The sequence below is a fragment of the Squalius cephalus genome (assembly GCF_949319135.1).
Source record: "Squalius cephalus genome assembly, chromosome: 18".
Taxonomy (NCBI): domain Eukaryota; kingdom Metazoa; phylum Chordata; class Actinopteri; order Cypriniformes; family Leuciscidae; genus Squalius; species Squalius cephalus.
The window spans coordinates 32,292,401-32,347,296 of record NC_137139.1 but is presented as its reverse complement, the minus strand read 5'-3'; the positions used below and the strand labels follow the sequence as shown (position 1 = coordinate 32,347,296).

The window sequence follows — 54,896 nt, the reverse complement described above, 5'->3', positions numbered from 1 at the left end:
ATGAATAATATGTTGTTTAAAGAATAATCATACCCTCAGAGGAACAAACACAAGTCCTCATCATCTTCCAGAGAGCAGACAGACAGCAGATGAACAAGCACTCGAAACGAAAGTGAAGAGCCTGGTCATAGCTTTTCTTTATGACTCAAAACAGACACCGATATCAGTCATAGCAGCATTAGTGCAGTGACTTATGACTAAGGTATAAATCATGTACTTATATGGTTGATAGTGGAGAGCAGCAGAAGAACACAGACACTGACGGATGATTGTTTAAAAGCATTTTAACTCTTTGCTAAACCAATTAGCTCATCCAGGGCAGTCGTCGGTAACGTTAACAGCAGCGAACTAATGTGAATGTAAATGCTGGCAGCCACATATAATGATCACACAGACATTGAGGAGTATACAGATACGGTCACTTCTTACATCAGTAAGTGCATTGATGATGTGACACACACAAAAACCATCATCACTCAGGCTAATAAGAAGCTGTGGCTGACAGGGGATATCCATCGACTGTTGGGGGCTAGAAACAAAGCCTTCAGGGCTGGAGATGAACCTGGCCTGAGAACAGCGAGAGCCGTCTTGTCCCGTGGCATCAGGAAAGCAAAACAGAAATGCACAAACAAGATAACCCTTCATTTCAAAGATAGCAGAGATAGACGGAGCCTGTGGCGGATTACGGACTACAAACCCGCTCCACAGACCTGCGATAATAACATCTCTCTGCTAAATAACCTTAAGAGGTACTTTGCAAGGTTTGAAGCACAAAACAACACACGTCCACAGAAGATCCCACCTTCTCCTGACGACCAGGTTCTGTGTCTGTCTGCCGCCAGCGTGAAGAGAACACTCTCCACTATTAACACTCGCAAGGCAGCAGGTCCAGATAACATCGGGTCGTGTGCTGAAGGATTGTGCAGAGGAATTGAAGGATGTCTTTAACACTTCTCTGAGACAGGCTGTTGTTCCATCATGCTTCAAGACCACCACCATCATACCTGTGCCAAAGAAACCCTTTCCATCTTGCTTTAATGACTATCGCCCTGTGGCATTGACTTCTATCATTATGAAGTGTTTTGAACGGCTAGTCATGTCACATAAAATCCATAAAATCCATCCTCCCACCAACCCTGGACCCTTTCCAGTTTGCATACAGAGCCAAACGCTCCACAGAGGATGCAATCTGCTCTGCTCTCCACCCAGCCCTTACTCACCTGACCTCAAAAGATTCATTTGTGAGAATGCTGTTCATAGAGTTTAGTTCAGCATTCAATACCATAATTCCACAACCACTTATTCACAAATTAGACCCGTTGGGGCTCAACAACTCGCTATGTAACTGGCTGTTGGACTTCCTCAAGTAGTACGAGTTGGCAACAACACCTCGAGCAGAATCATACCGAGCACAGGGGTGTGTGCTCAGTCCCCTGCTCTTTACCTTGCTGACTCATGACTGCACACCAACCTACAGCACAAATCACATGGTAAAGTTTGCAGACGATACATCACTGGTGGGACTCATCACTAAGGATGATGAGACCCACTACAGGAAGGAGGTTAGTATTTTGACCACGTGGTGCAGAGACAACAACCTGCTGCTGAATGTCAGCAAGACCAAGGAAGTTGTGGTCGATTTCCGGAGAGGCCACACTCAGCACCCACCACTGACCATCAACAGGGCTGCTGTAGAGAGAGTGAGTAGCACTAAATTCTTGGGGGTGCACATCAGTGAAGACCTCTCTTGGATTACTAACACTGTATCACTGGTGAAGAAGTCCCAGCAGCGCCTCTACTTTCTCTGCAAGCTTAAACGAGTGAGAGCCCCCCCCCCCCCCCCCATCATGTGCACATTATCCCGAGGCACCATTGAGAGGATCATAACCAGTTGTATTGCTGTGTGGGGCGGAAGCTGCACCAACTACAACAGGAACTCACTGCAGTGCATAGTAAACACAGCTGAAAGGATCATTGGTGCCTCCCTCCCTCCTTGCAGGACATGTACAATCTCCGCCTTACCCGCAAAGTAAGCATGATTGTGGGCGATATCAGCCATCCTGCGCACAGTTTTTTCAGCCTCCTGCCCTCTGGGAGAAGATATCGGAGCCTCCGTGCTCGTTCCACCAGACTCATGAACAGTTTTATTCACCAGGCTGTCAGGCGGCTGAACTCTCTCTCCTCTCTTCCACCGCCGCCCCTGCCCCCATAATCTCTATTTACTGTATCTACACCATTATATTATAGGTCATTCTATATTTTTGTTTCTCATATATACTTTTTAAAACCTGGGTTGCTGCTAATTCTTATATATAGGAATGCTGAACTATCATTCTAGAATACAGGAAGTCTTTCTCTCTGCTGTATTGGTTTTTAAGTATTTTGTTTTTCTTAAAAAATTGTGTGTATTGTATTTTATTTATTTATGTTTATATTTTACCGTGGGTTGATTAGTGAGAAAAGCAATTTCGATTTCTTTGTATGTCTGGTATATGTGAAGAAATTGACAATAAAGTTGACCTTGACCTTGACCTTGAAATACTGAGGAAGAGTGAGATAGACGACAACATTGTTTAAGTGATGGCTGGTGAAAAATATCTTAGGTGTGTCTGTGCCATATTCAGTCAGTTTCAATAGTTTGGTAACCACCAACAGTGCTTTAGCGTTGTGGCTCTTCCTCTTTTTCTCTCCTTCAAAAACCTCTGAATATTACTCTTCAGCACAGTCAGTATATTCTACCCTGTTATGGATATGTTATTTGTTTGAATCTCTCTTTGTTTGTCTATCTCTCTTTGAACATGACATACTTTTAGGGCGTAGTATAAGTAGGCGAATTGGGACGCAGCACAGATTTGATTTTTGAATTTCTATCATATTTTTCAAATATACTAATGTTATACATTATACATATAAATATTATACATTTAATATTTCAAACACACAAATATTGACAATTTGTATACATGATTTATGTATGAATTTACTTATTTATTTATTGTGTGTGGCTAATAAACTGTGGTCTACTGGCCAGCCAGCGCTGGTTAAAGGCCTATGTTTCACGATGTCCTCTAAGAAATATTAATGTAAACATTTAATTAGCTATTGCTATTACTGTTATATAGGGAAAAAAAACATTTGTCATGAATTCATCAGTATTTTTTTAAGTGGTCTTGGTTTTTGGAAATACCCCTCAAAAACAGTTGCAAACACACAGAACTGACAGAATTGCCCACTTCATCTCTAACCACAAGATCTGGTATCCGGTTGAAGATCTGCTTTAGCAAGTGCGCGAGACTGACATGAACTCGTCATTTGGTAAATGGGACAAGAACACTTCCACTCTATTATCTTGAGAACCAGAATATGTTTTTGTTGTTGTTGCAAATTTAGTTTTTCATTACATTGTTTGGAGAAGAAACAAATTGAATAGACATTTTTGAAAAAAAAAAAAAATTATTCCTGTTATGCTATGTCCTGTGTAGAGGACACCAGGACCCATTTATTAGGAAAATGAAAAGACACAAATAGGCATAAATTATATATATATATATATTTTTTTTTTCATTCAATCAGTTTTTATATTAAGTTTTTTTTTCTCACCCCCAAACTTTGTATAAAGATGATTCCAAACTATGAAAGATATAACAGAATGAATTGATATACCATTTTACTTCATGCAATATGTGGGTAAAATAGCCATAAATGTGTAGTGCCATTCAACACAATGTATCTTATTTGCATATTGGGGCAACATAACATTTAATAATGGGACTAAAAATGTAATGATTGGGAATATTTTCATAAGAATATTAATGTATAATTTCACTTGTTGCGTCTCCCAGAATGCTTGATAAACATAATTTAAGTCCTGATGTCTGTCATGTATGAATTATGAAATCAATGCCCTGTTTCATAACAGAAAGTCATATTCTGATTAGAAACCACATAAGAGATGTTGTTTTATGACAAACCATTTGTAAATGAGTCAGATTTAATAATAATATCAAACTTTATTTTATATAGCACCTTTAAATGTTGATTCTCAAGGCATTTCACACAGAAAAGGATAAAATGTATAAAGGTAAAAAGTAAATACATAAATTACAAGAGAAATAAAAACATCAATATAATACAATATACTACAAAATCACATTTAAGCAAGTAAAAAAAAGTGAGTTTTAAGCAAGGATTTAAAAGCACTACAAGATTCAGCATGTCTAATCTCATATGGAGTTTTGAGGCTTGGTCACCCATTAAATGATATTACAAAATATTATCATTTTTCCAGAAGAGTGCTACATTAAGGTAATGGAGTTTTCAAAACCTTACAACATTTGGTATCTCTGGAAAGCCCCAAGTGTGCTCTTTAGGACATCCAGACTGTTAAAGCTGTGAGATGAATGTTCTCAGAGAAATTCACTCAAATATAACATCCTCTTACATAACACACTTCAATATAACACACTTCAACTCTGTAACCACAAGCCAGTTTATCTGAAAGAAAGTGCTGTAACAGCGATGCCTGTGTAAAGAGACTGTGCTTTATCCGTGTGAGAATCTTTCATGATAACCAAATTCAGACCAATTATTTTCCCTTTATAAAGACTGCAAGTATACGCGTATCCTAACATAAATCATAATGTGTGGATCTGACTGAAGATCCGCTGTAGAAGCTTTTGTTCATCTCTGATACATCAAACTCAGTCACAACCATTGGTATGAGACTAGGGTGGCCTTACGGTTGCGTGAAACACCTGAGGGAGGTGAAAGAGTACTCTCACACAAGAGAAGTGTGTCAAAAACCTGTGGATATTACCGCCTCCAGTGTGTGCAAGGCCACGAGAAGTGCATGAAGAGCGTCTTTAAAGGTGATAAAGGACGTGTGTCCCACACAGGGAAGGTCTCAAAAAGTAGTCCTATATGAATTTAAAAAAGGTGCCCTGAAAAAAAGCCATGACTTATTTGTTTTAAATAAATAACTAAAAAAGACTTATTCTGGTGTTTCGCCAGATGGCGATGTTGTTTCTGAATACTAAACAGTTGAATGAGACACATCTTTCCTGTAAAAAAGGACTGATTGACCACTTTCTCTGTTGGAAAAAAGTTGAGAGTGAAGAAAAATTAGCAGGGTGGAAAATAATAAACCTGTTATAATCATTTTACAATAAAACCATTATTTTAACATCATTAGCTCACATGAACTAACACAGCAATATTTATTTGTTATTGCATTTATTACTTAGGCTAGTTAATAGACATACAAATGTTCATTTCTGAACGGGCAGGTGCTCATGAGCTGAGAAGTTAAATTGTTAGAGAGAATTCAGTCACAAGCATTCATAATTTGTTGTGGAGATTATCCTTCTCCTCCAGCATTACAGGAGATGCGAGAGATGCCAATCCATTTAAAGTAATAGTTCACCCAAAAATGAAAATTGTGTCATCAGGTTGTTCCAAACCTGTATAAATGTCTTTGTTCTGTTGAACACAAAAGAAGATATTTTGAAAAATGTTGGTAACCAGACAGTTGTAGGGCACCATTGACTTCCATTGTGTGGAAAAAAAGCTATGGAATAAGAAAATATGAAAAGGAATGAAACATGCTTTTTGCAATCATTCTTTTAATAAGATCACAGAAAATATTTCATACAAAAAGAAACATGTGAATATCTAGTTCATATTCTGCTCATCCTCATCATCGGTCACACACACTCTTCCTCGTGTGTGAATGAGCATGGCCGCACTGAACTCTGGGCCGGTTCTGCTCGGGTCTCCTCTACAGAGAGAGGAACATCCAGAGACTGATCCATTTCTACAAAAGATGAACATCAACTTAAACACACTCTATTATTTCAGTGCAGATCTTCATTCAGAAACAAATGACACTAAACTCATGTTTTGACCGCGAGTGTGTTAATAAATGAATAATATGTTGTTTAAAGAATAATCATACCCTCAGAGGAACAAACAGAAGTCCTCATCATCTTCCAGAGAGCAGACAGACAGCAGGACACTGATGGACAAACACTCCACACTGAAGAGCCTGGAGAGGAACAGATACAGACACACGCCACTTAATTTAAACAAGTTAAATTTAGATTTATTTTGAGTCATTATATTCATAAAAGTGATAAAGATTATGAAGAAGGTCTTAAAACAATTGATTTTGATATTTTTTTAATATTATTTATTCAGTGTAATTTGGATGCAACAAAGAATACCTGCAAAAGTGATACTGTCATGGGAAATATCTGGTTTGTTAATCAAGGAAAGATGTAGCCTGTCTTATGTAATAAATCATTTGTGGCCTTCGCTGAAATTTTGCATACGCCTTTTGTATGTATGCCTTTTCTTTTTTATTCTTCCACTAATGGAGACATTAAGATGGATGAAAAGTAATTGTCTTCGTCTTTAACTCACTGCTTGGTATGTTGAGTAGAATGCGATGTGGAAATTTAATGTAATCTCAGTCTTCGTTTGTAAATATTTTAGTTACGATTGACTTTCTGTTCAACAAGTATATGAATGTAAAATGTGCTAAAAAAAAAATAATGACTAATTTTTTTGCCATCTGTGATGTGACACTGTTACACACAAAGAGTTAACTGAGTTAACTTATTCTGGCAAAAGTTGAGAGGAAAGGCAAAGGCAAATTATCAGGGTGGAAAATAATAAACCTTTTATAATAATTTTACAATAAAGCCAATATTTTAACATCATTAGCTCACATAACACATCAATATATATATATATATATATATTTTTTTTTTTTTTTTATTAATCTTTCTTCTTCTTCTTCTTTACTTTATTTATATAGCACAAGTAAACACAACTGAAGTTGACCACTGTGCTTTACATAACAAGGAAAGCATGAAAAGGAGAAACATCACAATTACACAATATAATCATAGCCACATAAAACATTCAAATTAAGGAAATGCCTGTTCGAAGAGATATAACTTTAGTTTAAGTTTAAACTCATATAAGGAAGTCAACGATCTCAGCGAGGAGGGGATGCTATTCCACAGCCTTGGACCGATAACAGCGAAAGCACGATCTCCTCTCGACTTTAATCGAGAATGTGGCAGGGACAAATTAAAATTACTAGAGGACCGTAGACATCTACCAGGCACATTCACAGTCAGAAGTTCGGATAAATAAGAAGGTGCAAGACCTTAGTTAATCCTAGTTAATGTTTGTTAATAAACATATGTGACAGATGGAAATAATGTGTTTTAACAGTAAGTCATAGCAAGCATTTGAGTAATCAGTGGAGTAACAATTAATGAGTTCATATTAAGGTAATTTTGCCATTATCATAGTTTAATGGTATATCATATATTATGGTTAAATTTGTTACTGTTAATTGCAGCAGTTACAGTACAGTACTTTGCTTATTTCTTATTTTTCATGTACAAAATGTCATTCTAACAACAGCAGCAGTAAGTGGGAACAATAGTGTTGTAGTTACTAGAGGGCTCCAGCAGGGGAACGTGTGAGCTATGTTACGGTGAACCTCGCTTCCTCCCTTCAGCCGTTTACACCAGACTGTAAAAAGGTTTACACACACATGATCTGAGGAAAGTTTGTTTTCTTGCATCTTTCATTCAACTGCTCCCCTTTTCAGGGCTTTTACACATAAAATTAGTCGGCTAGATTTTGTAATTACCATTAGCTAAACTTAATAAACGCTGCAGAATTAATCATCGTTAGTTAGTCAATTTATTTTAATGTATCAAATTAAAGCTTATTATAAAGCGTTAACAAAAATTCTAAAATATTTGTATCAGTTCTGGACAATAGTATTTATTTGTAATAATTAAAAAGTACACTAAAATGTTTGTGGGTTTGGTTTTTGTCTGAGTAACATTGGTTCATTGAAATGTTGAGGTTCATCATCATTCAACCAAACTCTATTAAACTCATTATTACGGAGTATTGATTATTATATCTATACACATATTGAAATTAATATTTTTTGTGAAAAGTTTTCAAAAATAAAATAAATGACTCACCTGTATTAGAGTTCTGCATTGCTAGATGTGATTCAAATGAAGAAGAACACTAAAGTCTGTCCTTTCACAACAGCTTCACTGAGTTGTCTGAAATCTTTCGTGAAGCAGCCCATATGAGGCTCAAAGAAGACCATTCAAATTAATTTCATATTTAAATATTTCATGTTTAAAATTGTACCCAAAATATGCAGCTGGGTGTCGTGTGTTTTTAGTTTCTTTGATTCAACGAACTGCCTGATTGCTCGTGCTCGCTAGTAACACTGGTGTGGACACCGACCTCATTCTTCACAATAACCCGCCTTCAAATCTAGGTGTGGGTTTTCGATGTAGCCAAAACTACGTTACATATATGGTACATACATGGTACATAGATAAAAAATAAAAAAAAAGGCATAGTGCGTGGTGTACGCTATTTCATTATTCTTGCTCATTTCTGGTCTCCGACTGTCACTGACACCGTGAAGCAGTCGGCAGAGCATTCAACGCCACACATAAAACCCTCCTCATTCTGTCTATCTTTTGCACATAACGTTTTGTGCCTTCATGAGCCTTCATCATCATTTATTGGTTTAAATCAATAAATAGACATTTAATAGACAAATAGTATATTCTTACAAACCGCTCCTCTGGTATTTTAAATCACTGTATATCGGCTAGTAATCAATAACAGTCTGTTTTCATAAAGGAGCTCAAAAGCTGTCTAGTGCCCAGCCCTCACAAACATCTTCATACTGTCTCGTTAAACACAGTTTAACATTGGATATAAATTGGGTAAAGTATTTCAATACAAACATTTCAGTTAAATATGCAATATGTCAAAAAAGTAGGCCTAGGTTAGAAGTGGTAGTGTAATTCCGCGCAATTTGGCACATAAGCAACAAAAATATATTAGCCTACTAACGTTACTCCAATTAGCCTATTTTATCTTGTGCAATTGTGAATTATTCTAAACACTTATCAAGATAGCTGAAAAAAAAAGGTTTTTATTTTTATTATAGGCCTACATGTCGCCTAATATTTATTGTGTATGCTAAACCAACACATATTCAATACTGTCTACTGTTAAAATCATTTACTTACTTGTGACAGTGAATAATGCTGCCAAAGAGAAAAGAACGATAGTCGAACAGGTTGAATCATGGCGGCAGAAAACAGCCTCCTGTAATGGACGATTATGGCTTTGAGCCATGTTCGCTTTCAGAAACGCACATGATTGGTGCACTTTTGAGTGACTAACTTTTTGAGTGAGGCCTATTTGTAGGGCAACCATATGATTTGAAATGATTCGTTTCAGCCTTTTTGAATGGAAGTTCCCCAAACCGGAAGTGCCACCCATAATTCAAAACGCAGTGAGGTCGCCAGGAATACGGTGGATGGATAGGAAATTCAAACAATAGCAGTTTTGGCGCTCTTAAATATGACGTGACAGATCGCTGTAGCGCCTCGGATCAAGCGGCACGTGAACTGATCTAAAGCCCTTCTTTAGTTAATAGTAAATAAACTCGAATGAACTATGTTGGAAGATACAGTAGCACAACTTGCTGAAATGTATCATGTCTCATGTAATCACTCATCAGTGCTTCAATCGCGGAAATAGGTCAGTAAAACAACTGGAGAACGTAACATTTAGCCTACCTCTGAAAAGCCAATTAATGACCACAGCATAGCTAGAAAAAATAGAGAAGAGAATTTTTGCTAAATATATGCACTATATTACATATTATCATTTTAATCATAGGCCGATCATAAATATTAAAACGTTATTATAAAAACCGCATTATATTGCTGTTGCTGACTTAAAATATTTAATAATAATACCAAAGTAGGGGAGAGCGGGGCACAAAGTAACGCTTTTTGACTTTCTCAGTTTGTGTAAATCTACTTTATATGGTTCAGAGTAGCCTATTTATTTTTTCCCACATTAATTTCCCACATTTCTAGTACAATTATGTGTTTTTGTTTTATTAATGCAGTATATACTTTTTTCTTGTCATACCCCGAAAGAATGGAAGTGAAATGTGACAACATGCCCCATAGACATTGTAACATGTGAGGGGCACATAAACATGACATATGACAGCTTCAAATGTTATAAAAATATATATACAAGACAAACTAAAATATTTTCTAAATAAAATACAATTATTAACTTTTTCATATAAAATAATGGCATTTTTTAATAATTAAATATAAACTCATTTTTGAGTTTTATACGAACACAGGAAAACACAGCTATACAACATAGTTCAAAACATAAATAATTAGTCATTTGTGAACATTGACTTTTAGTCTTTATTCACCTTTTTCTCATGTTTTCTCAATAAAATTAATAAAAGTATAGAATATAATAGCATATTTCTAATAGGGGCACATTGTAACGCAGTGTGACAACATGCCCCGGCCTGCACAACTGGGATTTAAACCCTGCTAGTGTCTTCTGCTAGTTAGCGAAGCATTAAAGAACTATCTCAACTGTTAAATAACATCTTGGAGATTCAAATAATATCAGATTTGTCTCATTTTAAATAAACACAAAAAATAGAGATGAAAAATTAACTTAAGTAAGAAATGTACTTTTGCTATTAATAAATGTCTATGGATATCTTCCAAATAATTTTTATTTTGGCGCATTTTTTTCTCTATATAGTGTTGATATGGCAACTAGTAAATACACTAAGTTTCGTCATGCTAGCATGTGTGGAAGTATTTAAAACAAGTGTGTTACAACTATCCCCGTGACGTTGTGCCCCGCGCTCCCCTATATTTACAGCATTAGTGAGAGATTTTACCTTGAGAAAAATTAATATGTAGCTATATACGGTACCTGATATGTATCCAAATTAATTGATGTAAACATTGTTAAATGTTGTTAATAAACTCAGTGAAATCACTTATTGTGATGCAAGTTTTTTTTTATTTTATGTTTTACAATCCTTACTAATGATTTATATTCATATGCTGCCTTCTGAACATGGGTTTGAGCTCATATTTCTGAACTCTCAAACTTTTCTTGCCCCTGGATCTAGAAGACTGTAATAATAAATATTATTTTTCCAATACCTTTCACACACAAAAATAAGCTCAGAGTGGTTCTAATAAATATTTTTTATTAGATACTTCATATTCACATAGGGCCCAACAAGTTCCAGGAAGTAGTCCAGCAGCCTTGTTTAAGAGGCCTTGTGTAGGCTATGGGACACACACACACATATATATATATATATATATATATATATATATATATATATATATATATATATATATTACAGCATTAATAAACATTTGTGTTCGTTGTTAAAGGGTTTCTGAACCAAACTGGATCGCGTGGCCCTGCAGGGCCCCAATACAATTTAGAGTGATCTGTTATCAGAGGAAACTGCAAGTATTTCAGAAATGTAAATATACAAATTCACAGTGAGCTAAAAATGTATTAATTTAAACTATGTTCTAATTTAACACAGATATAATGAGCTCATTGAAGTAATGAATACTTGTTTGTTAACAAATGATTATGACATTTAGAAAATATAGCATTGATAAACGTTTTAATACCAATATGACAGTAGAGGACGATTATATTCTCTTTCACTGAACTGATGAAGAACTGAGGATGAACTGATGAAGAACTGAGGAAGAACTGATGAAGAACTGATGTAGGGATAATATTGGAGCAATCAGCGGAAAGGGGCGTTTCCTGACGCCCACATGAGAACATGAATATTCATGCAAGCTGTTAATATTAGCTGTAGATTGCCAACTGAATATAGCCTTGTTATACTGATTATACTGAATAGACTTTTCAGTTTGCACGTTTACGTGGGCCAACTTAAACTAATGTGAACTTAAGCTAACACTTAAACTTAACATAATACAAACTGAAGAACTAAGTTTACTAGTACATTTCTACAGTAATATCATATTGAAATGTATTGGTTTCACTTTTCAGGACGAGATTCACTGGCAGGACAGAGCTCAGGATTCGCTACACACACACACACACACACACACACACACACACACACACACACACACACACACACACAAAACCTTGACAAAAACACACTCATTGATCTCCATCTAGTGGTGCAATGCTGTAAAATACAGAAAAAGTCACTGAATTAATCATTTTAGTGAATGGATTCAACGTATTTGAATAACTGGAATAATCAGCATCAGCAGCTTTTACAGAAAAATAGGAATAGTGGATGTAGGAAAGTATCAAAGTGTCAAATGAGACTTAATTGACTAAATTAATTGACTAAGAGACTAAATTTCTGATCAGTTTATTCCGGTATTTTAATGTTACCTCATTGGCAGATTATAGCAAGGCCTGGGAAACTCATGGGAATGAATAAAAACTTAAAAAGTCAATTTCTAGAGAAAATGGAATTTTATAGTTCTAAAATACTAGCTTCAAAATATTAGTTCTAAACAACAAAGAAAGTTTTTTTAGTAGTTTAGTAGTAGTTTTTTTAGTAACTACTTTTTTTAGCAGTTTTTTTACTACACAAACATGTTCATGTTCAATGTTGTCTCATTAAATCAAATTTCATGAGACAACATTTCACATGAACATGTTTGTTTGTGTAGTAGTTGTATGATAATCATCTTTACAGATATGAATTTAACAACAATTTAGAGCCTTTAATACAAGAACTATGCAAATAAATAAAATAGCCATTCTGTGTTTGCCACAAGATGGCGCCATTAGCGCATTGATAGATACTAACACATTTAATCTATAATAAACTGGTAACCTACTCTTTAATCGCGAAATAACACTCTAAAACCTTGGCATATTGCACTTGTAAATTGAGGGTATTACTTGCAGTAACTATAATGAACAACATTAAAGAAAGAATAACAAGACAGACAGCAGAATTAATCAGAATGCAGGGAATACACATTCATATGGCGCTGGATGGCGCAATCGGCATATTAAAGAGGAATAACTGACAAAATACACTAGCTTTGTATTCTTCCAGCACACTATATTATATCAGTAATCTCAAGATGCTACCAACAAAACGAGCGTACTGTACTGTACTGTACAGTAGGCTACTATATATACTATATAGGCTACTATATATATATATATATATATATATATATATATATATATATATATATATATATTGAATATAGGCTAAAGATAGACATTGATAAGAAATTAATTACACATTTATGCAAATATTTGAATACAGTATCTCATCACATCCACAGACAGCATGAACACAGTAAAGCCCTGACATCATTTTAATAAGTGCTTTATTTAGAAGGTTTTTATTATATATAAAATATTCATTTTTAGTTTTACATTTTAATAATGAACTGATTAACTTAATTATTTAATTTGATGAAAAGCAAATTTGGGAAACCCAGATCTAAACAGTGACATTTTAAATGCATGAACATTTTGAAGAAAAAAGGAAATCTTTCTGTAATCATTAAATGAGTGATCACAGAAACTATTTAATACAAAGTCAAGAAAATATGAATTTCTAGTTCATTCTTTCGTGTCTCGAGCCTCAAAGCTGCTGCTGCTGTTCTTCTTCATCATCATCATCCTCATCATCGCTCACACACACTCTTCCTCGTGTGTGAATGAGCATGGCCGCACTGAACTCTGGGCCGGTTCTGCTCGGGTCTCCTCTACAGAGAGAGGAACATCCAGAGACTGATCCATTTCTACAAAAGATGAACATCAACTTAAACACACTCTATTATTTCAGTGCAGATCTTCATTCAGAAACAAATGACACTAAACTCATGTTTTGACCGCGAGTGTGTTAATAAATGAATAATATGTTGTTTAAAGAATAATCATACCCTCAGAGGAACAAACAGAAGTCCTCATCATCTTCCAGAGAGCAGACAGACAGCAGGACACTGATGGACAAACACTCCACACTGAAGAGCCTGGACAGGGACATTTACAGTAACAGATACACAGTGAATATCTGGCGCCATCTATAGCGATTCATTCACTCCGTCCGCAACTCTCAGACACGTGACACTTGGCTGTGGTCTCATTTGCATATTATTTCTGAATAGGCTAGATGTTGAGATTAACATTTTCTAAGATTAATAAATGATGTAGAATGAAATGAAAGCTTTATCGTAAAACGCTTCCAAAAACTATAATCAGCTGAATTTACGGACAATGATTAAAATAAAAGTAAATGGTTTTGGTGGCTTGGTTTTCTTGAATAACGTTGTTCATCGAGAAAGTTACAAAATCAGAATTCAATCAAGCAAATCTGTTAATCCTACTATTAGCATCATATCATTAGTAATAGCCAGTGGTGGAATGTAACGAAGTAAAAATACTTCGTTACTTTACTTAAGTACATTTTTCACGTATCTGTACTTTACTTAAGTAGAATCAATAGGGCATACTTTTGACTTTTACTTCGTTACTTTTTGCAGCAATTATTATACTTTCTACTCCACTACATTACTACAACGTTTCGTTACATTTTCGTTACATTTTCTGATCTGTTTTTCCCCTCGCCAAAACAGGGATTGAAAAAAAATCTTCATGTTTTCGGTGCTGACGCGTTCATGTAACATGTAGGCTAACTGTGGCGCTGCAAATAAAGCACCTAAAAGCTGTCACAAAGAACCGGCAAAAGTAATGATTATGAATATGTAAAATATAACAAGGAGACATTTTAATTGTTTATTAATAAACAAGTGTTTCCTGCTGTGTCAGTGTCAGCAGCAAGGATGAAGTTGACGAGGCTGACGCGCGATCTTTGCAATGAACGCGCCAGAGAGAAATGCACATTTCATACGAATTACATGCAGAGAACAGTCTGTTTTCTTTCGTTTTTGAATTGTTCTGTTTAAGACCTTTTTGCCCTATTCGCGATTTTTTTAAATTAAGATACAATTAATACAAAACGAAATTCACTTTAAAGAAGGGCTTTCTGTTTGAGGTCTCTGTGAACGTTTTAAAGCAGTATTTTAGTGCCGCTTTCAGAGCGCTCACGTGCGTAACGGAGAACTGTGCGTAACGTCCGTAACATTGTTTTTTCCTCATAAATGTGAACATTTTATGTTCTGTGGAGAGCCAACCCTTCTTCATCCGGTGGGTAGCCTATATTACTTTTGGTTTGCACAGTGAAATTCACAAAATTACAAAAAAAATATTTTGCCACCTAAAAGTTAAATGTTTTTTTGCGCCATGATGTCCGTTACGGATTTATATTTCTCTCATATTAAATATAAAACGCACGTGTCTGTAGTAGTAGACTAATATTTTTCTAATGTCTGGACTTCTTTATTAAGGTAGTATGGGGAGTATGGATATATAAACAGTTTCAATTATGCATTTTCTGAGAATTTACATTTCAAGTTTTTACTGCAATTGTCACGTCCATAACGCTGGGATTGCCCAATTTTAAACAATTTATCCAGGTCTACGTATTGTATAATGTTAACTTCAAATAAGGGGTGTGTCGCGATTCTGCCTTCTCACACTCACACCGCAACACAGATTCGTGGATCCGAGTGTCGCGATTTCGGTTTCATATTGCATATTGTTACAGCCCTAATTATTAGAATATAGACATTAAGATAATAAATTGTTACGCAAGTACTTTTACTTTTAATACTTATCAGGTACTTTTTACTTTTTACTTAAGTAAGGTTTTCATTGTGGTACTTTTACTTTTACTAAAGTAAATATGTCTCTGGTTATTTGTACTTTTACTTAAGTACTGAGATTCAGTACTTCCTCCACCACTGGTAATAGCCTATTTATTCTAGTAAATATTTTTGTGTAAAGTTTTAATAGATTAATATGAAATATCTGAATGACTCACCAGATTTGGAGTTTTGCATTGCTCGATGTGATATAAATGTAGGCTATAGTCTAATACATTTATTAAAAATAAAAAAATTCGTCTGCATACATGAGAGTTCAAGTCAAAAGTCACAGCTGTGAAAGTAATACACTGAGTTTAGAGTTGATGAACAGAGCGTCACTTCCTCTTTCTTCCTTATGCACACCACCATTGACAACCCGCTCTCACCACATCCACAACACAAGGTTTTCTGCAACCCGTACCTCGCTTAGCAAAAGAGAAAAAAAGAGCGCAAAAAAAAGAAAAGTGCTGAGTGAGACATCAGTGCCGACAAACAGCTAGTCAATACGAAAGCCATACGAAACCGCAATTACCACAATACATAACAGGCTAAGTTCTGTTAAGCGCAAACAGCAAAATAAAACACTCGCAGTATGAAGATTGCCGGGGAAAAAAAGAAGAAAAAACCCCGCAGAACAGATTGGTAAAAACCCAACATGATTAGAGATCAGCCTAAAAAAAAGAAACCCTTCATGTATTTTTTTTTATCAATGTAAAAAAAAAAATAATAATAAAAAAGCTGCCAATCAACTTTATTCAGTTAAGCTACTAATTACTAAATTAGTTGAATCTTGTATAACTTATAAAAAAAGTTGAAAATTGTTTAACTTATTTTGATGAGTTATAGCAATGTAAAAACATGTGTTGTCACAACTTATTGATCATATATTTTTTTTTACTGTATGAGTCATTTATGAGCATATAGCCCTCAAATAGGCTATAGGCATATGGCTGCTGCTGTGAGCTCACATTCACAATATAAAGCACAAATTAAATGTAATCTTTATCTAAATGCACGAATAATGCGAGTCCTGTTCAGTTACACTCGAAAAAGTGTCATTTTGGCAGATTACTAGCCTACAAATTGATTGAATTTTAATTTGTGTAGGCTATAAAATTACAGATTTTACATTCTGGCATTTGTGTTAATTATAATATTCACATTATAATATTCATATTTTTGCACATGGGAATTTAAAAGAGAACATGTTTTCTTAATTTAAGCATGATGGAATTGTTGCTATTTGTTTATTTTGCCAAATAATTGAATGTTAAACATTCAGTGTTTAATTTTTCAGTTGCACGTTTTTGAAACGGATCTTACAGTCGAAAAAAAGTCAAATTCACTCATTATTACTCGATATTATAGGGTGAATAGTATCATATGAGGGGCTAAGACATTTGGATCATAATAAAACATTATGCAGAAGGTAAATTATCAGAAAGTCTCCCACTTTACCAGTATTCACCCTAGTTTATTCCACCACTTGGCTACCTCAGTTACAATTAAGTTCAAATGAACTGTATTCTTGTGTGTTGTAGGAACTAAAACAGTCTAGTCGTTTATAGTCAAACTCATTTTTCTGTTTAAATAAGGAACGCATTCAGGGCATGAAGCAGAGCCCCACCAAAATATTCATCCAACAAAGAAAGTGACAGATAAATTAAGAAATTAGAGGGGAAAAGACAGTAAGAAGATACATTTTATATTACATAAAGAAATTAATGAAAAACATTTGTAAGAAAGACAATAGATATTTTGTTAGTTTTAATTTGTAGCTGGCCTGGTTTTTTTGTCTTTTCATGCAGTGTATTCCTCCCTGCATCCACTGCTGTGTCCTGTTTGAAAAGGCCTTTACATTTAGACATAATACAGTGTTATTAATTTAGTTTCACGTTTTAATGAGAGTATGTGATCTTAAAGGGATAGTTCACCCAAAAATAAAAATTCTGTCATCATTTACTCACACTTATGTTGTTCCAAACCAGTTTCGTTCTTCTGCTGAACACAAAAGAAGATATTTCGAAGAATGTTAGTAATCAAACAGTTGAGAGTAGTATATTTTCCTACTATGGAAGTCAATGGCTACTCTCAACTGTCTGGTTACCAACATTCTTCGAAATATCTTCTTTTCAGTTCAACCGAAGAAATAAACTCATGCAGGTTTAGAACAACTTGAGGGTGAGTAAATGATTTTCATTTTTGGGTGAACTATCCCTTTAAAATAAGTGTTGTGGCTTCTACGAATGACTGTTGTTGTTGTGGCTTCGTACCCTACTCCCTGCATCTTGATGCCACAACAACGACAGTCATTTTGGAAGGCATACAGTGGTTGTGGATGAACATGAAAATCTTCCACAAGCAATGTGTTTGCTCTTTGGACTAATTTATGCTCTAAACTTAGAGTATCCTGCAGCACCGAAGAGCACATTCGACTTCATATAGTGATTTTGTCCATGGGTGACAAGTCACTCAAAAAACATTGATCTTTTTGTTGTTTTTTTCTTTACTTGAGTGCAGTATGTGCTTTTTTTCTTCTTCTTTTTTATGTTTGCAGGCCATGTTGATGGGCATGCCTTAAGTAATGTCTCAAATTAATATTGTTTTATAGAGCAAATAAACATTCTAGTGTTGTGCCAAATCTGCTGTCTGTCTTTGTATTCTCAACTTAGAATTTTGAGTACAACTTGCTTGAGAAATTTAAGGCAATCAGTTTCCACACATTTCTCTAGTAAAATGAACAAGCAGACATGTTAAAAGAACTGTTCTGTTTAAGTTCTGCATACAAATCTTAACTTAAATCTGTAAGTAGCCTAAACTTTTGAAATTGAGTTACCTGTAGGTACTCAAGTTTTATGGTAACCTCTACAAATTTACAAGTTAACTCTACAAAGTAGTACAGAGTAGTATCAAATCAAAAATGATGACCTAATTTACTTGAAAATTTTGAGGCAATCAGTTTCCACAGCTTTTCTAAGTAAAGTCAACTTATTATTTTTTACAGTGTAAAATACAAAACAATTATTAAAAAAAAGATAAAGGTAACAAACATATATTACTGCTCACATAACTGATTATTGAAAAGCTACGGCTTCAAGTTAACAGTAAAAAGACATTAATTTCTCTAATGTGGAGTGAAGTGATTTAACCAGTCAGATGATAAACAGTCAAAGCTTTGGGGAAACAAACACATTTATTTTCTTAAAAAAATAAATATAATAAATTAAGGGCTGAATATCAGTCTCTCATCTCTTCCACAGACAGCATGAACACAGTATATTGACTGATTTATTCATATATTTCACACAACTGGAAAACACTTGTGAAAATCTCTACAGCCTGCCTGACTTTAATGCAACAAGAGTCATTTGATCAACAATCTGGAAATAAACAAAATTGTGTTTAAAAGGCACCATGTTGATATTATGAACATGTGAGAAAAAAACTGCATCTGACAGTTTGGCAGGTTCATTGGCTTCAAAGACTACATTCACACTTTCAGTTAAAACAGCTCAAACATGTATTTTAGTCTGAGACTATCTTAAGCCTTAGAGGTTTTTTCTCCTCCTCAGACTCCACGATCACACGGGTTGCCAGATCGACACCAACAGGAACACACAAAACTAGCTTGAAATATTTTTTTTTTGCAGTTCACATTTACCAAATATGATCAGATATGCACAAAATCTGATTTGGACTGACTTGTGATTGTAATGTTATTTCATGTTTTAAGACACTTGGGTCTCTGTGAGAAGAGATTCAGTATTTCCACAACCGCTCATGGCGACGCCTACACAATCACTGCAACTGGATCCCAATTCTTTCTTTCTTTTAAAAACATAATCTGTAAAGAAAACAACAGAAAACTGGGCTTAGTGAAAAACACAATTACAAGACTTCATGTAAACCAAATAAAACAAAGTCAAAGCTTAATTTATACAATTTTAAGCTAATACATTTAAACCACATTCTTTGACATTATTTGAAATATTCAAGAACATGCAAATAATTTACTAATTAACATTAACTATTTAAGTTAACTAAGTTAAGTAATTAACTATTTTTTTTAACTGGTTTATAAATCATTCTGTCTGATCCACTGGCTTCACACATGAACACGGTGGGCAAGTGATGTAACAACGGCTTCTTGCTTCTGAACACCAGTAACACCAAGTAACGTAGAAAGCCTAATGGTTACACGTGATATTTTTAATTTAGACTCTGCTATTTCGATTACAATCAGATTAATAGGGTCCATGTAAACGCAGATACAGTTGCTGATCATATCTTCTGGCAAACTAAAATTGTATATAATAAAAATGAACGCATTCACCACCATCAAAATGCTGTACAGAACATTGACTGGCTCAAACTCTGTTTAAATCATTATTAAGATCTGCCTCCGGTGACCCGATCACAGTTTTGCTTGGTCTTCTTCTAGTCACAGAAATATTTTAGAACCAAGCATCGGCTAACTATTAAAATGTACTGTGTCTGTCTATTAAGACCTCTGAAGATCCTATGAATGTCCATGAATCACACTATTGAACTCTGTAAGATTCCCAGGTTTTCCAGCTCTGTGTGAATCCTGGTTGAGTGATTTTGTGACCATTATGCTCACTACATCAGTGTGTTACTGTGTGTCTGTGAATGTGCAATAAAGCACACAAAGCACAACTATGGTGACAAATATGAGACCAGAACTAGGTTTTTATAAGCTACTGAACCATAGAAACCAGCCTTATGGGGACAAAAGTGGATACAGGCAATAAGAAGCATCAGCTGGAACAAATGTGTAAATTGTGGGATCCTGACATGCACTAAAAATACACTACATGTGTAGTAAATATTTTGTCACTGGTAAGTTGAATATCCAAATTCCAGTTTTATATAGTATATTTCTGTAAGCTAAGCTATCCTGTCACCGATTACGTTCCTCTTCAGTGGCTGTAAGTTCGTTCTCAGAGTGATAAGGACACGTTGCACTCTATCAATTGCCTGTATTTGCTTTGTGTCCTTAAACACTCATTTGTTGGGGTCGACAGTTTATAACAGCTTAAACTTAGTTCTGTTTTTTAGCTTGTTTGCTGCACACCCTGTCACACAGCAGCTTTTAGACATTGTTTTGATTTTTGTTATAAGTCAGAAATGACGAGGAGGAAGCTTCACGCAATATAAAGTCAGTGACGGTTAGGTTGTTTTCCCCCGGTGGAAGAGGTTTTAGGATGACGACGAGTGTCGCTTTGTCTCTTTATGTTTCTTCAATCCAAACCATAATCACTTTATAACTTTAATATCAACATCTTATCAGCTTAACAGATCATTAGAACCACAGTGCTGCTCCCATCCATCCCTAAAAGCTTAAATTTAAGTAATACTTGCCATCCCGTGTTTCCAGAAGCAAATGCACAAGATGATGATGATGATGATGAAGATGATGAAGACTGGAATTAAAGCATAATGCCCTCGGAGGTCAGAGGAGCTGAGAGGTGTTGGGCTGGAGGAGGAGTGTGGAGGAGATGTAGTGGAGGAAACTGGAGCTCCTGTAAGAGACAACAGGAGCAGAATTAATTAAGAGGAATATACACTCAAATCAAATGACCTTTACCTTAAAACATTAATGATCAATCCTACTTTAGCAACTGTTACAATCTAACCAAACTATCAAACAAACTATCAGACAAGATTTTGCTCTGTCTCTGATGTTGCTCTGTCTCTGATGTTAATCAGATAATAATAACTTAATAATTTAAGAAATAATGTAAGCAAGTTTACCCCCTCTTTTATAAATTGTTACATAAATCATGAGGAGTTAATGCTGATCAAATTATGTGTATCTGATTCTTTACATCATGAATCTTATCACTTGTAATTATCACTTGTAATCGTTTTCAACTGAGGCTTTTGCAAAAAGCACTTGTTTATTTGGATTCAGTCTCTGCAGTTTTAAGTGATGTTGTGTGATTTATAAAAACATTTAGACTAGATAAAATGATTTGCAATGTTGCAGTTCATTCCAGCTAGAGTATGTAACATCAGCTTAATTTTAAAAGTTTCATGAGCACAATCATGACTATTCATGACTATATATATATTTTCTTTAATAATCCTGATCCTGGAACATTACAGGCAAACAGATATTATAGTAATATACTCACTGTTGACAACAAGTGTAGCAGTCACCTCACACACTTTCCCTCCAGTGTAGGCTTCTGCTTTATAGAGTCCTGATCTGGAGATGTCCACATCTTGAATGGTTAGAGCTAAACGTCCTTTTCCAACTATCAGTGAAACTCCAGGTCTGGGAGGATCATCATAGACCCAAGGCTTCTGCGCAATAAGTTCAGTACATTCCTTCTTGTCTTCTTTAAAAGTAATTCTCACTTCATCTGCTTTCTCCACTTCATCTATGTCGAAGGATATTGTAACATTCTGTCCATCGATCGCCTCGAACTTCGACCCAGCAACAACCAGAACTGCAAATCAGAACCACTGTATTAGAATAATGAGGAATAAACTGACAGAACCGTTTCTTTTGGAGTATCCGCAGATTAAATCAAGTCTATTTCAGGGTGAGCTCCTGCTTATTGCTCTTGAGGACAGTATGTGATTTTGCGGGACTATGCGGGACACGTGTCTTTTAATAACGGAGTGTCTTTTTTCAAATTAAGTGCGAATAGCCCTTCTTCACACACTTACGTCTGGCTGGGACAGTCAAAACTTTGGAAGACAGAAAGATGTCATTGACAGCGGTGTTGTTGCGGTTAAGCTCGTGTCGGACAGTTTTACTGCCTTGCTGCGGTAACTCACCGCACTTTTTCCCATCACATAGGCTATCAGCTTGGAAAGCCCATTTATTTTCAATTAAAATCAAGAATATATGCGAAAAGTGGAAATAAAGTGTCTAACGTGTGTTTAATAATAGAGTGTTTAACGATTAGGGACCTAATAAAGGCTGCATCCATTTAATAATTTTAATAATTTACACACTGTGTTATTTTAGCGTTCCATGTAGCCTAACTTTATATCAAGTTTATCTGCCACTATTTATAGGCTACGTAGCCTATAAATAGCTTCTATACTTTTTACACTTAGCCTATTGCAAAGAAAATACATATTTGTTTACATATAGCCTAGTATAAATAGAATATATCCATATTTTCATTTAATGTTGTAAATAGAAACTATCGCTATTTAAGCTTAAATAATAGGCTACAGACATAACTGAAATGCGGGGGAAAATAACTCCCGGTCACCCTATAGTTTACCTACCTGAAATAAGTGCCAAGTTGACAGCGACAATGGTTTTCATCTTTTGCACAGGAAATATCCAAGTCTGCTCGAAGTTGAATCCCCGTTTGAGTTTCTTCAAAACACCTGGTTGCTTTATATGCCTACGGTTCCGCCGCGGCCCGCCCTATGTTGTGCTCCTCCTCCTCCACATTCTCCGGTCTATGAATCAGCTCCTCCCTCTTCCACAATTCTCCGGGCTGTGAATCAGCTCCTCCCTCTTCCACAATTCTCCGGGCCTCAGCTCCTCCCTCTTCCACAATTCTCCGGGCTGTGAATCAGCTCCTCCCTCTTCCACAATTCTCCGGGCTGTGAATCAGCTCCTCCCTCTTCCACAATTCTCCGGGCCTCAGCTCCTCCCTCTTCCACAATTCTCCGGGCTGTGAATCAGCTCCTCCCTCTTCCACAATTCTCCGGGCCTCAGCTCCTCCCTCTTCCACAATTCTGCGGGTCCGGGCTGTGAATCAGCTCCTCCCTCTTCCACAATTCTCCGGGCCTCAGCTCCTCCCTCTTCCACAATTCTCCGGGCTGTGAATCAGCTCCTCCCTCTTCCACGATTCTCCGGGCCTCAGCTCCTCCCTCTTCCACAATTCTCCGGGCCTCAGCTCCTCCCTCTTCCACAATTCTCCGGGCCTCAGCTCCTCCCTCTTCCACAATTCTCCGCGTCCGGGCTGTGAATCAGCTCCTCCCTCTTCCACGATTCTCCGGGCCTCAGCTCCTCCCTCTTCCACAATTCTCCGGGCCTCACAGCTCCTCCCTCTTCCACAATTCTCCGGGCCTCACAGCTCCTCCCTCTTCCACAATTCTCCGGGCCTCAGCTCCTCCCTCTTCCACAATTCTCCGGGCCTCAGCTCCTCCCTCTTCCACAATTCTCCGGGCCTCAGCTCCTCCCTCTTCCACAATTCTCCGGGCCTCACAGCTCCTCCCTCTTCCACAATTCTCCGGGCCTCAGCTCCTCCCTCTTCCACAATTCTCCGCGTCCGGGCTGTGAATCAGCTCCTCCCTCTTCCACGATTCTCCGGGCCTCAGCTCCTCCCTCTTCCACAATTCTCCGGGCCTCAGCTCCTCCCTCTTCCACAATTCTCCGGTCTATGGTTGCCTCGCCTGAATGTAGTCGACAGTATGCGGCTGCTGTGAGGGGAGGAGTGAATAAAGCGCTAAGTAAGGTGTACATTTTAGAACATCCTCAGACCTCAGAATATGAAGACAAGGCATCATGCCTCAGACTAAAAGGCTTCAGTCATTGGACAAAACGGCATCGCGCCTCTGACTGAAAAGCTTCAGGTCTCAGTCAGGTCTCGTACAATTAGGCATCAGACGAAACAGCCTCAGACATAAAGGCTTTGGATGAAACGGACTCGGACTAAAAAGGCATCAGCCATAACGGCATCGGGCGAAACGGACTCAGATTTTTCTAGTTTCGAGGTTCGCATTGCCCCGGCATGAAGCATTGTCTTCATATGTCTGAGGTCTGAGGATGTCCTAAAATGTACACCGTAGTAGCCTACGGGTTTTCTGAAATATTCGGTGTCTGAGATTTTCAGTGATACCGGGTGGAGCTTATATGAATATTTGCGAGTTTCCTGGTTTGTGTTAAAGCGCCACTGAAAATATAGTGCACGCACCTCGGCTTACATAAAGGTAAATAGCCTATGTTTAAGCTTCTATCTAACTGTTATTTATGCACACTAGTTTACATGTTGGCTACATTGTGTTATGTGTCGTGTGTTAGATGTTTGATACGACTATAGCCAAGCTATGTTGTTAGGATAGCCTATAGCCTACGCTAAACGAGCCAATAGCGTTTAAATAGCCTATTTTTTCCCTTCTGTTTCTGGGATTTTAAAACGTAGGCTATCGTTTTATAAGTTCGTCTAAATATATGATGATAGCATTATAATATTTATTATAAACTCCTGTGAGGAATGCAACAGTAACCTTTCCAAGTTGGCAGAAGCACTACCTATTAATCTAGGTGGACTTTAATTTCTTATTATATGTTTTTAAAATTGCACACTTGCATGAAAATATTAATGTAGCCTACTTAATATTTTAATGATTATCCTAATATAGGCCATGATGAATTATGCATCCAATACAGACGCATATTCTGAGGTGTATCATAATGTTGATCTGATTGAAGATCAGCTGTAAGCATTTGTTCATCTCTCTGATACATCAAACCTGCAGTCTCAAGTAATTAATATTGTAGGATTGTAGAAAATATCAGTTATTAGCATAAATACCAGCATACATAAGTAAATATTAACAGTATAATTTGTGTTGTGAAGGTGTAAATCTACATTTGGAATAAATTTATGAAATAAATCCAAGTCTGATTTTTATTAAAAAAAAATTTTTTTATTTGACAGGAGCAGCGCTCATTTATCAAGACTGTAAATGATACCATAAATAGCTACAATAAAGGCAAATTTTCATCTTGTCCCTGGACAGTTTTTAAAAAGCAAACTAGACTTAAAAGAAAACACAAAAGTATCGCAAAAGTAACACTTAAAATACAAAACAATTATAAAAAAAGATAAAGGTAACAAACAAATAATATATTAATGCTCACATAATTATTGAAAAGCTACGGCTTCAAGTTAACAGTGAAAAGACAGATATTAATTTCTCTAATGTGGAGTGAAGTTATTTAACCAGTCAGATGATAAACAGTCAAAGCTTTGGGGAAACAAATACATTTATTTTCTTAAAAAAATAAATATAATGAATGAAGGGCTGAATATCTCTTCATACAGTCTCTCATCTCTTCCACAGACAGCATGAACACAGTATATTGATTGATTTATTAATCACACAACTGGAAAACACTTGTGAAAATCTCTACAGCCTGCCTGACTTTAATGCAACAAGAGTCATTTGATCAACAATCTGGAAATAAACAAAATTGTGTTTAAAAGGCACCATGTTGATATTGTGAACATGTGAGAAAAAAACTGCATCTGACAGTTTGGCAGGATCATTGGCTTCAAAGACTACATTCACACTTTCAGTTAAAACAGCTCAAACATGTATTTTAGTCTGAGACTATTGAGTATTGCTGTCCAAAAATCAAAACATTGGAGAGGTTTTTTCTCCTCCTCAGACTCAACGCCCAAACGGGTTGCCAGATGGACGACACCTTACAGGAACCACATGAAAGAAGCTTGAACCATTTTTTTTTTTTTTTTTTTTAATAAATATGCACACAAATCCGATTTGAAATGGTAGTTTGAACAAGGCTAAAGTGCTTGTACTGTTATTTAATGTTTTAAGACACTATCAGTGAGAAGAGCTTCAGCGTTTTCTCCACAACCGTTCATGGCGACGCCTACACAATCACTGGAACTGGATCCCAATTCTTTCTTTTAAAACACAGGATCTGTAAAAAAAACAAAAAAAAACAGAAATCTGAGCTTAGTGAAAAACAATTACAAGACATCATGTAAACCAAATGTGACAAAAATGTGCTGAAGTCAAAGCTTAATCTATACATTTCAGCAATGTTCCGTCTAAGATACGCAATACTTCTTATGTCAAAAATAAATGGCGCGTAGAGGACAGACGCAAAATGTGTGGAGAAGCCAATCGATTGTAATCCAGTAAATGAGAAATAACTGCAGTGCTCTGGTCAACCACTATAGAGAAACATTAATCAACTACATGGCTATAGAGTTAGTGTCTTTATAGAGTTAGTGTGGCTATAGAGTTAGTGTCTCTATAGAGTTAGTGTCGCTATAGAGTTAGTGTCATAATATAGAGTTAGTGTCTCTGAGTTAGTGTCGCTATAGAGTTAGTGTCTCTATAGAGTTAGTGTCCCTATAGAGTTAGTGTCTCTATAGAGTTAGTGTCTCTCTTTTAATAGCTGCTGTTAAAAGACTAAATGTAATAATACTTGCCTTCCTCCTTCTGCAGAAGCAGCAAAAAACCAAGATGATGATGATGATGATGAAGATGATGACTGCAGTTATTACAGCATAAAGCCAGTGTAGGTCAGAGGAGATGAGAGGTGTTGGGCTGGAGGAGGAGTGTGGAGGAGCTGGACTGGAGGAAACTGGAGCTTCTGGAAGAGACAACAGGAACAGAAACGAATAAGTGAATCATAAACAGTAAAACCAAAACCACAAATTTCTCACAATTTGCCAAAAGTCAAGCTTTTACTCTTTCTTTGAATGGATTAAAGATCTGTGTGTTTGCAGAATGTAACTTTCTTCTTTTCCAAATCATTAAATCATATATTATTTACATTACCTGAATATTATCACTTATACTTGTTTTCAACAGAGGATTTTTCTAAAAGTATTTGCTTGTTTGGATTCACAGTCTCAAATCATTACTGTATACACACACACACACACACACACACACACACACAGAGAGAGAGAGAGAGAGAGAGAGAGAGAGTTTGGAAATATTATTTATTTATTTTATGTTTTTGAAAGAAGACTTTTATAATCATCAAGCCTGCATTTATTTGATAAAAATACAGAAAAAAAACTGCAATATTGTGAAATATTATTTTTTTATTACAGTATACAGTTTAAAATAATGGATTTCTAATTTAATGTACTTTAAAATGTAATTTATTCCTGTGATCAAAGCTGAATTTTCAGCATCATTACTCCAGTCTTCAGTGTCACATGATCCTTCACAAATCACTCTAATATGCTGATTTATTATCAGTATGTTTAAAACAGTATTCAAAATAGTAAAGATTTATATTGTTAGAAAAGATTTCTATCACTTTTTATCAATTTAACATCCTTGCTGAATAGCATTAATTTATTATTTTTTAAATAAAGAAAGAAATTCTGACCACTAACAATAGTGTATATTGTTACAAAGATTTCTATTTTAAATACATGCTGGGTTTTTTTTATTATTTTTTTTTTTACTTTTTTACTTTTTAGTAAATGTAAAAAAAAAAATGCATTTAAAATAGGGCTGAAGGATTTTGGAAAATAATCTAATTGCGATTTAGTTTACCAATATTGCAATTGCGATTTAATATGCGATTATTTTTTAAGCTCTTTATCTTTTCAAGCAATAAATCATTGTAAAATAGGGAAGGGAATCTATAGGCACCATGAGCCGATACATTTTTTTTCTTTAATTGATCTTATTAATAAAACTTACAAATATTTAATTACATAATTATAAGTAGGCCTACTTTTAATAATTACACATTTAAAAACTAAATTAATACAATTACATGTTAACAATTTTAACAAATATTACTTCAAAACAAATAACAAGAGGGAAAAAAATATTACAAGCAATAAACAAAGAGTGCTTTCAGTATTTAAGAGTAGGCTGTCTGAACGTTTTCATCTCTTTTGAAATTATAAGATGTGGTTTGTCCTGTCTGTTTAATAACTTAAGATATAACTGACTGTGTCACATTAATTTTGCGTCATAAAAGCATTTTTAGATGCAAGTACATTTAACCACGTAGAGTCGCTCACAGCCGCATGCTCAAACGCTCTCGCAAAGCGCACGTGAGTATTTGAAATTGAAAGCAGCTTCTGTCGGTGATTTTCATATTTTTTATAAGCCAACTGCATTCCAAGACATGTATGATGCCTTCGTAGAACATTTGTAAGTAAAATACCGGCGGGCGAGACCGCGCACTACAAAAGTAACATCACGCAGACCGCGCGTAGGCCTATATCTTGTGCAATGAAGCCCGCGAATGTCCTTGTAATTCGCTTCAACTGTTCCGATCTTTATTATCGGAGTATTGTTTATCTGAGTATTTTTGGGTTTATTCTTTGATGTGGGCCCCCACCACCCTCCACCAATATCATATAGGCCTACTGTACAAAAGATGAGCATGGAGGCCCACATAACAGAAGATGGTGATGTTGTTGTAAAACCTTTATTTTAAAAGTTAATTGTTTATATAAAAATTACAACTAATAAAAACTAACAAAAAGCAAGAAACTATTACATAATAATAAAAGCAATTTTAAAAAGTAACAGCAAAATAATGTCTCGCCTCCCACCCACCCCCCATTAATCATAAATCAAAAAGTAGCCTAAACATTTAGAAATTGACAAGAATGCAGTCAAATCTAAAATATAAACTAATTTATTGTCTTATTTTTTAATAAAGATAATATGGGACTGGTAATAGTAAATAAAGCAAATGTATTCATCCAAGTGCAGGTCTATATGTGTTTTCTTGATGTAATACATCATCAGCCGGTAGGTCAGGTGCATAATGTAATACGTCGTGACTCATGTTAATTTTTTAACTCTATTTACAATAGTGTACAAAACAAAAGGAATTTTGACCACGTAATCATTCGGTGGATTGTGGTGCAGATCATGAAGAGTGACAGAATCCGGAAGGCTGAAGACGGTATTTTCTTATTCCCAGCGAAATAACATCTTGCTCGGCTGGGATACAACAACTCTCCTGCCCTCCCTCTCCTTCTTTTCATGGCGTTTCTGGCTCCCTGATTTATGTTTTCTTTTCCCAGACATGTTGTCAGTCAGTCTCCTGCTCTTCCACCAAGTTCATCGTTAACTTCAGGCACTGCCGCCTCAACTCTGACTGGTTCTGTTCACGAACTGGGGCGGGACTTAAAATGTTATTGCGTCCTTCTGATGTTTGTCACTGACTGAATAATTAATAAATACTTTAGGTCGGACTAAACCATTTTAGGGAGGTAAGAGAAGCAGATATTAGGAACAAATATTCAACCAAACTGCATGTTTTTGTGGTTTTCATATAAATCTCAGGCATACAACTAATTTAAATAAACAGCCTTTGAGCCATGTTCGCTTTCAGAAACGCACATGATTGGTGCACTTTGAGTGACTCACTTTTTGAGTGTCACACACACACACACACACACACACACACACACACACCAAGAATTCGGACGGATTTTCTTTTCTACGTTCAGAGGCAGATTATGGATGAACAACTTCAAATCGTGCCGTCATCATCAGTTCTTCCTCGGAAAGAAATCATTTACATTCAGTGTAATGCACAGTTTACAGTGTACATTAGTGTCAAGGCATTCCTTGACGAGAGATGATACGGGTCCGTGTACTTTTTGATCATTTCATTTCCTGTTTGGAATGGAATAACGAGAAATGAAAACAAGCTCGTTTATTCGTTTTTTAGTATAGTTTAAAAAACGAAAAATGAGATTTTGGCTCTATTTTTCATTTTTCGTTAGTGGTTTACAAATCGGTTTATGGGTTCGATATTTCATTTGCACACGTGGGCGGCGCTGAAACGCCCCTTTCATCTGATTGGTCAAACCGCTCCGCCTTCAGTAAGCTACGAGCTTTTCTTTCTGTACAGGCAGAATAATAGTCAGTACGAGTGCGGCACGGACAAATCATACACTATAATAAAATAATGTCTGAAACCACCACTCACTGTTAAATACGCACAATATTTTAAGCAGAATATGTTGCTGCTCACGTAATTCGTGCTGCTGCGACTTGCAAGCGACCCCAATAATGTGAGCCACAGTCTATAGGCTATGACAGATTATTTTAGCATGATATATTTCCCATTGATAAATACAGTGCAAATAGTCCCGTCTCTTTGGATAAAAGGGAAGTGGAAATAAAAATCAATAATAGGCATGATGTCCGTAACATGTCCGTAGATTACCTACCCATAACTGTTACATTAGAGTTAGTTATAACACAGTTACAGTATAAAAAGTATGTCTAAACTTCCCATAAAACATTAAAACCCAACAACCCAATGGGAATATAGCCTATTGTTGTGTAAAACATCTGTTCAGAATCTGTAATTACACCATTCCAATACGAATAGCACCGGGAGGCGTCTGGAATAATTGCATTGATCAAAACGCATTTTTAAGCCAGCAAATTTTACAGTAGGCTCATATTCAGAATAATATAATAATTTATTCAGAATAATATCCTTCTCATATAACGCCAATGGCCGCACAAATGGGCTTCCTTTGTGAAATATAGCAGACCACCTTTTTTAAATAACAGTTTTAAAAAAAGATGGTCTGTGATAGATAGATAGATAGATAGATAGATAGATAGATAGATAGATAGATAGATAGATAGATAGATAGATAGATAGATAGATAGATAGATATAGATAAATCTTGAAGTGTAAAGCTTGTTCTCATACACAGATATGGCCTTATTTATGAATGAAATTCATGCATTTATTTGTCATTTAAACTGATGCAAACAGGGGAAGAGAGTAGAAAACACTTATTATCCTGTCGTCCCCTCTAGTGGACAGCATTAAGTATTACGGCCTTCATTGCTCAGATAACGCAAGTCAATGGATTTTTTGGGAAAGTCAGTCTGACCAGTTACTAGTTAGAAAATATATAAGCGAGTCAGACCAGTCTGAACGTCTGAGCTGAGTTTGGTGATGCATTTACGTTCTATTTCTCATAATAATAATAATACATAACAATAATGTTTAAATATCTGCTGGCTTTTTCAAGCCAACATAATAAAGAAAACTCAGAGAAACATCGACCAATTCAGTATGTAATAAAACTGTATTAGTTTTAATAAAACTAATAACATTTTAAAGGTAGGCCTATGCCGTGCTCTTCAACCAACATGATTTTAATTAATCCCAAACCCTGCTAATTTTGTCATTATTAATGTAGGCTACGTTCACTTCTAGCTTCTCTCTTTTCTGTCTCTTTCTTTCCATGTGAACTGAGTAGGCTACACATGCATACATTCATAAATATAATCTTTATTTCTATTCAATTTTCAAAATTATTTATACGCCACACACGCCTACCTGCCCTTTGATGTAAATGGCAAATGTTACGGACATTCATCGATTTTTATTTCCACTTCCCTTTTATCCAAAGAGACGGGAGTATTTGCACTGTATCAATGGACTTTGCACTTGGACTTTGCACTTGCACGAATTACGTGAGCAGCAACATATTCTGCTTAAAATATTGTGCGTATTTGAGTGGTGGTTTCAGACATTATTTTATTATAGTGTATGATTTGTCCGTGCCGCACTCGTACTGACTATTATTCTGCCTGTACACAGTGCTTTAAGTGGCTCAAAAGAGGTGCCGGTACTCTAATTTTTTTTTTTTTTTTTGCTGACTCCCCTCCTCCCCTGAGGTAACTATGGAAGCTTGTTTCCGCCACTGAATAATAAATAAATAATAATAATTGCGACTTGTTATCTCACAATTCTGACTTTTTTTCTCACAATTGCGATATATCAAGTCAGAATTGTGACTTTTTTTCTCATAATTGCGAGATAAGAAGTCAGAATTGTGAGAAATAAAGTCGCAATTATGAGATATAAAGTATGTACAAAATAATCTTTTTCTTAATCTAATTTGGATAAATATTAGGTACACAAGATAGGCATTCATTTTTCTCAAGAAAAAAAATCTCACCTAATGATGTAAACATACAGAGAGCCCTATCAGCTGGTAGTATTATTTAAGGTTAAAAATAATTCAAATTAAATATAATGCATTTTTTTATCCTAATAACAACTTTATTTAATGATATGTAAAAAAATATAATAAATATGTAATATAGTACACATATTTAGCAAAAAACTCTCTATAGCTGTGTTTTTCTAGCCAACTCACGTGCTATAGCCTATATTATGGTCATCAAATGGCTTTCCTGAGGTAAATATTATGTGACAATTGTTCTCCAGCTGTTTTACTGACCCTTTCCGCGGTTGAAAAACACTGATTGATCGATATTATGTAGGCTGAATATACATTTCGGTAAGTTGTACTGTTTCTTTTAACATTGTGTTCATTCGTGTTAATAGAGATGATCGGTTCACGTGCGCTAGGGATCTGTCATGTCACATTTACAAGCGCCAAAACGGTATTTATTGTTTGAATCTCGTTATAAAAATGACAGAATCTGAGAGCTGGGATTTTGTTTTATATCATAACTAACCTGCTCTGTCTCCGTGTCCTCTTTGCTTCGCGATTTTTCTGTGCGTGAGAAAATGGATGTGTTGTGAGAGCGTGTGAAAAGTGTCAATTGCGTGCATGTGTCTCACGGACGGTGAATGCGTGAGAGTTGGCGGGTGGTCGTTTACGATAACGGGAGGTCCTCTCGTGCTTCCATGGCGGTTTCAGTTGTGCTTCCTCCTCCTTTGTCATGGCAACAAACAACCATTATGCTGAAATAGAGCGCGCGCCGTGCATTGTGAAGGGCGCTCTGAAAAGCGGCAGCGCCGCCAGAGGATTAAAACAGATGTGCAAATGAGCGTACCGGTACGCTAAAACCACGTTCTGGGCGCACGGAGAGGTGGCGGTACGCTCAAGAGCTATATTTGGAAGTGGCGGTACTGAGTACCGGCGCGTACCGGCCCACTTAAAGCACTGCCTGTACAGAAAGAAAAGCTCGTAGCTTACTGAAGGCGGAGCGGTTTGACCAATCAGATGAAAGGGGCGTTTCAGCGCCGCCCACGTGTGCAAATGAAATATAAACCGATTTGTAAACCACTAACGAAAAATGAAAAATAGAGCCAAAATCTAATTTTTCGTTTTTTAAACTAAACTAAAAAACGAATAAACGAGCTTGTTTTCATTTTTCGTTATTCCATTCCAAACAGGAAATGAAATGATCAAAAAGTACACGGACCGATACGCCTACAGTATTCAACATTTGAAGTGGATCAAAAAAGTTAATCAAAGTTGTCCTATACAAGAACGGGTATTGTTCAAAATTCATGTATAACTTTGATGAAAGGTTTTGATCCATTTCAAATGTTGACTATATATAGTTCCAATATTTAATTCAGTTCAATTCACATTTATTTGTAAAGTGCTTTGTTTTCACAATACATTATTTCAAAGCAGCTTTTCAGAAAGTGCATGAGTTCATAATAGCCTACAATTTAGAGTGTTCTGTTATCAGAGGAAACTTAAGTATTAAGTTAAGTATTTCAGAAATGTTAATATATAAATTCAGATCAGACCAGCTTAAAAAAGTTGGAAACCATCACAGAAATTCTAATCGTTTATATTAAAATAGTAACCATTGGCTTTTACCAATAGTAACCATTGGCTTTTACCATTTAAACCACTACAGAATTCTTTTTGTAGTGTGTTTGGGACATATTCCAATATAGGATTTAATGCCCCCACCAATACAACCCAACACATATCAGTAGAGACCCACAGAGACTATAATTCCAATTACAACCAATAAAATTCCCATGAAAACCATTAAATCCAATAGAATTTCTGTAATGGTTTCTATAGTTTTTTTTTTACCTTCACTTTTATAAGAAATACAGCCGCCAGGTTTCAAACCTGTCAACACTGGATTGGGCTGTCAAAGCAGTCAGGTGGTTCACTACAGGAGTGAACCAGTGTGTTTGCTTCAGAAGTCATTTTCACGTGACTAGTGACGTAATGATACAAGCTCCGAAGCAGTGGTTCATTGCAAGGACCGTTCGAGTTTGAAGCAAGCTTCGGAGCGTCGGTGTCAGACGTAACATCACTAACTATAGGCCGATCTCAAATCTTCCTTTCATAGGCAAGATCATTGAAAAAGTTGTCTTCAATCAGCTGAACAAATTCTTAAGCTCGAATGGATACTTTGACAATTTTCAATCTGGTTTCCGACCGCACCACAGCACAGAGACAGCGCTCATAAAGATAATAAACGATATTCGCTTAAATACTGATTCAGGCAAATTATCGGTGCTGGTGCTACTCGACCTCAGTGCTGCTTTTGACACTGTCGATCACAACATACTTCTTGACAGGCTGGAAAACTGGGTGGGGCTTACTGGGATAGTCCTAAAATGGTTCAGGTCATACTTAGATGGGAGAGGTTATTATGTGAGTATAGGAGACCATAAGTCTGAGTGGACATCCATGACATGCAGAGTCCCTCAAGGCTCAATTCTTGCGCCACTCCTGTTCAACCTGTATATGCTCCCAATGAGCCAAATAATGAGAAAGAACCAAATTGCTTACCACAGCTATGCAGACGACACACAGATCTACTTAGCCCTATCGCCTAACGATTACAGCCCCACTGACTCCCTGTGCCAATGCATTGATGAAGTCAACAGTTGGATGTGCCAAAACTTTCTTCAGTTAAACAAAGACAAAACTGAAGTCATTGCGTTTGGAAACAAAGATGAAGTTCTCAAGGTGCACGCATACCTTCACTCTAGGGGTCAAACAACTAAACATCAAGTCAGGAATCTTGGTGTGACACTAGAGTCAGACCTTAGTTTCAGTAGTCAAAGCAATAACTAAATCAGCATACTATCATCTGAAAAATATTGCAAGAATTAGATGCTTCGTCTCCAGACAAGACTTAGAGAAACTTGTTCATGCTTTCATCACCAGCAGGGTGGATTACTGTAATGGACTCCTCACTGGCCTTCCCAAAAAGACCATAAGACAGTTGCAGCTCATACAGAACGCTGCCGCCAGGATTCTGAGCAGAACCAGAAAATATGAACATATCACACCAGTCCTCAGGTCTTTACACTGGCTCCCAGTTACATTTAGGATTGATTTTAAAGTATTATTACTGGTATATAAATCATTCAATGGCCTAGGACCTCAATACATTGCAGATATGCTCACTGAATATAAACCCAACAGATCACTCAGATCAGGATCATATCAGCTAGAAATACCAAGGGTTCACTCTAAGCATGGCGAGTCCGCTTTTAGCTATTATGCTGGAACCAGCTTCCAGAGGAGATCAGATGTGCTCCCACAGTAGTCACATTCAAATCCAGACTCAAAACACATCTGTTTAGCTGTGCATTTACTGAATGAACACTGTGCCGCTGTCTGTCCGACCGTTTGTACTGTACTGTATTTTATTTTATTTTTCTAAACTATTTTAATTATTCTTATTTCTTTTTATTATTTTAATTTCTTAAAAACTCATGGAAATTAATAGTCATAATTTCTAAAGTGCAATTGTATAGTTCTAAAATATCAGCTTCAAAGTATTAGTTCTAAACAAACAACCAAAAGTGAAAATTAATTTTTCAAATGTGAAGGAACCAGCCTGTGTTTTACCTTTATACACTAAACCATATAAGTTTTAAAGTCACCAAACTCCAAGATTAAAACTTAAAACTTTTATTTTGTAATACTACACAAACAAACATGTTCATGTGAAATGTTGTCTTGTGCAATTTGATTCCATGAACACCATATTAACTCATATTTTTCGTCTTTTCATTTCTCGTTATTCCATTCGAAATAAGAAATGTGATCAAAACACACGGACCTTCTAATTCATACCTCCTCTTTCAGCCTAATTCATAAAGTATTTTAATCACCATTAATGAGCACATTTTCTTTCATGTTTTAACAAACAAACAACATATTAACCATTTCTTTCTTTCTTCATTCTCACAAAGAATTGGGAAGAGGAAGAGAGTGGAGATGGCTCAACTGAGGTATAAAACAATATAATGGTTTATAGTATGATATAAATTTTGGTTAAATATTGTTAAATGAAATGCGTCACGTTCGGGATGAGGAGCTGATTGTGGAAGACATGGAAACAGCATCTGAGTGTGAAATATGAGTGAAATGTGCAAAACAATGCTTGAAAATAACAGAATTGAAACAGATCTGGCTCTACTCAGGAAGTTTTTTAATCACCTTTTCTGTCTGGCCTTTACAATATGTTGTTAATGAATTGCGACCTGAAAGCTGAAGTAAATAAAACCTGTTCTTTGCATGGTTGTGGTTTGGAAGATCATTACCAAATATGATGTTCACTCCTGTCATAACATAGTGTACTCCATTATTCCTGTTTTGGCCAAATAACTAAATTCATTTTATTTTCCCTTCTTTTATAAAGACTGCAAGTGCGCATATCCTAACATAAATCATGATGTACTGATCTGACTGAAGATCTGCTGTAGAAGCTTTTGTTCATCAAACCTGCAATCTCAACAATATAATAAAAGCTGTATAACTGTACTTCTTTAAACAATTAAAAACAGATTAACATCAATACCATCTTACAAGTTCAAATACAAATTTAATCTGTTCAAGTCTGATTTTTTTTTACCACATATTTGTATTGCATCAATAAATGCGGTCATATTAAACTGTACACTAAATAAATGAATGTGTATTATTTAACATTTATGATAGATTACTGAAGCAGAGAAGTGAAGTTTAACCAGACTGAAAACAGACAACAGAAAACGCCAAAGGGTTACAAAAAGATATATTTATTCTGTAAATATAGCGATAGACATAAATCTCCTTTCATACAGTGGGTTATATACAGAAAGCAAGCAAAGAGCACAGCCTTTATAATCAATAAAGCTCATGTCACTTCAGTTCAGCTGCAGACTGAGGGAAAACTATATATTTGTGACCCTGGAGCACACAACCAGTCACATGGGTACATTTTTTGAACTTGAGATTTATACATCATCTGAAAGCTGAACAGATATGCTTTCCATTGATGTTAGGTTTGTTAGGATAGGACAATATTTGGCCGAGATACAACTATTGAAAATCTGGAATCTGAGGGTGCAAAAAAATCTAAACATTGAGAAAATCTAATCCAATCTCATATTTACATTGTGTTAGTTAAAACAAGTGTGTGGAGCTCAAAATTAACAAAGCTAATAACTAAAATGCTTATCATTGGCCACTGCATTCACACATTGTGATTGGATACAACGCTGCAAAAACATCAATAAATAAATAAATAAATAAATATGATTGGATATGCACAAAAATTGGATTTGGACTGACAGTTTGACAGGTTAAGGTGTTTTAAAACGCAAGAAGAGCTTCAGCATTTTCTCCACAGCCGTTCATGGCGACGGCTACACAATCACTGCAATTGTTTTTCCAATTGTTGTTTTCTTTGGAGACACTGGATCTGTGAAGAAGACAACAGAAAACTGTCCTTAGTGAGGCACAACATGGCAAAGAGAAATATCCTACTTTATGGAAAAAGTCATGTGATGCAACAAAAGACCTGAAAAGACAATAGTGAAGATCTTCATACCTGGAGACAGCAAGAGTTTCTGTGGCTTCTTCTTCATCATCCGCTGTGTTACTCTTCTGCAAGTCAACACAAAAACACAATGTAAACCAAATAAAAGGTGCCGTTAACACAGTTGCTATAAAACAATGGAGAAAACCATGCAGGAACATCTGCTATTCTGCACTGTAGATCTCTAGTGGAACAATTCCATTCACTGTCTAAACTTGTTAAATCATCTAAATCAGAAACATGTATGTTAGTCAAGTCACCTTTATTTTTATAATGCTTTATACAATAGAAATGGTTTCAAAGCATCTTCACAATAATAAACTGAGGGCTAAATAATAAAAAAGTAAGGGCTGGTTCACAGGACGCATGGTCTAGAGATGCGTTTTTTAAAAGTTTAACTTATTTAACTTGAGCGCTGTGTTTTTAGTTTTAGTTTTCAGAATAAATTATGAAAATACATCAAAAATGTTAGACCCTATACCAGAGATGCTACTGAAAGAATCATAGATCCTCTTCTTAATATTATTAATTCATCATTGTCATTAGGATACATACCGAAAACTTACAAGCTGGCAATTATTAAGCCTCTTATAAAAAGAAAACTAGAGAGGCTTAGAAAGCTCTACGTTTCACATTCATGGACCAACATTTCAATAGTCAGACTCAGTACCAATTCCAGTCAAATTTCACGGTTCTCTGTACCAATTTTGGCACCAGAGCAAAAACTATTGTAACTTATGTTTTATTATTATATTTTTAACTATTTGGGGGGAAAAAACATGAATTTTTAATCCCATTGATAATTTCAAATAAACAATGCATTAAATCTGTAGCCTTCAAATACTGTTCTGGAGTGTGTTTCCCGTACAACGCCGTAATTCGCTGCTTAACTAAAATAGTCTACTATATACTAAATCAACTAGCTAGTCACGACTGTTTCCCAAACCCATATAGTCACAAAGTGGTCGAACATAGTTGACTAACGATACTTTTGAGAAATTAAAAGAATCTAAAGAGTGCCCAAATGTCGACTTAACTCTTTTGTGCCTATGTAACCCCTCTCACCAGGTCCTTCACACCCTGCTCCGTGCGGGTCTCGAACCCGGGTCTCCGGCATGAGAGTTAGGCGCTCTAACAAGGAGGCTAAAGACTATTGAGATCAGAGGAGTGAGGTTTACTCGCACAGCGAATACTAGCTGGCCTCCGTTACACCTGCCTCCATTAGACTCTGGAAGGACAAAGGCCTATGATTGTCTCTGGTTTGCACTGATTATCTAATATTGTTTATTACTTTATATTATAATTCTTATTTACTGTTGGTTATTGTTATTTATTGCTGGTCTTATAATGGTGTTTATGCAACCGTTATTTGTGCAATAACAGCGGCCTTTTTAGCTGTGCAATATGACGCCTGTCTACATGTTCTGCTCCACTGTATGGATTGTTTAGGTGAGATGCATGTGATTGATTGATTGATTGATTGATTGATTGATTGTGTGATTTGGAAATGCAGCATTCACTAAGCCCAAGACAATAAAGTATATTGAAAGAAAATTTTGTAATGAAATGAAAACCAAAGAAATACATTACAGGTAACTGTAATATTCCAACACTTTTATTCGACACAGATTGACAAGCAGTCGTGTTTCGGATCGTATTTGAGGCACTCTTAAAGGTTCAAGTATACTTCGACTGTCCGCATGATGTAATTTCCGTCATCAGGAGGGTTCAAGAATAAGCATACTTTGAAATCTGCGCGGACACGACTGTGTGCGAGACGCATCTGGATGTGGAAACTGAAGTATACCCGAGCCTTTAGTGATACACAAGAGCTCAGGAGGACAACTAAACTGTCCTGGGTTTAGCAGCGACTTTATTATAAGTGCAGCGCTGCTCATAACCAATGATAAAAGAATAAATGTAAGTAATACTTGCCTTTCTGAGTTTCCAGAAGTAAACGCCCCCCGAGATGACGATAACCAGAGGAATTAAAGCATAAAGCCAGTGTAGGTCAGAGGAGCTGGAAGGTGTTGGGCTGGAGGAGGAGTGTGAAGGAGATGTAGTGAAAGAAACTGGAGCTTCTGGAAGAGACAAGAACAGGAACAGAGACAATTAGAGGATTATGAACTGCAAGTCAAACGACCTTTATCACCTTAAAACATTACTGACCAATCCTACTTTAGCAAAAATATCGTATCGGCACATCCCTCATGCTGTGGATCAAACAAATGCAACACAACTGAGTCTTTACATCATTAACAACGCCTACATTGCAATCACTTACAATCTTTTTCAGGATTTTGTGAAAAGCATTTAACTGTTTCAAGTAAATGTCAATAAGAATTTTTGTGAGTTAATAAGACTTAATGAGCACAGTTATAACCATTAATATTATCTCTCTCATAATCTTGATTCTGGTACATTACAGGCAAACAGATATATTATAGTAATATACTCACGGTTTACAACAAGCGTAGCAGTCACCTCGAACACCCGATTATCAGTGATGACTTGTGCTATATAGAGGCCTGAACTGGAGCTGTTCACTTTCAGAAGAATCAAGGACACATTTCCTCCTTCAACTTGCAGATGTTGAGGTGTTTCAATGGGGTCACAGATGGGATAAGAGGCAGGGGAACAGTACTGTGCAAGCAAAATTTTTCCCTTACTTTCTCCTTTGAAAATTATTTTCGCTTCATCGACTCTCTCCAGTCCAGTTTCGAAGTGCATGGAAACATTGTGTCCCTCCGTTGTCTCCAACTTGGACCCAGCAACGTGCACAGCGACTGTTTAGAAAGAAAGAAAGAAAGACACAAAGAACAGGGGTCACCTTAGTAAAAAAAAAAAAAAAAAAGCATTGTGTGTGAAAACCAGAGCATCGATGCTCACTCATACGTTCCTTTAACAGAGATTCTAAAGCATGAAACAAAATTCACACGAGCCTATTCAATGCTAATTTAACTCTGACGGGTCGAGAGCGGCACACAACACCGGTAACTAACGGCGGAGCTTATCGGTACTATACGGTCTTATTTAACACTTGTACCCGTTTAATACCGAGATTCGGATCCATTCCCTATGATATTCACACAGAACTGCCCACTTACCTGTAGTAGCGATAAAGAGACAGACTAACAAAAATTGTTAGAGACAAACAAAAATTCTAAACATAAGGCTCAAAGTATACTTCAGTGTTGACGTTATACAGCAACAAAATAACTGTCCGTATTGCTTTGGTTGCAAAACCCACACAACTAAACGGTGTCCTTTCGTTACAGCCAGTAGAGAATGTAAAGCCCCTCATGTTATATGCCTGATTCACTCTGTGTCAATCACTCTTTTCTACAAATAACGTATCTCAACTGCATGCTTTTGCTTCACTCTGTCAATCTACAAATAAAGGAAGGATCTCACAACTGCATGCTTTTGGTTCTGTCCATCACTGTTTTCTAAGGATCTCACAGCCGCATGCTTTTGGTTCACTCAGTCATTTGTAACGTCTTATTATTTTCAATAATAGCCTAATCAAGAAAATATGCGAAAGGTGGAAATAAAGTGTCTAACGTTTAATTTTAACGATTAGGGAATTAAGGCGGCATCCATTTAATAATTGTAATAATTTACAGACTGTTATTTTTGCGTTTAATATAGCGTAGGCTACCTAGGTAGCCTATAGTTTATCTGCCACTATTGATAGGCTAAATAACTACTTTTAACACTTAGCCTATTGCAAAGAAAATACTTATTTGTTTACATATACAGCTTAGTATAAATAGAATATCCATATTTTCACTTAATGTTGTAAATAGAAACTATCGCTATTTAAACTTAAATAATATATGCTACAATTGTATTTCGGGACAAAACTCCCGGTCACCCTATAGTTTACCTGAAATAAGTGCCAAGTTGACAGCGACAATGGTTTTCATCTTTTGCTCAAAAAGTATCCAAGTCTGCTCAAAGTTGAATCCCCGTTTGAGTTTCTTCAACACATGTGGTTGCTTTATATGCCTATGGTTCCACCCTTGAGCTCCTCCTCCACAACTACCTGGTCTATGGTTGAGCTCCTCCTCCACCTCCCTCTTCCACATATTCTCTCCGGGTCCGGTCTATGGTTGAGCTCCTCCCTCTTCTACATATTCTCCGGGTCCGGTCTATGGTTGAGCTCCTCCTCCACATATTCCCCGGCCTATGGTTGAGTTCCTCCCTCTTCTACATATTCTCCGGGTCCGGTCTATGGTTGAGTTCCTCCCTCTTCCACATATTCTCCGGGTCCGGCCTATGGTTGAGCTCCTCCTCCACATATTCCCCGGCCTATGGTTGAGTTCCTCCCTCTTCCACATATTCTCCGGGTCCGGCCTATGGTTGAGCTCCTCCTCCACATATTCCCCGGCCTATGGTTGAGTTCCTCCCTCTTCCACATATTCTCCGGGTCCGGCCTATGGTTGAGCTCCTCCTCCACATATTCCCCGGCCTATGGTTGAGTTCCTCCCTCTTCTACATATTCTCCGGGTCCGGCCTATGGTTGAGCTCCTCCTCCACATATTCCCCGGCCTATGGTTGAGTTCCTCCCTCTTCCACATATTCTCCGGGTCCGGCCTATGGTTGAGCTCCTCCTCCACATATTCCCCGGCCTATGGTTGAGTTCCTCCCTCTTCTACATATTCTCCGGGTCCGGTCTATGGTTGAGCTCCTCCCTCTTCTACATATTCTCCGGGTCCGGTCTATGGTTGAGCTCCTCCCTCTTCTACATATTCTCCGGGTCCGGTCTATGGTTGAGCTCCTCCCTCTTCTACATATTCTCCGGGTCCGGTCTATGGTTGAGCTCCTCCCTCTTCTACATATTCTCCGGGTCCGGTCTATGGTTGAGTTCCTCCCTCTTCTACATATTCTCCGGGTCCGGTCTATGGTTGAGTTCCTCCCTCTTCTACATATTCTCCGGGTCCGGTCTATGGTTGAGTTCCTCCCTCTTCTACATATTCTCCGGGTCCGGTCTTAGGGTGACCACCCGTCCCGCGTAGCGCGTGCGCGCACAGCGTTTGAAGCCCAATTCACGCGTCACGCAAATTGAGACCGTGTCACGCACAATCTATGCTTGCTCAAAAAAAAGTTGGTCGCTCTATATACTCGAGCCCCAAGCAGACAAACGAACATTACTTGACATTTCAGCACGCTATTGTTGCCACACAAACCCCTCAGTTGAACTGCTGACTAGGTTGTTGTCAACTTTTTCGTTGTTGTCATGACAGCGCGCCGCACGCACGCGCATACCAGACACACTTGGAAGGAAGGAACTTTCAGATGCGCGCTTTCCAATTCGAAAAATTCGAGAAAGAGACTGTCTGAGAGGCAACGCCATCATCAATTAAAAAGAGAAGGTGTGAGTACAAGAAACAAGAATGGGGAAATGAATATTTGTGGCTGAAAGGTGTTGAGGGGGATACCGAGAGGGCTTTTTGTGACCTTTGCAAAACGTCCTTCTCAATCGGACATGGAGGGAGGGGAATACGAGGTCAATCGTATTTTTTTTAAATACTTTTTTTAAAACTGTTCCTGTGGTGTTGAGCAACTACAATTCCTGTTAATCCTATACATTTATATTATAATTTATTAATTTATTTAAAGTAAATAAATTGTAATGAAAAATAAATAAAATTAAATAGTAAATCTTAAGTGGAAGTACATCTGTCAATTCATTGAATGTTCAAAATATTATGAGTCTTTATTTAGAAGAAAAATACACATTGGTTGGCCTATTCATGAGCATACATCAAAAATTACACGTTTAGGAGAATAGGGAATTATTAATACTATGCAAGGTGGTATGTGCTAGAAATGGGTAAACCACTATCAGTGAGTCTGCCAGTGGGGCACCGCCGCGCCAGACAGTGTCCCACATTGTCCCTCAGAAACATACCCCTTGTCCCCCCTTGGGCTTATTAGCAGGTGGTCACCCTATCCGGTCTATGGTTGAGTTCCTCCCTCTTCCACATATTCCCCGGTCTATGGTTGCCTCACCTGAAATGTAGTCAACAGTACGGAAGTAGGCTATATGCGGCTGCTGTGAGGGGAGGAGTGAAAAGGTAAATAGCCTATGTTTAGAGTTAAACGAAGTTAAGCTTATATATTTATGCACACTATTTTACATGATGTAGGCTATATTGTGTTATGTGTCGTCGTGTGTAAGCTATATGACTATAGCCGATGATAGCTGTTGTTAGGATAGCCTACGCTAAACGAGCCAATAGCGTTTAAATAGCCTATTTTTTATTTTTCTGTTTCTGTTTTTTTTTTAAACGTAGGCTATCGTTTTATAAGTTCATCGAAATATATTGTGATATAGCAGAATATGATTTGATTCATTCTAAAATCCTGTGGGGAATGCAGCAGTAACCTTTCCAAGTTGGCAGAAGCACTTCTAATCTAGACTTGAATTTCTTATTACCGGTATGTTTTTAAAATTGCACACTTGCATGAAAATGTTAATGTACTTTAAATATATTTTAATGATTATCCTAATATGACATGATGAATTATGCATCCAATACAGACGCATAATCTGAGGTGTATCATAATGTGTGGATCTGATTGAAGATCAGCTGTAGAAGCATTTGTTCATCTCTGATACATCAAACCTGCAGTCTCAACAAATTAATATTGTAGGATTGTAGAAAATATCAGTTATTAGCATAAATACCAGCATACATCAGTAAATATTAACAGTATAACTTGTGTTGTGAAGGTGTAAATCTACATTTGGAATAAATTTATGAAATAAATCCAATTCTGATTTTTATTCCAATTTTTATTTATTTTTTTGACGGGAACAGCGCTCATTAATAAATACTGTAAATTATACCATATAGATACAATAAAGGCAAATTTTCATCCTGTCCCTGGCCAGTTTTTAAAAAGCAAACTAGACTTAAAAGAAAACATTTCTTTTTAATTGTCAGAACCGTCTCAGTCCTCTTTGGAAACTGTGCTGTCTGAGTAGGCTATTACATATCCTTGGGTGAAAGCCAGGTGGCATGTTGGCTACAGTTAAGACTTTGAGTATCTTAATGTGAGTTTTATTGCCGCATAGTCATCATCTTTCTCTCTTCATCTTTATTTCTTCAAATCCGCCTTTTGCCGAACTCGCTCTACTCTCGACCCTTTCCAATCACATATCAGCCCGAAAAGCCATTTGCTTTTAATAAAAAGGAATATGAAAAATGGAAATATGCGAAAAGTGGAAATGAAGTGTAAAATAATAAAGTGTTTATCGTTATCCATTTAATAAGTTTAATAAATATAATAATTTACACTATGTTATTATTGGATACCATTTCATGTATAACAACACTGGTGCAAACAGTATCTTCCACTATCTATACAGAGCATCTAACATTATTTAGACCTTCTACACTTAGCCAATTGCAAAGAAAATACTGATATTTTACATAGTGTAGCTAAATAAAATCTATATAATTTTTTACTCAATATAAATAGAATATAGCCTATCGCTATTTAAACTTAAATAATGACATAACTGAAATGCGGGACACGGATACGTCTTGCGGGACAAAGTTCCCGGTCACCCTATAGTTTACCTACCTAAAAATAGTGCCAAGTTGACAGCGACAATGGTTTTCATCTTTTGCTCAATAAATATCCAAGTCAGCTCGAAGTGGAAGTTCACCGTCCGTTTGAGTTCTTCACCGTGTTGGTTTATATCATAGACTGTAAAAAATATAGGTTTATATAGGCTATTCCGAATCCCAACCCACAAACATTTCTAAGATCCCTTTCTATTGGCTGATTCGTTTTTGACTAAATGAGCAAAGCGAGAGCCCCGCCCTCTCCCTCTGACGTAAAAATATGCTTTGGTTGCTCGGTGAACTGTGTCACTCGAGAAAAAAAAAAAAAAAAATGTGTGTGACTCTAATAATACTTTCCTCCCCCTGGCAATTGTTTTGTATGTTGTAATTTGTTTTTACATATTTTTCTGTTTCTTTTTTTTTTTTACTTTTTTGTTTCTTGATAACATTTTCTTCGGAAAAAACAAAACAAAACTGTGTGACTCGCACTGCCCGGTGACTCACTCACGTTAGACCAGAAGACCAGTGTTATACACACACACACTTTAGGCAGTAGCAAGGAACACAACTTAACTTTCACACGCAATTCACACATATTCCACTGTGGTTGTAAGTTGTGGATAGTTTGCTTTCTACATTCAGTTTAATAGCATTAAAGAGGGCAAATGTTATCATTCAAGGCGGATCTAGAAAAATATTTATGGGGTGGCGAGAAATTAAATTCGTTGTATAGATACACACTTTCATGAGTTCGTGTTGGAATTTTTGAGGGGTGGCAACATATGGCAGACGTATATATAGCCTACTGAATTTAGTCACATTATCACAGTTTGATGAGAAATAGTACACACTACAAAAGGGCACAGGCTGCCATTTAAAAACTCATTCAGACAAACTTAATCTCATGCAATCAATGCCGTACCAATATCGTGCAATTGTACCATACTACAAATCTGAAACACATTACCTCACATCTGAAATGCATTACCACACTGTACACAGTTTTCAATTTCCTAAAACACTTTTTGGAAACCACAACACACAATTCTCTAATGTGACACACATTAACAGGAAGTATCTTGATTTCCTTTTTCAAACCTATCACCAATCTAATTCATCAGAGCCTCACACACACTCCTCACACACACACACACACACACACACACACACACACACACACACACACACACACACACACACACACACACACACACACACACACACACACACTCCTCACATGTGCAAACACTCATTGCTTTACTGAACACCAAACAATCATGGCCTTAGAGTAGGCCTATAAATAGGCCAAAGGTCAAGTTATAGGTTTTTTAGACTGTGTCATACTGTATTCAAAACCACAAATGCTTAAAAAAGAAATAAAAAAAAAGTTTGGTTTCAATCTTGCTTTTGTGTTTACCGTGAATCTCTCTGCCAGTTACTTTCAATACTGAACAGAAATGTACAGAGCTCATGAGCTTTAGGATTTGAATAACTGTGTGTATATGATAAATCCAAAAATATAATATTATGGCAAAGGTGTTGTGAGATGTTTCTGATATTTTGAATGCAGTGCTTCATTTAGCAAGAGATGTGAGGCATTTTGCATTTTGTGTGTGCAATTCTTGGATTTTTGTGTAAAGTTTTGAGGCAAAGTTTTGAAAATGTATGTAAGCAGTTCAAAAAAACTGTAATCAAATTGATTCTTTATAAAATCTGCAACCATTTCTTTGACTGTAATTGTCCCCCAATTTCAGAAGCCTCATCTGGCTGATGTTAGCAGTCTCCATTTAAAGAGACAGTTCACCAGAAAATGAAAATTCTACTCTCCCTCAAGTTGTTCCAAACCTGTATAAATGTCTTTGCTCTGCTGAACACAAAAGAAGATATTTTGAAAAATGTTGGTAACCAGCTGTTGAAGGGCACCATTGACTTCCAGTCCTCCTTTGACTGGTTTATTAATGTTGCACACAAGCATGTATCATTCATATTTTGCATCCGCGCACAGCGGACTTTTTCCTCCACAGACACACGTCGGTTAACTAAGAAATACACTTGCGCTCCCCGGGGCGGTTCAGCACAAAGAGGAGGCGTGTTCCGGCGCAAACGTTCCCTTATGCTATTTTACAGGTTTAGAAAACAATTCCGCCAAGTTAATTTGGGTGTAAAATCCCCAACGTCCCTGACGAGAACGTCCTCGGCTGCGAACCGCTCCTCGTGTGCGTCTGGCAAATCCGCCGTTATAGCCTAATAGGAATCGCTTTAGAACAGTGATCTCAAACTCAATTCCCTGAGGGCCACAGCTCTGCATAGTTTAGCTCCAACCAGCTCCAACTCACACCTGCAAGGAAGTTTCTAGTAATCCTGAAGACCTTGATTAGCTGGATCAGGTGTGTTTGATTAGGGTTGGAGCAAAACTGTGCAGAGCTGTGGCCCTCCAGGAATTGAGTTTGAGATCACTGCTTTAGAACAAGCGCGCCTGCTCTTAAAGGGAATGTGAGATGACGCTCTGATTGGTTTATTTCACGTTACACCCAAACCACACCTATGAATAATGAAGCTACTTCAGACCAACACATTTTAGATTTGCGCCGGGCGCAAGAGTCATTTATCCCGCCAGTATAATAGCAACAGCGCCCGAGACCCGCCCACAAAGTTACTTGCGCTTTGCGCTTGATACTTGCGTTTCAGATCGTTAAAATAGGGCCCATTGACCTTGAATACTTTCCAGATGGTCCTGTTGGGCATGGCACACAGAAATACTGTTCAGTGTCACTTGTGCCATTGTTGTTCTGATCTATGATTTCAGTGTCATAAGAGCACTGAACCTTCTTCCAGTCTCAGCTGATGAGACTGAGATGACAAGAGTTTCATCTTCATCAAACACACCTCTCATTTCAACAAGACTAACCAGTGTAGTGTTTCATGTTTTATGGGGACTCTCCATAGACGTAATGGTTTTATACTGTCCCCTTACACTAACCCTCATCACACAAAATTTTCTGCATTTTTACAATTCCATAAGAATTTCCACGTGAATATGCATAGATCCGCAATATTTGTTTGTGCACTGTAATGGTCTAGTGGTTTTGCCAAGCGTGTCAAAGGTTACAGGTTCTAATCCGCACTGATTATTGGTCTATAAGCGTGAACTCGTGAATAAAGTCTATAACTGAATTTAGTCTGACTGCAACAGTTTCTATTAGCCTGCCTAATGGAGTTCCCTGCAGTTTCCTGATGGATCGAGTTTGTTCCTTAAAGGTACATGTAAGAATTTTGAATCAAAATATCATTCCTGAAACCCTGCGGAACGGATATATCAGTCATAATCTTTTGTACTGTATATATGGTGATAACTTATATCTTCATTCAGAAACAAATGACACTAAACTCATGTTTTGACCGCGAGTGTGTTAATAAATGAATAATATGTTGTTTAAAGAATAATCATACCCTCAGAGGAACAAACACAAGTCCTCATCATCACAAGTTTGATTTCTAACATTATTCTCTCAACGAACATTTGCATCGATAGTTTGGTGTTATAATTGATTTGCGTTTGGTGCACTGTGGAGTGGGTAAAACTGTTTTTAATGGCTGGCTAACGCATCTACCATTGACTCGCGCTAGCCTAGCATCGGCTAACTATCCAAATATAAGGACTGGATAATTTTTTTAAAAAAATGTCTCCACTGATGAATAACAACCAGGCTGACTTAACATTGAGGTCCGATGTCAAAAATCCCGAACCACCCCTTTAACAGCAGCGAACTAATGTGAAATACTGAGAAAGAGTGAGATAGACGACAACATTGTTTAAGTGGCGGCTGGTGAAAAATATCTTAGGTGTGTCTGTGCCATATTGAGCCAGTTTCAATAGTCTGGTAATTATGGGAACCAGCAGTGCTTTAGCGTTGTGCTCTTCCTCTTTTTCTCTCCTTCAAAAACCTCTGAATATTACTCTTCAGCACAGTCAGTAAATTCTACCCTGTTATGGATATGTTATTTGTTTGAATCTCTCTTTGTTAGTCTATCTATCTTTGAACATTTAGGGCGTAGTATAATGCGAATTGGGACGCAGCACAGATTTGATTTTTTAATTTCTATAATATTTTTCAAATGTACTGGGTGCATTTAATATTTCAAACACACAAATATTGACAGTTTGTATACATGATTTATGTATGAATTTAATTATTTATTTATTGTGTGTGGCTCATAAACTGTGGTCTGTGGTCTACTGGCCAGCCAGCGCTGGTTAAAGGTTGATGTTTCACGATGTCTTCTAAGAAATATTAATGTAAAAATTTAATTATAGCTATTGCTATTACTGTTGTATAGGGAAAAACACATTTATCATGAATTATAGTTCATTTATATAACTTTATTATGGCTCAGTGTTTTTTTTTTTTTTTTTTTTACGTGGTCTTGGTTTTTGGAAATACCCCACAAAAACAGTTGCAAACACACAGAACTGACAGAATTGCCCACTTCATCTCTAACCACAAGATCTGGTATCCAGTTGAAGATCTGCTTTAGCAAGTGCGTGAGACTGACATGAACTCGTCATTGTGGTAAATGGGGACACTTCCTCTCTAGGCCTATTATTCCTGTTATGCTGTCCTGTGTAGAGGACACCAGGACCCATTTATTAAGAAAATGAAAAGACACAAATAGGCATAATTTTTTTTTTTTTCATTCACCAATCAATTTTCATATTAAGCTTCTTTTTTTTCTCTCCCCCAAACTAATGATTCCAAAATATGAAAGATATAACGGAATTAAATGATAAACCATTTTGCAATATGTGGGTAAAATAGCCATAAATGTATAGTGCCATTCAACACAATGTATCTTATTTGCATATTAATATGTTATTCGGGCAACATAACGTTTAATAATGGGAGTAAAAATGTAATAATTGAATATTTTCATAAGAATATTAATATATAATTTTACTTGTTGCGTCTCCCAGAATGCCTGATAAACATAATTTAAGTCCTGGTGTCTTTACAGTGGTCATGTATGAATTATGAAATCAATGCCCTGTTTCATAACAGAAAGTCATATTCTGATTAGAAACCACATAAGAGATGTTGCTTTATGACAACCCTTTTGAAAATGAGTCAGATTTAATAATAATAATACACTTTATTTTATATAGCACCTTTAAATGTTGCTTCTCAAGGCATTTCACACAGAAAAGGATATAATATAAAGGTAAAAAGTAAATACATAAATTAAAAGAGATAAAAACATTAAAACAATAAACTAAACATACAAAATATACAAAATACTACACAATCACATAAAAGCAAGTACAAAAAGTGAGTCTTAAGCAAGGATTTAAAAATACTACAAGATTCAGCATGTCTAATCTCATATGGAGTTTTGGAGCAAGGGAAGAAAAAGCTCGGTAACCCATTAAATGATAATTAGACAATATTATCATATTTCCATAAGAGTGCTACATTTGATCATTGAGTCAATGTAAAGACTAAAGGGAGTTTTCGAAACCTCACAACATTTGGTATCTCTGGAAAGCTCTGAATCTGCTCTTTAGGACATCCAGACTGTTAAAGCTGTGAGATGAATGTTCTCAGAGAAATTCACTCAAATATAACGTCCTCTTCATATAACACACTTCAATATAACACACTTCTACTCTGTAACCACAAGCCAGTTTATCTGATAAACTTTAGCGATGCCTGTGTAAAGAGACTGTGCTTTATCAGTGTGAGAATCTTTCATGATAACCAAATTCAGACCAATTATTTTCCCTTTATAAAGACTGCAAGTATACGCGTATCCTAACATAAATCATAATGTGTGGATCTGATTGAAGATCAGCTGTAGAAGCTTTTGTTCATCTCTGATACATCAAACCCACAACAGACACAACATACGTCTCATCGTAACAGTTCATTTGCTCAAACGCTCGAGTTTTATTCCGTTTTCTAACTTTACGCTGGTTAAGAATGAAATGGTTAGAATTTATTCACATCTCTACTATTGAATCCAACATATCATCAGTGCTCAGATTCGCTTCAATGGTGCTGTAAACTAAACGCTATTGGCTATTTGAAAAGGGGGAGGGGCCATTCAATAAGTCCCGCCTCAGCTTCCTGTTTCAGAGGAAATTACATCAACGCATCAAAGCTGTGCGTACCAAGACACTTCAGTGGGGCTTTAACATTCATGAGACAAAATCACAGAAACACACTACAGGAGACAGAACAAGCAGAAGGGCAACACTGCACTGCAACACTAAATGCTGGAGATCTATTTCCACAATAGTTTTTGTGCCGTCCATCGCAATGGTTATCACTGTCAAACTGACTAAACATGTTGGACTGATAGTTTGAAGAAGGTTAAAGTGTTCAAGTGTTTTAAGAAGACGTGAGAAGAGCTTCAAGATGTTTTCCACAACCGTTCATGGCGACGGCTACACAATCATGACTTCCAATTCTTTCTGTGGAGACACTGGATCTGTGAAGAAAACAGCAGAGAACTGTCCTTAGTGAGGAACAACACGGCAAAGAGAAATCTCCTAATAATGGAAGTCATGTGATGCATCAAACAGTGAAGAGCTTCATACCTGGAGACAGCTGGAGTTTCTCTGGCTCCTTCATCATCTGATGCTGACCGTTTCTGACAGCCTACACACACACACACACACACACACACACACACAATTACAAGACGTCACGTAACCCAAATAAAAAGGTACAATTTACACACTTGCTATGAATGTAGAAAGACAAATAGTGATGAAAGCCAGAATAATTTGTTTTTTAAATATTCCTCTTTAAAAGAAAAAAGACTCAAATTTGTTTTTTGACCACTGAAATGTGTGCAATTGACCAATTTAATCATAAAGCGGCATTAAAGGGCCCAAATTATGTCTTTTTGAAAATGGGCTTTCATGTAGTGTGTACCACAGCTCTAAGTGAATGAAAACATCCTGCAAAGTTTTAAATCTGAAAGTGCACCGTATATAAAGTTATTGTCTTTCAAAAGTAAGAGTCGACTTTGAGTCAATTAAATGAATCTTTTTTCAAACGAGTCATAAGCCGTTTCGTTGTGATGTCAAGACGAAACATAAGCATATTGCCCGTCCACTTATTGCGCGCGCAGACACCAGGGAAAACTTGAACCTCAAACCAGCAGCTGATCCTGTGGATACTGGAGAGCATCATGTCGAGAAGACGCTGTGCTCTACAATGTGAAGGTGTTAGGTCTCCTGCTAACTGGCTAACTCACGTTATACTGAAATACTGTCTTACTGAAATACTTCTGCTAATCAGTTGTGGACCACTATTACCTATAGCTGTGTCTATTAATGCAGATTGTCTGTCGTTCTCACTACTTTGAGGAAATATTTGTTTTACCAATGTTAATGTTACATCAGATCATTCACGCTAGAGTTCGGCTAATGTAATTGCATACATGCCATGCACTGTTATTGATACAGTTTCCACGTATTCACCGCAATATATTAGAAAAATACTCTGCAAATAAAAAATTTGTACAAGTAAAACAATCGGTTTGTTGATGTACATGCACTTGTTAAAGCTGATGGTGAGGAATTACAGTTGCAACATCTCATAATGTACATCAAACTGAGTAGTGTATCACTGAGAAACACTGAGTCCTGCTCGAGCCGTTCTTGCGATGGGTTCGGGTTGAATAACTAGTTCTTCGAATGTTTCATCATCGGACTCGTGCTCGCATTGATGTGGTAAAATCGAAGTCATTGTTTGCTACTGTGTTTAGTTTACGGTGTAGGAAGCCTCAGGACAAGCAGAGCTGACGTTCTTATGGCAATGGGCGTTTTTGTTTTTGACGTGTGTGTGCTGTACGCGGTAGGCCAATCACAACAGAGAACAGACTGAGCTGTCTGGCCAACCAGAGCAGAGTAGCTGCAGAGTAGCAAATGAGGGATTTAGAGAGATTGATTCATCTGACGAGTCGTTTGAGAATCATTGAAAATGTGATGATGTGCACATGTATATTATGAGGAAATTAATCAGTTTTTTTTTACCTTTGATGCATGTAAACATGTTGTAGGAGACTCAAAAACAACATTAGGAAACTTTAAAATAGCACAATAGGGGCCCTTTAATAAACTTTCCTTTTGACATCTTCATTTTCAAGGCCCTATATAGTTCAATGCCAGAGATATGGAGATCTCAAAGCAGCTCCATGTTCAAATGGTTGAATTTTACCCGTTTTCAATGATCAAGAACCAAATGTGGTTCACTTTGCACACAGCTGATACTTACTGCATTTAAAGACGAAGAATAAATATTGATGAATGAAACTAGAAATGTATCTGGTTTCCCTCTATGAAAAGAATGACATAAAACACACTTCTCTGAGTTCAGAAACCCACAGAAGATTGTTAACCACACGTTCCCACATTGACACCCCAATATCTATGAGATTAAATATAGAACCTTAAAGAAGATTCCCAAAAAAAAAAAAAAAAAAAGGTTTCATAAGAACAAGAATCTAAGAGGATATGAAGATATCTTTAACACTTCTTGAATTAAAGACATGTAAACTTCTGAATTTCTTCTGTTTGTGGCACTCAGAGGTGTGTTGTGTGCAGTTGTTCTGATAGAGAAACACAATGACTAGAAGCCAGTGGCGGATTCTGCTAAACTATTTTTAGGGGCGCAAACAAACTGAATTATTAATGCAGGACCATAATACTTGTGTGAAAGCTTACAGAACTTTGTGTGTTTAAGTGAATGTTGGAATATATTCTTTTTTTTTTAACTTTTTTTTTTTTTTTTTTAAATAATCAGAATAAACAGTAATGAATAAATGGAGCATTATAGCCTATATATACTTTTATATATATTCTTGCGAAGTTTAGTGTCAAACGTCAGATTGTTTTGCCTCAGACCTCAGTGTATAGCTTATGATTCAGTGTTTGCTGCTAACATCATGACAGAGGGAAACCCCGATCTGTAGCGCATTTCCTCTCTTTGCTACTAAAACACAGAACAGGGGCTGGTTGCATAAACGGTTAAGACTAGTCTTACAACTTAGTCATCACATTTTTTCTTTAAGACTGTTCATAACTGTTTTAAGTCAGTTATATAAAAACGTAGATTGATCTAATTTTATACTAGAAAGCAATACTGATTGTCCCTTGACTCAACACAGTCTTAACATAAGGGCTATTTTTATGCAACCGGCCCCAGATCAGATGTGTGCATAGTCTGATTTTTACTTAAGAAATGGGGATACCTGGCAATTAACAGAGGGTTCTTTATTAATACATATATTTATAATTTTGTTATTGTTATTTTACAACAATACAAAGAGCAATGTGTAACATATCAGATTT

The 54,896-nt window shown here is 36.6% G+C and overlaps 2 protein-coding genes across 5 annotated transcripts in view; both read right to left on the bottom strand.

Moving 5' to 3' along the window:
• Positions 1-21,014: 21,014 nt before the first annotated feature.
• Positions 21,015-41,894, bottom strand: LOC307146184 (uncharacterized protein). Of its 2 annotated transcripts, none has more exons than XM_079850065.1 (3): positions 41,845-41,894; positions 21,827-22,144; positions 21,015-21,211 (listed from the first exon to the last, which is right to left on the bottom strand). In XM_079850065.1, exons 1-3 carry the CDS (start codon positions 41,882-41,884, stop codon positions 21,036-21,038), a joined length of 534 nt encoding a protein of 177 aa, XP_079706191.1. In that variant the 5' UTR covers positions 41,885-41,894; the 3' UTR covers positions 21,015-21,035. The 2 variants fall into 2 exon arrangements, with proteins under 2 accessions (XP_079706191.1, XP_079706190.1); XM_079850064.1 differs by lacking the exon at positions 41,845-41,894 and adding an exon at positions 22,941-23,012.
• A 12,078-nt stretch (positions 41,895-53,972) lies between these two features.
• Positions 53,973-54,896, bottom strand: part of LOC307146181 (uncharacterized protein) — a 154,208-nt gene continuing 153,284 nt past the window's right edge. For all 3 annotated transcript variants that reach the window (XR_013819058.1, XR_013819059.1, XM_079850058.1), the window contains exon 3: positions 53,973-54,896. This exon is cut by the window's right edge. The gene's annotated coding sequence lies outside the window, so the exon portion shown is untranslated.

Excerpts from the sequence above, each read along its gene's own strand:
- LOC307146184 (XM_079850065.1), bottom strand. The coding sequence starts at position 41,884 with ATGAAAACCATTGTCGCTGTCAACTTGGCACTTATTTCAG. Across the intron at positions 22,145-41,844 it reads CAACTTGGCACTTATTTCAG|TTCTGGTTGTTGCTGGGTCG; the intron begins GTAAACTATAGG and ends TCTGATTTGCAG. Across the intron at positions 21,212-21,826 it reads TGCTACACTTGTTGTCAACA|GAGCTCCAGTTTCCTCCACT; the intron begins GTGAGTATATTA and ends TGTCTCTTACAG.